Raw genomic sequence first — 67,384 nt, 5'->3', positions numbered from 1 at the left:
CTTTGAATCGGGATGGGCATCTTTTGGGAATTGCTTTACTTGTGCATGCACACAGATACAGAATGGGGGACACCTGGCTTGAGGAGACTACATGTGAAAATGATCTAGGAGTCCTAGTAGACCACAAGTTGAACATGAGTCAACAATGTGATGCAGTAGCTAAAAAGGCCAATGTTATTTTTGGCTGCATCAATAGAAGTATAGTGTCTAGATCAAGGGAAATAATAGTGCCATTCTATTCTGCCTTGGTTAGGCCTCACCTGGAATAATACTGTGTCCAGTTCTGGGCCCCACAATTCAAGAAGGATGTTGAGAAAGTGGAGAGTGTCCAGAGGAGTATGACCAAAATGGTGAAGAGCCTGGAAACCATGCTTTATGAAGAAAGACTTAGGAAGCTGGGGATGTTTAGCCTGGAGAAGAGAAAGTTAAGATGTGATTTGATAGCCCTGTTTAAATATTTGAAGAGATGTCATGTTGAGGAGGAAGTAAGCTTGTTTTCTGCTGCTCTAGAGAACAGGACCTGGAACAATGGATGCAAGTGATGGGAAAAGACATTCCCCCTCAATATTAGAAGGACCTTCCTGACAGTAAGGGCTGTTCAACAGTGGAGCACACTCTCACGGAGAGTGCAGGAGTCTCCTTCTTTGCAGGTCTTTAAGCAGAGGCTGGATTGGCCAGCAAATTGGGGATACTTTGATTGTGAGTTCCTGCATAGCAGGGGTTGGATTAGATGACCCTCAGGGTTCCTTGCAACTGTACAATGCTATGATTCCATGCATTCCAGATGCTTCCTCTGGCCCAAGATGACAGTGCACCCTCCCTCCCTCCATAACCATTGTGGGGAGAGAATGCCCCCTTTCCTACTTCCATCTGCAGCACTTGGATCATTTGCTTGATTGCTTCTTTTCAGTGGCAGCAGAAGAAAATGCTTGCTGGGTGCCCATTGAGTGAAGTGGTTTCAGAGCTTGCAAATCCAGGCAGAAACTTTGACCCTGTGTTGCTTTGCATGTGGCATGTGGGGTGGGAACAACACAGCAGCTTCTGAGCAGGAAGGGATTTGGAGAAGGACACTCTGCACATGTCCAGAGACCTTCTCATCTTTCCGTAAATCCACATCTCACAGTTGAATGGTGGCATTGCAAGCTACCTTGTGATACACACATAAACCATCTCCTCAGCAGGTTTCCAGGGAAAGTCTCCTTTGAGCCTGTGAATTTTTAATGCAACATCTCAAGCAATTGAGGCAGTTTTATTTGAAGCTGATGTCATATTGTGCTTTCCTGTATTACGAGTTTTAAAGATAATGATTGTTTTTGTAGAGGAATGGAGGATTGACACTGTTCTGTTTTGATCACTCCAGATTCTTTGAAATCGTTCCTGAATTGCTTTTGCTGCTGAAAAGCTCTACTTTAGCCTCAGTAAGCATCAGGTAAAGCAAAGATCCAGATGGCTTTTTTATGGGGCATTTCCCCCCCTACAGCAGCATTCTCTAGCCTTGTATCTGGGGGCCATGCTGGTAAGGGGTGTTGGGAGCTGTAGTCCAACACTAGACAAGCTGAGTGACAAGCAGGGAGAGGATGCAGCAGTTTGTTTTTGCCTGAGCCTCCTGGGAAGGCCAGGATTCTGCCCCTTCATCTCTTTTCTTCCCTGGTGAGGTAATGGAGTGTAAACTGCTTTTGCACTTTGTACTCAGTTTGCAGCAACTGAAGTAACCTGAGGACAAAAGGGGAAAGGTAGGAGAAGGAGGGAGAAACCAGGACATTTTAAAAGCAGCTGAAAAAGTGAAATGGCAGAGGATTAATCCAGAATGTCGGTGCCAAATCTGGACAGCTGGAGGGTATAATGGGCATGTATTACTAGGTAGGATGTTTCCCTTGCAGGATCTTGGCATACAGGTAACCTGGCCTCTGTTCAGTACTTGGTTTGAAGAATTCAAGATTGTTTAGAGACTGCCAAAAAATGAGAATCAAAACCAGAAAGAGCTAACTTGTGCTTCTGATTTTGAAAATTAGTTTTTAAAAAAATCTTAAACTGCTGGGAGGGGAACGGGGCTGAAAGAGTGAAAAAGAGGAACTGCTTTTTGAGCTTTCAAAATGAAAAGTTGTATAGAAATGCTGGAGACATATCAATATTTGAGTTAGCTCAACTCTCATATTGTGGTATAGGGGTGTATGAACACCAGTTCTTTATGGAAGGTTGTAACTTTCCTCCTTGGACTACAATTCCCAGAACCTTCCAGCCAGCATGCTGGGATTCTGGAATCTGCATTCCAAAATTCAAAGCTCTGGTTGCTACTCATGACGGTGAGAGCTGTTCAACGGTTTGGTCTACTATCTTGGAAGGTGGTCAGCTCTCCTTTGCCAGAGGTTTTCCACCAGAGCTTGGCTGCCCCCCTCTCAGGAGTGCTGTAGCCATCTATACCTGCATGACCGATGGATGGATGAGGAAGCCCTTCTAACTGTGGATCCCTTCTATCTTGAAGTTTCTTTGATTGTACAAGAACTGGAGATATCAGAGGCCCAGGCCCGCGTTAGCTGCTTCTCATACGCCACCCATTTCTTTCCCTTGTGTAAGAGCTGCAGAGATGAGGCAGAGATGCCCAGAAATGGCTCTCGGAAATGTGTATTAATGGCATCCAGATGGAAGCCCTGGCACCATGTTCGCATGCTGGGAGAGAGGGAAGTGGGGGTGGATGAAGGGAAAGAGAGAGATGGCCAGCACAGCCTACATGCTATTTCTTACGTTGCATCACTGAACTGATTATAGTTATACCTTGTTTTTCAGCCACCTGGGCTGGCTTGCAGCTAAATTCTGCCACAATGGGCAATGTGTTGCCCCAAGTTCTGGTTCTCTGCATCCCTCTTCTTTTGCATTATCAAGTTATGATAAGGTTATTATAAGAGATATTTTAGGCTTGTAGCAGAGAGGATGTCCCCCCTCCCTCCGTGCAGGAAACTAGCCATGCCATGTAAGGAGATACAGGATGATTTTTGGAGATCCTGGAAGTTCAGCATGGGTCAACCTAGCCAAGGATAGATAAATGAAAATCAGGATCTGCATAATTCTTTCATTGATAGGAGCGATGGTGGGACCTTCTGTTTACAAGTGAACAACAATCCAAGAATACTTCCTTCTGGAAGTGCAACCCAGAGGGAATGTCCAGAGACATTAGCACTGATTGTCCTGCCATTCACAAGTGCCCTCTCATTCTTCTCTCCTGGAAGCTTCAGCTTAATCTGCCCCTGAATATGTTTTGCCCTGTAAATATGTTTGTCAACTCCCAGTTCAGTCTTGCTTGAGATTCAGATACTCTAGAGATTATCAGATGGGGGATGAAACATCCTTGTCCCATCCTTTTCCTGGTCTTATAGTATGATATTGAGAAGATTTTCATATGATGCCGTGCTTATCCTGTCATTATCCTGTCCAGAAAGCGCAATTGACTGCAATTGCACAAAAGACTTGACTTGCAGCTTATTGTTCTGTTGCTAATGGCAGGCCTCAGGGTGGGAGGGTCTGCAAAGGAGGATGTCTGCTTGATTCCTGCTCATTGCCTGCTGGGAAGCCCCTGACCCTGAGTGGTTTCTCATTTGCATTTGTTGAGTCTTCCTCTTGCTATTTTTCAGGACTGGTAACCAAACCTTGCAGTGTCTCTCGTGTTCCTTGATTCTTGTTTGCACATTGCGTTTGGTGGTCCCTATGTAGACTTGTCCGTAGCTGCATGGTATGCGGTAAACTCCTGTGGCTGTGAGAGGGTCTCTCTGGTCCTTTTAGCTGTTTTAACAAGGTTCCCCATCACTGGCCCCAGTCAGCATTCTGGCCATGGTATCCTGGACCCAATAAGGTTTCTGAATAGTTTCCAAAGGCGGCCCCATATAGTCCACATTACAGAGGTCCAAATGGGATGTAATCCGAGCATGTGTCACCATAGCCAGATCTGATGTCTCAAGGAAAAGACCCAGCTGGTGCACTAGTTTTAGCTGTGTAAATGGACTCCTGGCTACTCCTGAAACCTGGCATTCAGGCTCAGGGCTGAGTCCAGCAGAACAGCCAGACTGGAATACTGGGTCCAGTTCTGGGCCCCACAATTCAAAAAGTTTGTTGACAAATTGGAGTGTATCCAAAGGAAGGCCACCAAAATGGTGAAGGGCCCAGAAACCAAGCCTTATGAGGAAAGACTTAGGGAGCTGGGTATGGTTAGCCTGGAGAAGAGAAGGTAAAGAAGTGATATGATAGCCCTTTTAAGTATTTGAAGGGGTGTCACATTGAGGATGGAGCAAGCTTGTTTTCTGCTGTTCCAGAGACTAAAACACAGAACAATGGATGCAAGCTCCAGGAAAAGAGATTCCACCTCAACATTCCCAGGCATTGCATAATTGTCACTTGCTATTTGATGTTCTTTTGTTGCCTGTTTTATTGAATCATTTCCTATATTGCTATGTATTTTATATGTATTATCCTACTAGAGAGGCCCCTTCCCCACCACCACTCCCTTTGTGTCGCGTATTTTTAGATTGTAAGCCTGAGGGCAGGGAACCGTCCAATTAAAAAGACTGTATGTACAGCGCTGTGTAAATTTACAGCGCTTTATAAATAAAGGTTAATAATAATAATAATAATAATAACAACAACAACAACAACATTAGGAGGAACTTCCAGACTGTAGGGGCTGTTTGACAGTGGAAGATACTCTTTCAGTGCAGAGTCTCTTTCTTTGGAGATCTTTAAACAGAGGCTGGATGGCCATCTGTCAGGTATGCTTTGTTTGAGAGTTCCTGCATGGCAGGGGGTTGGACTGGATGGCCCTTGTGGTCTCTATGATTCTATTATTCTATGGGAGCCTGAGATTTCTATGGGAGTATAGCCCCATCCAGGAATGGAAGAGTCCCTGTTCCCTGATCTGCCTTTCGTGCAGAAGCTGCAGCCCATACGGGCCTTGCTTTGTCCATGGCCCAAAGCATGTCCTAAGTCCCCCTTGTGCTCCTGGCCAGAGATACTGCCTTGTTTCTCGTTAGAAAGTCCAGGTAAGTCACTTGATGCTTCTTTAGGGGCCTCAGTGTAATCTACTGCTGCCACCTAGTGGCCAAGGAGGGGGCATGGCAGGAGGTGCTCTGTGGGGAGAGAGTATTACTTCTTGGCTGTCAATCCCATTGGAGGAGTATTTGGGTTTGGGGTTGCAAGGACACCTGGGAGTTTATCACGCAGGAAGAATTTCTCTTAATTTTGAATGAAAAGAAAGTGGGGCCAGAACGCATTCAAGTAAAGTCACTAGTTTAGTGAAATTACGTGAATGCTCATTGCATTCGAACTGGCTCGCCATTGCCTGATTTTGCGTGTGGTAGTCTATCACACAATAACGTGAAACCACATGATTGTGCTCAGACTGACTTCCCATCATCCGAATTTGTGTGTAGTGGGTTATCACACAATGACGTCAAACCCCATGATTGCATTCAGATTGCCATTGGATTATACTTCCAATTTCCCTTGTCTGATAAACTCCATTGCCCTGGCAATGGATGGGCTGCTCCCTGGTCATGGAATAATTGCCAACTGCCTTGGAAGTTTCCTCAGGAAAACAGATCACATAACAGATATTCTCCCTCTTCCACCCTACAAGCACAACGCAGACGCAAAAGAGATTGCATTTTGGACTGCATGTGTGCAAACTAACCCCCAGATGTTAGGAACTGCTTCTTCATTTAGACCACTGTGCTTGTGCCTTGTGTTCTATTGGTTCCTGGAGCAGCAGAAAACAAGCTCCCTCCATCTCCTACATGACATCCCTTCAGATATTTGAAGGGATCTCACCTCCCAATCTTCGCTAAACTGAACATCCCCAGCTCCTTATGCCTTTTCCCCATAAGGCTCGGTTCACAGGTCTTTGACCTCTCTGATCACTCTCTTGGATTTTAAAATCCCATTTCTGCACAGGATTTTACCAATTCGTTGGCTGTGTGATAAACTCCTCAGAGTGTGATGAAGTCTCCTTCCTTGGAGGTCTTTAAGCAGAGGCTGGAAGGCCATCTGTCAATGAGGATGCTTTGATTGTGAGTTCCTGCATGGCAGAAGGGGGTTGGACTGGATCAGGGCCCTTGCGGTCTCTTCTAACTGTATGATTCTATGATCCACAGGGGCGAGGGAGGGAAGACAATGGGAATTGTGAGTTTAAATGACAATGAACCACAAAATGGGCAGCCTAGCGAAATTCTGTTAGTGTGCATGTATATGCAAAACTCACAACTATAGTAATTAGAGGTAACACAATGATCTTGTCACTGCTCAAAAAAAATTAATGCATATTGGTGGATGGAATAGCAACTCTTTATTCAGATTTTTTAAACATGGAAACATTTTAGTTCTTGTGAAGTCGAAGGCTTTTACGGAAGGTATCCGTAGGTTTTTTGTGTGTTTTTCAGGCTCTGAGTCTATTCCTGACATTTCACCAGCATCTGTGGCTGACAGCTTCAGAGAATGATGGCATAAAAGAGAGTGGGGTATAATTTAATTCTTGTTTAATTCTTGTTATTTCATGCTCGCACCTCCCATTGAAATTCATTTGTGGACAAAGTACCATTTTCAAAGCCCCCCAAATGTCCCAGGAGACTACGATGTTCTTTCCCAGATTTCTTCTTTTTAAATTTTCTTTATTCTTATACAAAACATTGTCATCTCAATGTCAAGAAATATTGTTGTAAAATGTTATTCCATATTCCCTTAAGTCCCTATCTCCCCCATTTTGTCATTGAAAAATCATGGTGTCTATAAACCACGTGTCATCATATCTTTCCCTCTAAGATTAAATAAACCTACAAAAACTTCCACCTCCTCTTATCGTCTGCTTCAATTATTAAATCCTCCGGTATGTTATAAGTACATCTTATTTAAATACTTATAGACCTATATTCCATATATTACATTTAAGAATTATAAGTGTATTTCAAAACTATCCTCAGATATATGTACCATGGAAATACCATATTTAAACTAATCTGTTCTTAAATTGTGTTGACTATTCATAACTAACATAATTATTATTCCATAAGACGTCATAATATAAATTAACTTTTGTTACATCCATCAAAATTCAATTCTCCTTCTCAAGATAATTTAATATCAGTCTCCAGTCCTCTTCCCAGGGGCTGGATGATTTGTTTCTGATGAGGCAAGTAAGTTTGTCCATCTCCATAATGTCTAAGATGTTGAGTTTCCATATGTCCATTGTCAGGGTATGTTCAGTCTTCCAAACCTTTGCATATGACATTCGTGCAGCCGAAATTAAGTATAAAACATTTTTCAGGTTGGCTCTTAGATCTTTCCCATCCACCATATTACGAAGGATTAATTCCCAGATTTCTTAATGTTGCCTTTTTTGGTGTCAGGTCTATGTTGACTTACTTTGTTGTAGAACTTAGAGAGATTTTTAAAAGGCCTCCTTTGGACTATGACTCACACAATCCCCAGACCATAGCCAGACTTCTTGAGAAATTCAATGTTTGCTGCCCATTGTGGCTTCAAGAGACAGAGACGTGTTGGATCCCAAGAGAAGTTACTTTACTGCTGGTAATGGGGTTTAAATTTGACTGTCCTGGTTCCCTTACAGCCTAGAGAGGAATGGCCTTCGACTAGACTGAGATCCCTTCAAGCCAACTGAATTACAGCAGAGACAACATCTAGACAAAATGTGAGCCTGTGACTCCAACACAATCACTTTTTTCTATCATCTGTATTATTTTTTAACATCTTTTGCCTGATGAAGAAGCCAGTGGAGCTTCAAAAGCTTGCATTATGTATTGTGTGCATTTTAACTGGCTAATAAAAGCATCACTCTTTTGTGGATTTTGGATTTAGCTTCATTCAAGTCGACTACAGTTAAACCAGAGCAGGCTGTGGCAACTCCAGAGAACCTGAAGACAGCAGAGGGTTGCATCCAAAGGTTCTGTTTGATTGTTGGTTCTACAAAGGCATGGAGAACCCTTTCATTGTGATGTCTTTGAGAATATTTCTCTGAACCAATATGGAAGAGGCAGAATTGTCCAGGAGAACTCAATCTTCGCTTGGAGAGATTCCAGAGCCCAGTTCAGAGTTAGAAAGATGGAGGCAGCCTTCTGGGACTACTTTTCCCTGCCTTTAGACCGTTGCTTGGTTTTGTATGGCATTCTGTTCATCATCATCACTGGAGTGGCAATCTGGATGGTAAAAGGTCTGGAAACCATCAAGTTTTATGAGGAACATCTGAGGGAGCTTTGCTTGGTTAGCTTGGAGAAGAGAAGAACTAGAGAACTAAAATGACAGAGCCATTTTAGACATCTCAAGGGGCGTCATGTAGAAGGTGGAGCCAACTTGTTCTCTGCTGCTCCAGAGACTAGAACACAAACCAACGGGTGCAAATTAGAAGAAAGGAGATTGCTCATAAGAAGAGGGAGGTAGATGGGCTCCCCTTCTCTGGAGGTCTTTAAACAGAGCTTGGAGTCTTCTTCCTTGGAGGTCTTTAAACAGAGGCTGGATGGCCAATTCTCAGGGGTGCTTTGTTTGTGAGTTCCTGCATGGCAGAATGAGGTTGGACTGGAGGCCCTTGGGGTCTCTTCCAACTCTAGGATTTCATGAGTCTAAGATTTAATTTATTTCATATTAGCTGACCATGGTCAGTTATGCGCCAGTAAAGCAGACCAACTCAACACATTGGTAAATCCCACTGATTCAGTGATTCTCCTCTAGTCAGGACTATTTTCAAAAATACATTTTCTTGACATTGACGTCCATGCGACACTCATTCCTGAGCAGCTAAAGCAGTGAGATATTCTGACTGTCAGATGATAGATGATGGACGTTTATCTCCCTGAGCTTGACTGTAACAGTCCAAGGACAGAGGATCCAACCCCATTGACCTTCTGTTAGATTCCACATCAAAGAGACATTATTTAGAAGAATATGCAGGTCTACCAATCCCAACAATTTTTCCAAAGCCAAACTGAGATGCTGTAGTGACACTTCCAACCCAAAGGGCTGCCCTTCCTGAGATCCTGTCTTCCTTTCTCTTCCAGGTGCCTATGTCTGGGAGAGAGAGACGTGGCTTTGGCCTTCACGAGATGGGATCAAATGCCGTGCCTCCATTCGCAAGTTGCTTTGCAAGAACACATCATGTGCCGTGTGCGAGCGTGCAGCCAGGGAAGCTGAGAAAATGACATATATTCAAACATTGCTCCGTGCCACTTCGCACACTGAGGGCTCCAGTCTGGCATGTACTACTGGTCTGAGAGTCTCCATGTCTGTCCCACGAAGCGCCAGTGAGCCTGCTCCTGACTGTGGCCCCCTCCTTCTGGACTCAGAGGCAACCGCTTCATCCCCGCAGTGGGGGCCACATCCCAGGGGTAAGGACCAGGAAGAAAAGAGACTCTGTTTTGCTTGGAAGACCACAGCTGCCTTTAGGGAAGGGGATAGATGCTCTTGTTGTGCCCCCAGCCTTCTATCAACCAGCTATGGAAAGGCAAGCAGAGGTAGTTTGGACAGTGACAGTGAAAGGGACAAGGAAGAACCCATTAACTCCTCTTCCAGCGCATCCAGCCTGTCGGTCACCAGGTGGATGCAAGACAGCCTCTATTCCAGCCTGACAACATCACTTGAATCACATGAGAGGTACCACCTTCACCAGCGTGGCCAACAGGAAAGCTCTTCTCTGAGTGACAGTGATTTGTCTTCTTCTGAGAGCCAGGAAGAGGGGTCTTCAAGTCCAGATTTCCTTCCCACACGAAGGCAGCATTTCTTCTGTTCATCCCAAAATGCCTCATCTGTGAGTTCCTATGAAAGTGTCAGATCACAAGGGGCTGTTTTTGCTGGCATGGCCACTCCCTTTGTAACGGATGCTGCACGGACAATCTTGGAAAAGCACCTGCTTGTAAAGAGAGTCCAGTATAAAATGGGACTGCCTTCTGTCCTCCTCAGATCACTCAGGGCCTTTTTGCCACCGGCTCCAAATCCCACTTTTCGGCAGCCCCCAGAAGAGGACCTGATGGTAGTGACAAGGCCTCAATTGTTCCCCTTCAGGAGCATGGCCACCAAAAGGACATTGGAGCAGCACATGAAGAAGATGGTTCACCTCAGGCGCTGGAGGCTGCCCGGGAAGGTCCAAAGGGTTCTCGGCCACACGGAAAGGAGTTCTCAGCCCCCTGAAGACAGAATGCCAACCTTTGCATTGAGGGAAGGGGACCCCACTGGAGTCAGAGGTCAGTGGGCAGGAAAGACTCACAAGCACATGTTCTGCCATGCTTCCACAACCATCAGGGATGGCCCCCTTACATCCCCTCTCCCTCATCAAACCAAACTCCGGATTCACGTTGGGAAGAAGTCACTCCAAATCGGACAAGAGGCATTTCCTACACTAGTGGTAACTTCCCACAGAGTTACTGGCCCAGAAGAACAGAGGAAGCTGCCCCTGCCCAAGCTGATCCCACGGCACAAGAACCACCCGCAATGGCGTAATGGACCAAGTCTTGGCCTCCGGAGAAAGGCTGACTACGTGGAGATGAACCTTAGATGCAAGTCTCTCCAGATCTTGTGGACCCTCCCCTCCTGGTACACTCAGTCCCTGTCCAAGGTGATACCCAGTCCATTTGAGCCACCAGCAGTTGCTCCATCTACGATGCACCACACCGTTGAGTTCAGAGAGGCAGAAACATCATTTCTGCCCCACTGTACACGCCAGCTCTTGGAGTCCCACCTCATCCGGAAGAAAGTCCAGCACCAGTGGGGACAGCCTGGGCTTGTCCGGCGATCTGTGGAGAGCTTCCTCCCAGATGCACCATTGGCCGCTGCCCGCTGTGCCCCTTTGCCCTGCTTCCATCTTGATGTGGAGGTGTTCCCAAGTGGCTCCCTGTCTTTGCTCAGCAATGAGGCCACAAGGCAGCTGGAAGACCACATCAAGAGTAAGATTGTGGAGAGGAGGTGGGGACTACCCAAGCGGGTCATGGAGTCTCTCCACCACTTCATGCCAGGCTCCCCCACGCTAGCAAAGGAGTCCAGAGAGGGCAGGACCACCTCAATGCCACCCCAAGGCAAGATAATCGGGAAGAAAAAATCATCTTCTGTTGAGGGGAAAAATCTGCAACGACATGTGGCCAGAAAGGCCCTTGAGATCCACCTGGAACTGGCAAGCGCTGTATTCTGTGTGTCCGCAGCAACTGTTCACCAGGTCAAGGAACCTCACAGCCTTCCTAAAGTGGTTCCACGTGGGCTGAAAGCCCAGCAGTTGCGGCCCAAAGAGCTCTCTTTTATGGAGAAGGGAGTCCTAGGATACATTGAACTCAACCTCATCCACAAAGACTTGACTCTCAGGTGGGGTATGCCCACACTCTACCAAAAGTCCCTCTCCTCTCTGTTTGAGGATGACAAGTTTCTGGTAACCCCTCCTTCCTTAACCCACAATGGCACCGAGTTCAAGTTCTTCTCCTCAGAGATTCCATTCATTGCCCAGAAAACCCAGGCAGAGCTTGAGTGGCATGTAAGAAAGAAGAAGATGCAGCACTTATGGGGGCTGCCTAGTCTTGTCCAGAGTTCCCTGCAGTGTCTTTTCCCAGAGGCTCCCCACATGCAGAGATCAGAATGCATGGATGTGGTTGTCCTCCCTGCTCAGCCCTCGTTCCTCAGTGATGCCACCATACAACGGCTGGAGAGAAATGTCCAGAAGAGGACCATCTTCCAGCAATGGCATCTGCCCAGGAGAATCCTTGAGTCCCTCAGGCTGCTTTGTCCAGAGATGTTGGGTGTTGTGGATGCAGAGCATGGGATAAGGAGGCAAAGCATGACTGCAGCATCCTCTCCATGTTACCCACGGGTGCTTCTAACACTGCAGTCTGAAGTCCTAGAGAAGATGAAACTCCACCTTGATAAGAAATCTGTGGAGGTGCAGTTGGGAGCTTTCCCCATCTTGGCCAGACTCTCCTGGCAATATGCATTGCCCCCATCGAGACAGCCTCTACCCCAAATGATCCTCCCTGGCCAGAGATACCCAAAACCACGCTGCCACTTCCTGCCCTTTCTGCGCCTGGAGGATTTGGACCACATTGAGCTGACCATGCAGCGTAACCATTTGATGTCTCTCTGGAGGCTGAGCACCCGTTACATGGAAGCTCTGAGTAGTATGGTGCCCCACACCACCTGTTTCTTGCAACCTCCCAGGGCCAGGAGGGCAGAGGCTGTGTTGTTTTCAGACATGGAGACATCATTCCTCCAGGAGCAGGGAAGGGAGGCCTTGGAGCTCCATGCTCGGAGGAAGCGGTTGGAGCATGAGTGGGGCTTCCCAATCCTTGTCCAAAGGTCGCTCAGAGGCTTCATGGATGGGGCACCCACCCTCTTTGCCCTCCAAAGGACTGTGATTTGTCTACACATCATAACACAGGAGTTGTTCCTTCCCCCAGACACCTGCAAGCACCTGGAGCTCCATCTTCAGAGGATGAAGCAGAAGCACCAGTGGGATTTGCCCAGGAGGGTAATGCAGTCTCTGAGGATGATGAGCCCTGAGTCCATGGCTGACTGGCAGCCCCTTTCCACCTCTCTCATGCCTTCTGCAGGAAGGTGCCAGCAGGAATCACTGTGGGAGCAGAGTCAAGGGTTTCTGGAGGCAATGGGTCATGGGATGCCCAAGATTGCATCCCAAACATACAAAGAGAGAAAGGCAAGCTTTGGCTTCTCAGAAACACAGACACTGTTCGTCTCTGATGTGGACAGAGAGACCTTAGAGCTCCACCTCAAGAAGAAGCGTCTCCAGCATGAATGGGCCCTGCCCAGTCTAGTCAAAAGATCGCTTGCAGGATTCATGCATGGGGCTCCTTCTATGCAGCCCCTTCAGAAGACCAGGGTGCACATCCAGGTCAGGGTAGTGGAGCTCTCCTTTCTCCCTGCTGGTGCCTGCAATCTTCTAGAGCAACATATGGAAAGGATGAAGCACCACCAGAAGTGGGGTCTGCCCAAGAAGATCCTCCAGTCCCTGAAGCATCTAGGGTTTCAATTCAAAGCAGAGATTACAGGGAAGAAAGCTCCAAGGCCTCATTTTCCAACCACCGAAAGAGGCTTCAGGGAAATATCAGAAGAGTTGGATGCAAGGAGAACCAGAGCATTTCCTCCTCTTTCTCCTCCTGAAGCCCACCCATTTTTCATGTTGGGGTCCAAGGCTTGTAGGATGATGAATCTCTTTTTCCTTAAGAAGAGTGTGGAGGTGCTGCTGGGTGTTTTCCCAGACCTTGCAAAGGAATCCTGGCAACTTGTCTCTACCAGGCCAACCCTCAGCAAGCCGGTCTCCCTCCACCTCCAAGCTTCTCCACAACCTCGCCACAGCTTCTTGCCCTTTCTACGAAAGGAAGAGGTGGGTCATGTGGAGTTGGCAATTCTGCGCAACCATTTGGAATCCATATGGGGGCTGGGCAGAAGCTATGCTGGTGCCATGAGTGTGCTGCAGGACAGGCTGTTCTCCAGACCTCCAAGATGTGCAGAAGATGGCACTGAGTTCTCAGAGGAGCAGACCCCATTCCTCCAAGACCATGTCAGAGAGGCTTTAGAACTGCATGTGAGGAAGAAGAGGCTGGAGCATGAATGGGGCTTCCCAGGGCTCATTCTGAAATCTTTGGATGGCTTCATGCAAAGGCCTCCCCCACAGGCCAACCCCCCAAAGGCTGAAATCCAGGTCCATGTTCTGCGGCAGGACCTCACCTTCCTTCCACAAAGGGCTTGCAACCACCTGGAGTTCCACATTCAGAGGATGAAGCTACAGCGGCAGTGGAGGCTGCCCAGAAGGGTCCTTGATTCCCTCAGGGTCCTTTGCCCTGAGTCTGAGACACGTCCCTCTGATGCCAAAGAGACTGTGTCTTATGGGAAGGCCTTCCCCCATTGTTCTTTCCATAGGGAGGATTCTGGGCTCTCCTCCCTCGGCAGAAATAAGAGGAACCTTCTCTCCATGTTGGAGCCCAAAACCAGGAACAAGATACAGGTCCACTTGGCCAAGAAGTACATGGAGGTGCAGCTGGAAGCCATATCAGATGTTGCCAGCCGCTCTTGGGTGCAGATGGCCCTTCCTTCAAGAGAGCCCCTCCCCAAGCTGATCCCTCCAGGTGTCATGCAGCACCAGCTCCGCACTTCCTCTTTCCCATTTTTCCATGCAGGGGAAGCGGATCAGATTGAAATGTCTATTAAGTGTCACCATTTGGCATTCCTGTGGGGCCTGGGGACCAGCTATGTGGAGGCTCTGGGTGGGATGATAGAGCTCAAACTAGCCCCTGAACATCCAGAACCAAGGTGGACCCACATTGAGTTCTCAGAGGTAGAAACACTCTTCCTCCAGGAGAAGGAAAGAGAAGCATTAGAAGCTCATGTGAACAAAAAGAGACTCCAGCACACATGGAGCTTGCCAGTCCTTGTCCAGAAGTCACTGATGGCCTTTGTGCAAGAAGCTCCTCAAGCGCTCTCTCAGCAGAAGACCAAGACCAACATCCACATCATTCAAGAGGAACCATCTTTCCTTCCCCAAAAGATCTCCAGCCGCTTAGAATTCCACATTTATAAGAGAACCATCCAGAGACAGTGGGGGCTGCCCAAGAGGGTGTTGCAGTCCCTTCGCCTGCTGTCTCCAAGTGATGGGGACAAACTCCATGTGCCAAGAGCACCCCAACCTTCAGTTGATCAGATCTGGAGGAGCTTCCTCCAAGGGCCCAACCTTGGAACAACCCCAGGGGATTGGCCAATGGGAGCTACAAACACTGAGAGGGATATCTGGAAAAGAAGAGGAGCAGAAAGTGCACTGGAGCCCAGGATCTTGAAAATGATGCAGCATCACTTAGCTAAGAAACATGCAGAGGTCCAGTTTCAGGCTCTCCCAACTGTCATTGGGATCTCTGAGCAACAGGAGAGTCCCTTAGAAGGAGAATCCTTTCCAAAGCTGATCATTCCTGGACATGGAACCAAGCAGCCTCGCAGCACCACTCTGACTGTTGCATCACCAGCAGAGATGCGGCAGATTGAGTTGGCTGTTCAGCGGCATCGTTTGGCTTCCTTGTGGGGCCTGGGCACCAGATATGTGGAAGGGCTTGCTGGAATGGAGCCTGGGTTGCCCACCCTGTTCTCCAAGTACAGACAGACAGAGGTTGAGTTCTTGGAGATGCAGACACCCTTCCTCAAGGAAGTGGAGCGAGAAGCACTAGAACTGCATGTGAAGAAGAATAGGATCCAACACACATGGGGTTTTCCAGTCCTTGTCCGGAAGTCACTGATGGCCTTTGTGCAAGAGTCTCCCCAAGCACTCTCTCAGCAGAAGACCAAGATAGATGTCCACATCATTCAAGAGGAACCATCTTTCCTTCCCCAAATGATCTCCAGCCACTTAGAGTTCCACATTCATAAGAGGACCATCCAGAGACAGTGGGGACTACCCAAGAGGGTGATGCAGTCCCTTCGCCTGCTGTCCCCACGTGTAGGCGGTGATCCCCATGTGCCAAGAGCACCACAGCCCTCTGTTGATCAGATCTGGAGCAACGTCCTCAAAAGGCCCAGCTTTGGGACAACGCCAGTCAGACAGGCGGATGTTGAGTTCTTGGAGATGCAAATACCTTTCCTCCAAAAATTGGAGCGAGGAACACTAGAAATGCATGTGAAGAAGAGGAGAATCCAACACATGTGGGGTTTACCTATCTTTGTTCAGAATTCACTGGCAGCCTTCATGCAAGAGTCTCCCCAAGTACTCTCTCAGCAGAAGACCAAGATTGATGTCCACATCATTCAAGGGAAGCCATCTTTCCTTGCCCCAAATATCTACAGCTGCTTAGAATTTCACATTCATAAGAGGACAATCCAGAGACAGTGGGGGATACCCAAGAGGGTGATGCAGTCCCTTCGCCTGCTGTCCCCACATGTTGGGGGTGATCTCTATGTGCCAAGAGCACCTCGGCCCTCATTTGGCCAAATCTGGAGCAGCGTCCTCAAAAGGCCCAGCTTTGGGACAACCCCAGGCAGGCAGGCTGATATTGAGTTCTTGGAGAGGCGGACACCTTTCCTCCAGGAAATGGAGCGAGGAACACTAGAAATGCATGTGAAGAAGAAGACAATCCAACACATGTGGGGTTTACCAGTCTTTGTCCAGAGGTCTCTTGAGGGCTTCATGCACAAAGCTCCTTCCTGGCCCAGCCATAAAAAGGAAGAGGTTAAGGTCCATACTGTGCTGCAAGAATTATTTTTTATTCCCCTGGTCACAAGGAACCATTTGGAGCAGCACATAGAGAGGCGGAAGCTGCAGCACCTTTGGAGTTTACCTAGGCAGGTGCTTGGTTCCTTGAAGAACTTCCTCCCACCAGCCGACCCCGTGAGTGTTCCCCATTCTTCCAGTAAGGAATTTGCAAAAGATGTCTTTGATGGGGAAAAGGAACAAACAGGTCAGGGATGGAAAGGGATGTCCCATGCCTTCTCCTCAGAGGAGAGTTACTTCAACAGGAAACACCTTGAAATGCATCTAGAAATGGACCCTGGTTCTTTGAGGAAGTCTTGGGAAAAAGCCAGCCATTTGGAAAGGGGATCCCTCCCTGTATGGAGCCCTGAGAAGTGGCCCCCCAAAAGAGCTGAGACTTTGCTTTCTCTGCCACCTGGCCCTGTGAATGAGTTGGAATTGAATGTGAAGCATAAGCATTTGAGCTCTCCATGGGGTTTGCCCAAAAGGTATGTGGAACAGCTCTCTGGAATGGCCTCTGTAACCTCTACCTCAAACCTGACCAGCCAACAGGGACATCCTTTCCAAGATGTAGAGATCCTGTTTCTCAAGGCTGAAGAAAAGGACGAGCTGGAATGTCACCTTAAGAAAAAGAGGCTTCAACACCAATGGGGTCTTCCTCCTGCCATAAAAAGGTCTATTCAGGCCTTTGCACCTTCTCTGCAGATGCTGATACCAACCAGTCAACCACAAGGGAGAGACCAAAAAATTAGAATCCAGACCAAGGAACTATCTTTCGTCTCTGCTTCTGTCCAGAAGGACCTGGAGGCAAGTGTGAAGAAGATGGTCATTCGCCAGCAGTGGGACCTCCCAAAGAAAATCCATGGCCCTCTGCATGCATTCTCCCCTGCTGCCCATGCCACCAGAGGACAGCTGCTCCACCATAAAGGAGCCAGGTCTGCAAAAACGCTAATTGCTCAGGATTCCCTGGCAGCAGTCTGCCCACCCCTTCTTTGTGTGGCAGCAGGAAACCAAGAGGTCACAGAGGAGGTGACTGAGGAGAGTCCATGGCATGCCCACATAGCCATTATTGGTGAGACTAGTCCACAGGCCACAGAAGAAGAAAACATGACTGGACTACAGCCTTCAGAGAGGACAACTAGAGAGATTCCACAAGCCACTGCTGATGGAAGCCCAGGAGATGCTCTGTATGAAGATGTGGCTTTCAGGAGCTCAGATGCATCCCTGGGAATGGGCCTTTCTCCTGGAATCCCACTGGCTACAGATAGAATAAGAGTAAGTGTTGGGCCACTGATCCCCCCAGGGGCAAAGGCTTCTTTTGTTGCTACTGGAGAGAGCACACTTGCCATGGAGAATATCAGAGAAAGACTCCCATCATCCACAGAGGAAGTGAACAGAGGTGGACAGAGGCCATCATCCTTCATGGAGGATGGGAATAAGTATGGAGAAAGCCTAGAGAATGCCACAGATATTGCTGGGGAGGGATCACAAGCCATGGGAGGAGTCAGCCTTGGCTCCGAGACCTCCCCACAAGCCATAGAGGAAATGAGTTCTTCTGGACCACAGACTCCACAGGCCACAGAAGACGAGAGCACCCCTGGTCTATTTAGCTCAAAAGAAGAGAACATTGTTGAGCCACAAAGCCCACAGGGCATGGAGGAAGGGAGGACTCCTGAATCTCATAGCCAATGGGCCACAGAGGCAGAGTCCACCCTTGTTCCCTCAAGTCCACAGGCTTCAGAGGAAGAGAGCACTCTTGGGCCACAGACCCTACAGGACATGGAAGAACAGACAATGCCTGAATCTCAGAGTCAATGTTCCATAGAAGAAGTGGTCAACTTTGTTACTTCAAGTCCACAGGCATCAGAGGAAGAGATCACTTCTGGGCCACAGAGTGCACAGGGATTGGAGGAAGAGAGGACCCCTGATCCATCTGGCTCACAAGCTGCAGAAGAAGTATCCACTCCTGAGCCATGGAGCTCACAAGGAACAGAGGAAGAGAGGGCCCATGAATTTCAGAGTCAATGGGCTATAGAAGATGTGGGTACCCTTGTTCCTTCAAGTCCACAGGAATCAGATGAAAAGGTCACTCCTGGGCCACAGAGCCCACAGAGCACAGGCGATCAGAGTGCCCTTGATCCAACAGGCTCACAGGCTGCAGAAAAAGAGACCACGCCTGGGCCACAGAGCCCACAGGACACAGAAGAAGAGAGGACACCTGAATCTCATAGCCAATGGGCCACAGAGGCAGAGTCCACCCTTGTTCCCTCAAGTCCACAGGCTTCAGAGGAAGAGAGCACTCTTGGGTCACAGACCCTACAGGGCATGGAAGAAGAGACAATGCCTGAATCTCAGAGTCAATGCTCCGTAGAAGAACTGGTCAACCTTGTTACTTCAAGTCCACAGGCATCAGAGGAAGAGGTTGCTTCTGGGCCACAGAGCCCACAGGGCACAGAGGAAGAGAAGACCCCTGAATTTCAGAGTCCACCAGTTGTGGAGGGAGAGGGTTTCACTGGTGAAAGCACTCAAGATGAAGATGAGCTGCACAGTCCTGTTGAGGCTCCAAGAGCCACGGCCAGAGCTAGTCTTCAGGTGGAAGAAGGAATGAGTTTTCCCAGTGAGAGTCCACATTTTAGAGAGGAAAAATATCTCCATCCAGCTAACTTAGGTGAGAGTTCAGAGGCTGCTGAAAAAGACAGCATCTCATCATCTGAAGAGGAAGGGAGCCCTGTCAGGGAAAAGGAAGAAGCAGTCAACAAGGAGTCCCCAGGAACAGCAAGTCCACCAGGACAAAAGGGGATGCTAGCTGCCCAGAAACATTTCAGGGGGGAAAGAGAAATGGCCAGTGCATCTGAGAATCGCTGGGAAGCAAAGCAAAGGAGTATCCATGGCCAGAGCATATGGCCAGGCACAAAGGAGCACATGGGTGTCTATCCCAGAAGGCACAGCAGGTGGGGCCTTCCTAAAACAATCCACAAGTTGCTGAAGACATTTTTACCTCATTCACAGCTCAGGTCTCTCAGCTGTCCCAAACCAATTCAGGGAGTCAGAGTGCAAGCTATGGCAGAAGCAAACCTGGATCCTCGATCAGGCCTGTGGGAGAAACCTCTGGCCTACCGTTCCGAGCTGTTGCTTCAAGTGCAGCGTGGTGGAAGAATCGGTTCCTGGATGTCTGCAGAAAGGTCTCTTTTCCCACCTTCTCCACAACTTCATCCCTCCATGGTGATTCCAGAGGAAAGCAGCCATCTGCAGGTGACAACAGATGGGAATGAGACAAGAAGCACCTGTCTCAAGGGAAGAGCGTCAAAGGACAAGCCAGCACAAAGGTCCATTCTTCACATCCGTTTGCCGAAGGCAGACCCAAAAAAGGACTCAGTGATGGCTCTTGAGCCAGGAGTGCATGAAAGTATGCGACATTCCCCACTTATTACTCAGCGCAATGAGGATGAATTTGATTCTGGCCCCAGCCATGACCGACTGTCCTCTTCCACCTCACAGCTCAGCTCTGCAGACAGCATCAGCAAGCTGACTTCGAAAACCCGCATTGAAAGGTTGCTTTGGGACAAAGGGAAGATTTCCCGGCAGCTGGAATGCAGCCTCCAGGGGGTGGTCCAGAGCAGTCACTATTCCCTATCATTCCTGGAAGGCCTCATCCCTCTTGCTGGGAAATCCAAGAGGCCAGAATGCACAGAATGGGTGGCATCTGCATCCCGAGGCCTCTCACATGTTCCGTGTTCTCTTGGCATGTGCCAAACAGCAGTTGACCAGAGAGCCCCCATCCGTCATCCTCATTCATCCTCTGCAGAGAGAATAACGGATACCAACATCCCAGGGCAGAAAAGTGTAGATGCAGAAAATCTCCTCAGACCTTCCGAAGCATCAACACATCGCCTGCTCTGTGCTCACATCTCCCAAAAAGCCCTGGGGTCCTTTCTGCTTCCTCCTTGTGTCATCTTCTCACACTCTGCCTATGGAGACCTGGTTCTTCAGCTGATCAGGCAAACAGGCAGGAAGCGCCGGGAGAGAATGAGAGGAGAGTTCCACAAGAGGAAGGCCAAAGAGGACCATGAGGGGGAATTGCAGCCCTTGCAGGGATACACAGACCATGGTTTCCCTGATGGGAGGCCAGAAATGGTGGCAGAAGAGTCTCCTGGGGAGCTGAGGGACTGGACTGATGGAATCCCACCTGAGGAGGCATTGAAGGGCCTGGAGCTTCCTCCAGGAAGTCAAGAGAAGAGGGTTGCCTGGGAGGAGGAAGACGGGGGAGACAACCTCCCTCCAGAACAACCCCCACCAGCAGAGGACCAGTCTCAATTCAGCACAGAGTGGGAGTGGGAGAGAGTTGGGGACTGGAACAGTGACAGTATTCAGACCTGCGATAGCAAAGGCTTGGCCAAAGAAGAGGACAGTGCTGGTCATCGGGATGGATGGGGAAGACCAAGGGGGCCATCTTGTTCCAGGGATGAAGCCCCCTTGAGATCCCATGGTCAAAGAGTCTCATTCAGCACTGACAAGGAGGCCACTGAGCGCATGTCTATAATTGGCTCCATCCTGGAGAGGAAGCTGCTGCTGAGGGATGGGATGAAGGTCTGGCTGCGAAGCCAGGGGAGAAGGAGTAATGCTTGGAAGGAGGGGGATGGGGAAGGAGACCCCACTCTTGACAATCCTACAGAAGAAGAGGAGCAGGTGAGAGAGCCAAAGGAGTTCCACCACCTGGAAGACAAGATCCGATCGAGGCGCCGGGTGCTATGCAGCTCCTCCGAGAGTGAGGAGGAGAAGCCTTTATAGCTGATTTGTTCCCAGTGTTTTAGGAGCTGCGGGGGAGGGGGGCTTTGTAAATATTAGTGTGTATATTAAATAATAATAATAATAATAAACCTCTATTTTGGTAACATGTCATTTTATGTCTGGGATCCTTGGGGTTTTTTCTATGCACTTGGTACCTCCAATGGGTTTCTTAAATTCAGTGGGAACTGTTTAATCACGGGCCCTGGCCCCACCACACTTCTCAAACTGTGTCCCCCTCCCCTCTCCAAGGTAATCCTATAATCCTAGAGTTGGAAGAGACCCTAAGAGTCATGCAGTCCAACCTCCTGCCATGCAGGAACTCACAATCAAAGCATCCCCAACAGATGGCCAGCCAGCCTCTGTTTAAAGACCTCCAAAGAAGGAGACTCCACCAAAATCTCTGAGGAATGAGTGTGTACCACTGTCGAACAGCAATTACCGTCAGGAAGTTCCTCCTAATATTGAGGTGGAATTTCTTTTCCTGTATCTTGCATCCATTGTTCCATGTTCTAGTCTCTGGAACAGCAGAAAACAAGCTTGCTCCATCCTCAATGTGACACCCCTTCAAATACTTAAACAGGGCTATCATATCACCTCTTAACTGTCTCTTCTCCAAGCTAAACAGTCCCAGGTCCTTAGGTCTTTCCTCATAAGGCATGGTTTCCAGGGCCTTCACCATTTTGGTGGCCCTCCTTTGGACATGCTCCAGTTTCTCCACATCCTTTTTGAATTGTGGAGCCCAGAACTGAACACAATATTCCAGGTGGAGCCTGAATAGAGCAGAATAGAGTGGCACTATAACTTTCCTTGATCTAGACACTATACTTCTACTGATGCAACCTAAAATAGCATCGGTCTTTTTAGCTGCTGCATCACATTGTTGACTCATGTTCATCTTGTGGTCTACAAGGACTCCTAGATCCCTTTCACATGTAAACCTGGTGTCCCCCATCCTATATCTATGCATTTCATTTTTTCTACCTAAGTGTAGTACCTTACATTTCTCCGTGTTGAAGTTCATTTTGTTAGTTTTGGTCCAGCTTTCTAATCTATTAAGGTGATTTTGAATTTTGATCCTGTCCTCTGAAGTATTAGCTATTCCTCCTAATTTTGTGTCATCTGCAAATTTGATAAGCATACCCTCCATTCATTCATACATGTCATTGATAAAGATGTTGAATAATACTGGGCCCAGGACAGAATCCTGTAGCACCCGACTGGTCACTTCTCTCCAGGATGAAGAAGAGGAGCCATTGTTGAGCATCGTTTTGAGTTCGGCTGATCAGCCAATTATAAACGCACCTGTGTGAAATCGAGGCTTTCCTGGCTGCCTCCATAGTTTTTTGTGGGTTTTTCAGGCTATGTGGCCATGTTCTAGAAGAGTTTCTTCCTGATGTTTTGCCAGCATCTGTGGCTGGCATCTTCAGAGAATGCTTTGCCTGGAAAAAGTTGGGTGTATATATACTGTGTGACCTGGGAATGCAGGGGTGCTTTTCATGTGTCTTGTTCTATGCTGATGGTAGGCCTAAGGCTGGGAGGCTAATGCAAAAGAGGAATAGTGTCTGCTAATTGGTGATCATTATCTGCTGGGAAAGCCCCTGACTCTGAGTGGTTTCCCATTTGCATTTGCTGGTCCTTATTTTGCTTTCTTTAGGACTGGTAGCCAAATTTTGTTACTTTAAGGGTTTCTTCTTTCTGGTTGAAATTGTCCAGGTGTTTGTGGATCTCAATGCTCTCCCTATGCATCCTGACATGGTAGTGGTTGGCATGGTCCAGAATTTTAGTGTTTTCAAACAGTATTTTATGCCCAGGTGGTTGTGGCAATTCTGCTACTGCAGACTGGGCCAGCCAGAAAAATCAGCAGGACAGTTTTATCTCTGATGGGACAGGTTTCACTGCATCCTTCTGTCCTTGCAATACCTGTGTTCCCTTTCCCCTGGATCTGTGTCATCTCCCTCCCAATGAAGTTGCTGGACTGCAGCACTTAGCATCCCTTATCCTTGCCTAAATGAAGTGCAGCTGGGACTTGCAGTCCATCCAACCTCTGAGGGCCACTGGATTCCCACCCAGTCCCAGCTTTTCTTTCATATTTTTTGCAGTAACTTTGTGCCAGTGGCTTATTAAAATGCATATAGTTAAAAACCAAACTCAGAATGATCCAAGCTTTCCTATTTTCAATTTCTATGTATGGTTGTGAAAGCTGAACAGTGAAGAAGCAGACAGGAAGAAAATTAACTGGCATGAAATGTGCTGGAGGAGGCTTCTCTGTCCTATGGCCACTGGACAATGAAAGGAAGCATTTCTGCATCTTTCAGACCTGTTTTGGCAAAAAATGTGCCCCTTGCCATGGCACCTGCCCAATTGTGAGTTTACAGGGCATTTTCAAGACTCAATTCCGCATGGGACTTAAGTCTTCATAATGGGAAGTAGAACAGAGTAGTTTCATAACTTCCATATTTGCCTAGGGGATGCTGGATGTTACAACATGCAGGTCTCAACTGCCACATTGGTGCCAGTGGAGAGACTGATGGATATTAGAAAAATAGAGTTGGAAGACACCTGGGTGTAGCTACAGATTGCAAAGTTACAAAAATGTAGGCTGTGATGTGGAATCTCGTGTGTGCAAAAAACAATGCAACTATTTTAAAATGCAAATGCCCAAATGTGCATAATGTTTAAAAAATACAAAATATCATACTTTTGTAAATGAGGAAAATCACTATAATTAGGTAAATTGTGCAAATCATGGGGGAAATGTGTCAACCTTTGGATAGATTCCCGATTTCGGTGCAAGTGAAAATACCACCAAGCCTTTCAACTTGGTTGAAAAAAAAGATGGAAAGAAAAGATGATAGGCTTGCGAGAAACTCAGTGACAGTGGAGCCATGAGATTTCTTCTTCTTCATGCATACAGGCCACACAATTGGCACAGGAGGCAAGTGTGGCTCTGATGCAGCAACTATGTAATTGGCAGTCTACTCTCAGCCCGGCCTTGTTAAGAGTAGTGCACTGGATTCACTAGTTTGGGTGAAAAGTCCATTGCAGGATCTTAAAGGACAATTTACCAGCCGGGTAGGCAACCTTTTGTGCCGGGGGCCGGGTTGTGACACTCAGGACAACTGGGGGGGCTAAGGCCAAACTAAATAATTAAATGCTTTTTAAAATAAATAAATAAACAAATAAAATATTAAAAAAACCATTCCTACCTACACTGCACACATCATATTTTGAAGTAAAAACCAAAACAGTCATTATGCCACTCTCTCTTTTTTCTTTCCTCTTTTCTGCAGCCTTGCAGTTCTGCCAAAGCAACCCCCCTCCCGCCCCTTCTGCACACAAGACTTTATTAGGAAGGAAAGGGTTTGAAAAATTAACTACTACTTCTTTCCGTCTTTCCTTTTTTTTTTTTTTTGCCTTGGGCATGTCACACTCTCTCTCCTCAGAGGTGGCAATGGCATCCCCACCCCCTCTGCCCAGAAAAACCCCACAGAAGCCATAACAACTTGGAAGCACACACTGCAACAAACCCAAACTTGGCCTGGGGGGGCAAGTCACACTCTCTCAGCCTCAAGGGAAGCAATGGCCAACCACCACCACCTCTGAAAAAAACTTTGCAAAGGATCATTTCATAATAAGTCAGGAAAACGACTTGAAGGCACACAACAACAACCACATCTCCCCGCCCTTGTATTTTAAGGCATGAAGCACCGATGGCAGAAATGGACTTCCCTTTCTGGCCAAACACCCCCCCCCTCCATACACACACACACAATCCAAACACACACTAAGCACATTTGGGCATTTCACATGGCTTTATTAACATGGCAATCTCTTGCATATTTAATCAGAGGCTTATTGCAGAACCAAACTCTGGGTTTCACACTGAATTGGTTTAACATGGCTATGCATATTGAACATGTTCAGGTGGTTTCACAAGAAGTGGATTTGCCATTTCAGGTTTCTTGCACCAACTATACTTCTCAGAAGTGTGTACTGGTCAAGGGACTGTGGTTTTTCTTCACTGCGCATGAGGTTTGTAACATCACAGCAATTTACATTGGCCCTGCCTCAGAGGCTTTCTGATATCATTCACCATTAAAGAACCAAAAAACACAGAAAAGGCACTTCGGAAAGTCACACTCTCTCAGCTTCTGAAACAGTGCCTGCATGCCTCTGAAGCTGACTCATATCACCATCATCCTCCTCATCATCATCACACATATCATTGTCAAAACAAGGGGACTTGTTAGCATTAAAAGCACCAAAAATAAAAATTAAAAAAACAACCTTGTAACCAGAGGCCTCTGGCCACTCACCACCTCCTCCTCTCTTCCTCCTCCCCCTCCCTCCTCCATGCCCCACGCTGGCCTGGGGGCGGGGCAGAAGGAGTGAGGGAGGGCTGGAGGGCGGCGTTCGCCGGCGGCCCCAGAGCCTCTCCCCACCTGTGGGAAGGCCGAGCCTCCCCACAGGGCAGGGAGGAGGAGGAGGCCGACAGCGATCATGCCAATTGGCGCGATCGCCGGCAGCCCCCGGGGGGGCAGCAATCGGTGGCAGGGCCGGGTCCCATGGTCTCCGTGGGCTGGATCCGGCCCGCGGGCCATACGTTGCTGACCCCTGATTAACTAGGATAGCTCTCCCAAAAAAGGAAAACCAGGTTGAGGACAAACACAAAGACAGCAGTAAAGACTGACAGAACAGTCTATATTCAATTCATGCTGTTTCTCAAAGTAAAGAAAGGAGAAAATGGCATAGGTGCTAAAACTTGACCAATCTGAGAGGGATATAGGGGTGTAGCTAAACCTAAGGGACTACAGATTGAAACACAACCATAGATCTAGGGTCTAGGTCTGCCTCTGTGTCTCTGTGGCTTTGCCTCTTTGTCTATAACCTTTGCCTAAATTGGGTGCTGTTACCTGAAGGTGGGGCAAAACATGACCTCAATGTTTTTCCTAGAGCGGTAAGTGAAAAGCTTGTGCCTCTGGGTACTGATAATGACCCTCAGATGGTTTGGAGAGTTGAGGCAACAACATTAGACAAAGCCAACTAAGTACAGTCGCCCCTCCTAACTCATGGATCTGAGACCCATGACCTTGAAAATCTGTGGAGTGGCGACCTCCGCTATTTTCAGTGGCGTGTGCGCCCGCAATGCGGACATGGGGATGCACTCCATTCAAGCATATGGGGCTTGAATATGCGCGAACCTCTGCTATTATGGGAGGGGGGTCTGGAACAGATCCCTCACAAAAACAGAGGGCCAACAGTATAGGCATTTGCCCTCTTTCAAATCCAGATAAGATTCCCCAATATTTCTGAAACTGCACAATACTTCACAATGAGGGATGTACCAGTCTGAGTTCGGCAGGATCTCCATTCACTAGAAATAAACAAGATTGTCAAGCACTGACTGCTTTCCTGAACACACTAATGAAACAATTTCTTTGTCAGTAGAAGGAATTGGGGTAGGTTGGAGAGAGATACCAGTTTGTACTTTGAATATAGCAGCTTGACTTGGGCAAGGATCCAGGCTCACTTGCCCTACCCTTTAGCATGCTTTCTTCCAATGCATCCATGCAGACTTTGGCAAGAAGCAGCTCCCTGCCTCAGCATTAAGTCAACCAATTCATATTTATTGAGCATAATAGCCTCTGTATGGGTATGACACCATTCCTGGGCTCTTGGGAATGGCTGCTTCCCAATGCTCCCCAGATGGCCATTAATGCATTTTTGGTTGCTAGGGAAAGGATTATTTCAGCTAACTAGTTATTTGTAATCATTTAGCTCCAGGCTAAGTGAGAGGGTGGTTACCCTAGGAGTGATGATGACCTTTTAAAGACTGAGTGACCAAACTGCAACCCAAACCCCACTTATTTATCATGAAGTGCCACGTTCCTCTGGCTTTCTAGTGACAAACTGGTGAACTCTGTGCTGGGATGACAGAGTGTGTGCCCACAGAGAGGGCTCCGAGTGCCACCTCTGGCATGCGTGCCATAGGTTTGCTACCACTGCCCTAGGAAGAAGAGATCTTAGACTCATTGTGGAAATGAGGGTGTGTCTTTTATGGTTGCTGCTTAGTTGTGGGGGGGATGCACAGTTCAGCCTTGTCCAGCTTCCCTGATGTTCTTGGGGTCCCCAGAGGGATGCCTGGCAGAGGGTGGCACGCTTGTGCGTGTGCAAAGGCACTGATGACTTGCGCCTGATCATTGGCCTCTGTCAGGGGAAGGACGTGAAGCTACAGAAAAGAGAAGAGACCAGAAAGATCCAGTTAGAGTTCAGGACAGGCTGTTCAGGTAGAGCTTGAAAACCAAATTCCATCCTCTGGCGCTAGAACGAAAACACGGCACCATTTAAACTGAGGGGTATTTTCTGAGCAACTCTTTATTTCTCATTTCTGAAAAGTAACTACTGTATATACTCATGTATAAGTCTAGTATTTAGGTCAAAAAATTGACCCCAAAAAAACTGAGTTGACCTATCCATGTGGTAATGTAGGTACTGTACTTTAACTCTCATTTAAAAAAAAGGGAAAGGCAAGAGTGTCCTGGAAGGACTGACCTCCCTCTGTTCTCTCACCCATAGAGACTTTAAAGCGAGCACAAAGTTATGTCTGCTGGAATTTAGTAAGTTCTTTGGCATTGTTTTCCTTTGCTTCACCATTTAGATCCTTTGTTATATGCCACTAAATTTTACCCTCAACATATGCACGGGTCATATAAAAATCCATAATTTTGGACCCAAAATCTGCCCTTGACTTATACACGAAGTTGACTTATAGTGGAGTATATATGGTAAAATAAGTGGCTACGGTAACTAAAACAAGCAACCAAATTACTTAATTCCTCCCCCCCCAATCCAAATGTTTTTTCTTCAGCAACACAAGGCACAACACATGTCAGCACTTGAGTCTTGCAATATTCTTCCACTGCCATTCAGAGAGACCAGACTCTCATAACTCAAAAAGTAACTAAAAGGCTGCATCACCAAAAGAGTGCTGGTATCTCCCACTAGGTTTCCATGCACTGGAAGAGAGGTTTGTGTACATGTGTGGCACAAGATGTCCCTTATGGACTCAAGGAGGTACTTACACATGGTGTCTGTTTTGCCAGCACTTCTCTGGAGTACTCCCTGGGGTGTCATGCTCCCCCTGGAATGATCATCTGCTGTGTCCTGGATGGACCAAAGCAAAGGGAGGGAGTTAGTTGAGCTGAGAAAGATGAAGGATTCCTTATCCACAGTCGATCCATCCTCTCCTCCCCTTATCACACACATACAATCCCATCTGATTTTGGAAGTTAAGCAGCAGAATCATGCCTGGTTACTACTTGGGTGGCAGACCCCCAAGCCCCAGTCCCAAAGGTCTCCACCTCATTTCCATACCCAATGGCTATGTCTTTATCGTTAAAACTGGACTTGCTATTTCATTTCCACATACAGAGGATTTTGAATTTGAATTGACATTCTCACATATCAGTGGCATATATGGAGTTTATCAAACGGGAGGAATTTCTCTTAAATTTGAATGAAAAGAAAGTGGGGCCAGAATGCATTCACTTAAAGTCGCTAGTTTAGCGCAATTACGTGAATGTGCATTGCGTTCAAACTGGCTTCCCATTGCCCGCAAATAGCATGCCATTGCCCGAATTTGCGTGTGGCAGTCTATCACGCAATAATGTGAAACCACATGATTGCGTTCGGACTGACTTCCCATTGCTCGAAATGGCGTGTAGTGGGTTATCACGCAATAACATTAAACCCCATGATTGCATTCAGATTGCCATTGGATTATACTTCCAATTTCCCTTGTCTGATAAACTCCTATGTGTCTGTCCCTGGTTTCCAGCCCACCAAATGCATCTGAGGAAATAGACTGAAGTCTACAAAAGCTCATACTGCCAACTTCTTTCTTTCAGTTAGTCTTAAAGGTGCTACAAGATCTCTCTACATACTGACTCTACAGACTAACATGGCTATTTCTTTGAATTCTACCAAAGGTCTCCAGGTAGGGCTGGGTAAGGAATTCCTGCTTCAAACCCTGGTGACACCCTGCTGGGGGTCGGAGTTGGCAATACTTGGAGAGGTGAACCAACAGGTTGACTATTGTATTTTCACCACCATCCTGTTTTGAACTCACCTGATCATGTCTAATTCGTAAGATAAGCTCAGTTGGGCTGAGTTAATACTTGGATGAGAGACCAGCAGGAGGGAATCCCAGGAGACTCCATACCAGGGGTGTAGCTACTAGGGTGGGGGTGAAAAATGAAGGTGTAGGGTCTCCCTAATAAGAATTCTGTCCTCCTAAATGAAATTTCCCTTCACTTCCAAATTTCCACTCCACTCCTGGCAGCCAGTGAGGCTGTGACAAGGATGTATGCCAGAAGTCCTGCTCCTGATGATATCAGCACCTGAATGAAACCAATGTCATGGATTGCTAGGCAAAAGGCGGGAAAACAAACGAACGAACGAACGAATGAATATGTAAAGGGATCTTGTAGCACCTGTGAGACTAACTGAATGAAATAGGTTGGTAGCATGAGCTTTCTTAGACTTAAGCCTACTTCCTCAGATGCAGGTTTGGAGTGGAGAAAACTACTTGCCATCCCATTTTCATACATACATGATTTTGAATTTGAATTGACATTCTTACACACAGGCTTATACAGGTCTGTCTCTGTGTTTTCCATTCCAAACATGTGTGAGGAATGGATGGTTGTATGAGTGAAAAGTGGCACTAGAAGACTGAACAAAATGGAGATTCACAATGCATGATATGGGAGTTACCTGGCAAGCAAAGCGAGGATTTTTGAGCCTGCTGGTGAGGTGATGGCACATCTATGAGAACCAAGATGTAGCTGCCAAGTGTTATCTATAAGGAAAGGACATTCCATCCAAGAGTTGGTACGAACTGCAAGAAGTTACAGAATGTTTGGACATGGACTGATAAGAGGAGAAACGTAGAGAACTCATCAATCAAGGAAATTTCTGCCCGAGGGCCAAAGGGCGGTGGACATTGGAAGCAGAGAAGCAGAAAACCTTAAAAGAGAGAGCTTTCCAAACCAGAGGTGTGTTCCTGTATCTGTGGCAACAGGGCTCCCACTTCATGAAGACACCTTCAGTGAAGTGCCATCTGTGTGTGAGTATTGTGTGAATGGTGTGTGTGAGAGCTCTCTTGGTACTTGTATTTGTTTATGTCTATGTATTTAAATAAACGTTACATGCATAGTGTCTAAAACCAAATTTGGTGTCTCTTTGTCTGTATCAGCCCTGCTCTGAATAAGTCCACTGGGAGGGAGATTTCCACTACACGCTCTCAGGTTAAACAGGTTGCCCTTAAGATCAGGGCATAACACATGCATCTGAAGAAGTAGGCTCAAGTCTACAAAAGCTCGTGCTACCAACTTCTTTCTTTCATTTAGCCTCAAAAGTGGTACAATATCGCTTTGTATACTGATTTTCCAGACTAACACAGCTATAGCTTTGAATAAAAATATATGTGCCAGTATGTTCTCCATCTGGAGTGCCACAGCAGAGGTGGCCCTGCTCCCATGTCCTCCCACAGCGCTTTGGCTCCACTGGAAGGAGACAGAAGAGCAGACCTCAGTCTTTGGGCAGACACACATACACAGAGAGAGAGAAACCCTTTTCTATATCTTCTTATGCAGCACAAGATGTGCTTCAAGGGCATTCAAGGAGAGAGTTTCTGGTGCTCCATACAAAAACTCTGACCCAGAATCTGGTCATCTACACATTATTCATCACTGGTTCTCCCATGAATATATGTATGCTGTGAGTAAGGGATGGTGTCCTCATTCTGGCCAGGCTCCACTTTGGAGAAGGGTGACTCTCTGCACTGGCAATGTTAGGATAAATAATTATCATTCAAGGAGGAACCTGGAGAGATGGTGGAAAGTTGCACAGAGTGATTCCCAGTTTATCAGGCTTTTGGGTCTGGATGACTTGCAGCCAAATTCAAGAGAACCCAAAGACCTTATTGCTTAGCATCATCAATTCTTATGCAAAGGGAATGTGTAGCATCATAGAAACACAGAATCACAGAGTTGGAAAGACCCCAGGGTGCTATCCAGTCCAAACCCCTTCTGCCATGCAGGAAGACACAATCAAAGCACCCTCTACTGCTTCTGTTTAAAAGTCTCCAAAAAAGGAGACTACATCACCCTCCGAGGCAGCAGCGGCTTCCATCATTGAACAGCTCTTACTGTCAGGAAGTTTTTTCTACTGTTTAGGTGGAATCTCTGGAGTTTATCACACCGGAGGAATTTCTCTTAATTTCAAATGAAAAGAAAGTGGGGCCAAAATGCATTCACCTGGATTCGCTAGTTTAGAGAATTTACGTGAATGCTCATTTCATTCGAACTGGCTCCCCATTGCCTGAAAATAGTATGCCATTGCCTGAATTTGCATGTGATAGTTTATCATGCAATAACGTGAAACCCCATGATTGTGTTTGGACTGACTTCCCATTGCCCAAATTTGTGTGTGGTAGTCTATCACGCAATAATGTTAAACCCCATGATTGTGTTCAGATTGCCATTGGATTATACTGCCAATTTCCCTTGTCTGATAAATTCCTCTTTTCCTGTAGTTTGAATCCATTGCTCCAGGTCGCATTCTCTGGAACAGCAGGAAACAAGCTTGTTCCATGAACAATATGACACCCCTTCAAATATTTGAACAGGGCTATCATGTCACCTCTTAACCCTCACTTCTCCAGGCTAAACATACCCATCTCCCTAAGAATTTGAGACTAACACAAGATCCTTTTGCACACTAATTATAAGATCCCTTTGCATACTGAGACTAACACAAGATCTCTTTATGTATTGATTCTCCTTGCTATGTTTTTCACGATCACCCTGCAAGGTTGGGGAAGGCTACCAAAACTCATTTTTCCTCAGTGTGTTTTTGAACTAAGTAGGGATTTGTCATGGAGATCTTTTGAAGCTTTAGGCCCAAGGTCCTTGGCACATATATAGCCTGCTAAACTGCAATCCCAAGCACTAGGTCTTCCCCTCTCCCTGAAGCTCTCTAACCCGGCCTGCCCCTGTGTTTTTGTGCCCCACTTTAGCAAAACGAGCATCGTGCAACTCACACTCCGCCGATGAAATCTCTCAGGAGGTTTGATCCTTGGAAACTCAGGAGCTGGGGTATCCTAAATCAAAGAAAGAAAGAAAGAAAGAAAGAAAGAAAGAAAGAAAGGACTTTATTTCTTGTAAGCACTTGATACATCCCTGGTTAAATGCCTCAAAATGGGCTGGACTACATGCCTCCTGGACCCTTTGAACTTTATGCTCCTTCTCATCCGGAGCATCCTATTCCCTTGTCCCCCATCCTATATCTGTGCATGTCATTTTTACTGCTGAAGTGTAATATCTTTCATTTCTCCCTGTTGGAATTCATTTTGTTAGGTTCTTCCTATGTTTCTAAGTTCACAGTCAAAACAATACTTGTTTTTTCATATTGTAAGCTGCTCTGATTCCCAATTTTGGGACAAGGGCGAGATAATAATAATACCCTAAACCTTATTTTAGTCCTGACTGGAGGAGACCCATTAAGTCCATTAAGCCCAGTGTAAGAAGGAGAGCCCTCCTTGCAGTCCATCTGCCATGGTCCAGGCCTCAGAGGGAGAGAAGAGCCGCTGGACTTTCCCCCTTCCCCACTGCCATTCCCTTCTCCTCTTGTGTCATGTCTTTTTAGACAGGGAAATGTCTAATTAACTAATTAATCTCTATAAAGTGCCATGTAAATTTATTGCACTATATAAATAAACATTATTAATAATAATAATAATAACAACAAATAATAATTTCCATGTTGACTCATCATTCAACAACTGATTGGATGGGTCTACTCTAGTTAGGACTCATCAAAGGGATGCAGCCAATATCTCACGCAAAGGCTGGAACGAAGCCAGGGCATTATCTCCTGATGCAAGGAGAGATTTCCAAAGCATTCAGTGATCCTAGCAGAGATTTCTAAACTGTATTTGTCTTTCTGGGTGTCCCAGTCTGTTCATTCCTCTGTTTCTGGCTTTAAGGCAAGGGGACGTGTGTGTGCTATTCTGTACAACTCTGAATGCCTGCCAAGTCCTATGGAGGCAGGCTGCCTTTCCTGCCTGCAAAAGATAATTGCTGTTCATGACTAATTTACCCCCTAACAGCATTCCATGAATCTCAATTAGAGGAAAGCATGTAGCAGCTAAAAGCAAAGGCACTCAGCAAGGAAGTGTAACCTTACAATGTATACAACATAAGAGCATGTCTCTCAATAGGACTCTACCTGGCCTTAAGAGCCTCAATGGAGGCCTTTCTCTTCTCAATCTCATCATCACAGGCACTTTCGGGGAGGACATGGGAGAGAACCTTCTCAGTGGTGCTTCCAACTTGTGGAATTCCCTGCCATTGAAGACAAGACTTTCTGCTCTTTTTCTGTTGGTTTGCTCTCCCCATGCCTTTAAGCCAGCAGTTCTCAACCTGTGGATCGCAACCCCTTTGGGGCCCTTTCACAGGGGTTACCTAAGACCATCAGAAACACATATTTTTGATGGTCCTAGGAACCGAGACCATTGGTTGGGGGTCACCAATGACCATCAAAAATATGTGTACTGTATTAAAGGGTCACAACATTAGGAAGGTTAAGGACCACTGCTTTAAGCGTTGACTGTCTCTTGCAAAAGGTCTTTTAGTTGGGGTATGTTTTATTTGCACTTTTTACCATCTTCATTTTATATATATATACACACACACACACACACACATACTGTCTTTTAAAAACGGTTTAATGTTTTTAATGGGATTGCTTGTTTGCTTTTTTAACCTTTTGTATTATCCATAATTCTACCTATATTTTGTTTTAATGCAAATTTGTGAGCTGCCTTGGGTCCCATAATGAGAGACAAGCACAATATAGAATCATAGGGTTGGAAGAGACCACTAGGGCCATCCAGTCCAACCCCCCTGCCATGCAAGAATTAACCAACTCAATAAAAATTAACTCAATAAAAACAAACTACTATCCATGGCCTCGCGTGGCCTCTATTGGGGTGGATTGATGGTGCTTTTGGTAAACATTATAATTCTCTCATTCCATCCACTCTCATAAAACCCCTGGGTTTGGCTTCAGGGTGAGTATGGCACTTTTCAGCAGTATAGGCAAGCCTTGAGGGACTGGACATTATCAGACAAGGGAAATTGGAAGTATAATCCAATGGCAAACCAAATGCAATCATGAGGTTTCACGTTATTGCGTGATAGACTACCACACGCAAATTTGGGCAATGGCATGCTATTTTCGGGCAATGGGAAGCCAGTTCGAATGCAATCCCCATTCATGTAAATTCGCTGAACAAGTGAATTCACTTAAATGCGTTCTGGCCCCACTTTCTTTTCATTCAAAATTAAGAGAAATGCCTCACATGTGAAGAAGTCCACTGTGACTTGCCCAGTGGCTTTCCATAGCTGAGCAAGGATTTGAATCCTGATCCAGCCCAACAATCCAACCATTAGACACACTACCCTGTTATTATGATTGTGCTCAATTTTGATTTATGACAACCCTCCTGTAGAGTTATGGGGTAGGGTTTATCCTGAGGAGGTTTGCCTTTGCCCTCCTCTGAGGCTGAGAGAGTTGACTTATCCTGGGTCATCCAGTGCATTTCCATGGCCAAGTGGGGATTCAAACCCTGGGCTCCTGTAGTCCTAAGCCAATGCTCAAACCACTATGCCATGCTGGAACAACACAAAGTACAGGTGAAGATAATTTTATTCTGACTGTTTTTAGTGCTTCTGCCAATGTGCTCTCTTCCCCATTTGATTTCTATTAGTTTTCATTTTGGATTGTTTTTACACATGCTATTAGACACCCAGAGGAGCTTTGATGGAGAAGCCATGTAAATATTTTTGTTCTGATGTGATGGTTGGCTTGTATTTTAATATTATACTTTTACTGGTCAGAATTCTGCAAGTGTCTGACTCAGGTGTACCTTCCCCAGCAAAAGCAGATGGACATTTTCACTCCACACACAAGGTCCACATTCAGTTCACATTTGTGGAGATGGACCTGTGTATGCTGGTACAGATGCACATGTACACCTGGGTTCTGCAGTGTTGCTGTTCAACACAAGGAGAGGCATAGCACACTCAGTGCACATGCAAAGATTTGCATGCGTTGCTCACATGATTTACACTATGCGCTCTGATGTTGGGTCTGAGCCATTGTGTTTTTAGTGGTTTCTTTTTTAAAAAAAATACTGTGAACAAACTTGACTTCCAGTTCTGTGAGGTAGAATATAATTCAAAATAAATATGCTCAATATAAATATATACTGTATATACTTATGTATAAGTTGAACTCATGTATAAATCCAGTATAGGTTTTGGGGCCAAAATTATGGATTTTGATATAAACTGTGCATAGATTGAGAGTAAAACTCAGGAAAATGTTACAAAGGATGTAAAGGATGAAGCAAAGGAAAATAATGCCAAAGAGTACTGCTGTTTTTCCATCAAGGCATTGAAAAGGGCCAGAAATGGTGCCACAATGGAGAAAGTCATGCTTCTTTTAGGTTTCTCCCAAGATGGACTATGCTCCTTCCTTTCAGCCCACTGTACGCAGAGAAGAGGATGGTTCCTATTTTGATAAAAATCATTCACCCATGAATAAATCGAGTCAAGTTTTTTTGGATTAATGTTGTGACTAAAATTTCTAGATTTATACATGAGTATATGCAGTACAATGCTTCAAATCTTTCAGGAATGCAGTAATTCCATATTCCTGCATAGCAGAGGATTAGACTTGATGGCCCTTGTGGTCTTGTCTAACTCTATGACACTATGAATACAGTTGGTGCTTTTTGCATATGTGGGCTTTGTTATGCATGCAGTTATACTTTTCTGGGCCCTGCACAACATCTGTGTTCAATTCACAGCTGCATAAGCAGACTTCTACAAGGGCAGCCTTTACGCATGCATTTGTGTCTTCTTCTCCAGCAGTGCCTTTGTTGTACCAGCTGATTCCTTGGGTTTGCACAAGCAGCTCCTGTGCATTCTTCCTCATTGTACAAGGAGACAATAAGCAGCACAACTCAGGATTCAGCAGAAGGGTATGGGGTTGCACAACCATTAGTTCAGTTTGTTGTTAACTACCTGCAAGTTGGCCCTGACTCATGGTGACCCCGTGGATGAGACATCTCCACTGCTCTGCTTAATTCTTGTAGATTTATTTCCATGGCTTCCCTTATTGAGTCTAGCCATCTGCTGCATGGTCTCCCTCTCTTTCTGCTTCCCTCCACTTTTCTTAGCATTATTGCTTTTTCCAATTATTTGTACCTTCTCATGATGTGACCAAAATACAATAGTTTTGTCATCTTGGCTTCCAGGGAGATTTCTGTTTAAGTACCTATTTGTTTGGGTTTTTTGGCTGTCCACGTGGCATTCTCAATACATCTACTTCTCTAGTACCACATTTCAAAGGAGTTGATTTTCTTCTTATCCGCTTTTTCCACTGTCCAATTCTCTCTACATCTTTACACGGCAATGGGGAATACAATGGCTCGGACAATTCTGATTTTAGTGCTCAAATGAATATCTTTATTCTTTAAAATCTTATCCAGTTCTTTCATAGCTATCTTTCTTGTTCCTAGTCTTCTTCTTATTTCTTGACTGCAGTCTCTTTTCTGATCAGTGGTTGATCCAAGGTATGGGAACTCTTTTAACTATTTCGATTTCTTCATTGTCTTAGGCCCAAAATAGACGGGTCAAATAACTTATCTTTGAGCCACGTTCTGGGTGTCGGGTTTAAATGACACACGCCCCAGAAGCCAAGCTGGGGCCACATCTTATTAAAAGGACTGGGCCAAAAAGGAGCAGTAAAGCTGCTTCTTTTTGGCAGCCCAGATTGGAGGCAGGGCATGCAGCCGCCATGGTTCTGGCGTGAAATGCGCAGACACAGCCCAGTAATGTTTTTTTCAGCCTGTCTGTTTTGGGCCTTGGTTGCATTTATTTGTTTCTGTGGTATTATTTTTGTTTCTTCAGTGTTCAGCAACAAGCCTGCCTTTGCACTTTTGTCTTGGACCTTGCTTGGCATTTGTTCCAAGTCTGTGATGTTTTCTGCTAGTAATATGGTGCCATCTGCTTATCTAAGATTATCTTAACTGCATCCATACAAATCTAAGTGTTACAAGAGTGCTGCAGAGTCTCGGTGGATGGCAAGGTCCCCTCCACTCCTGCTCCCCTCATGTCTCCAGGTGACTTCTCCCAGTCTTGTCTATGGGTTCTACCACCACCACTGGACCCCTCTCCCCGACCCCACTCACCTGCATGTTCTTCTCTGTCCCCATGCTGGATTTTCCTGACTCCATCTCTGTCCTGACCCCCCGTGGTGTTTGGGGTGGGCTGGGCTGGTGAAAGAAAGAGTAGGAAGGGCTTGGGCACTGCAGAGAGGATGTGGAGTCTACCAAGAAGGGCTGCAGAGAAGACCAGGGGTGGCCCACCTGTTCAGCACCAAGCTCCCCTGGCCTCAGCTGTTGCTCTCTCCAGGCTCTCTTCTCCTGGATGGCCTTGGCCAGCTTCTTCTTCTGCAGTGAGGAATGACAAAAACAATAACAGCAAGAACCAGCATTGGTGGTCAGGAGCCATAATTAGAAGCCCTTGGGCAACATCAGACTTGACATGTGCTTGAAAGCCACATACATAAAAAGAGAGAGTGGCCTAAGGGAAAGGGTTGGAGCTTAGCTTAGTGGCTTTTCTTAATTCAAAACATGCTTACAGTACAGGTTGACTCTCTCTTTTCTGGAATTCCAAAACCCAAAATTCTCCAAAAGCCAACACTTTATTCATGGGTGGCTGAAATAGTGGCAACTTTGGTTTCTGATGGTTCAATGTACACAAGCTTTGTTTCATGTACAACATGATTACAAATATTGCATAAAATTACCTTCTGGCTGTATGTGTTTAAGATGCTTATGAAACATAAATGAATTTTGTGTTTAGACTTTCATCTCATCTCCAAGAGATCTCATTCTGTATGTATGTGGAAATACAGGTATTCCAAAATCCAAAAAAAGGCCAAACTCCAAAGCACTTCTGGTCCTAAACATTTTGAATAAGAGAGACTCAACCTATAACTTTCTTGTTGTGTTTTATTATTTTTCAATATTTAAATTTAATTTTAACAAATACACCCCCCCCAATCATTATTAACAGCCAACACCTTCCACTTGCATTTACTATTATTATTTGGAAAGATTTACTTCATCATTAACAAATACAGCCTTCCGCCAACATTATTGCCAAATAAAATTCACCCAATCATCCTTGATTATTATTCAGTTTAATCCTTAAAGTTGCCAAGATTGGCTCTAATTATAATGATAATTGATTGTATCCTATTGTCAGTCCTAACTAGAAAAGACCTATTGAGCCAATGACATTTATCTATGTATCGCATAAGTTGAGTTCCATAAGTGTAATTATTTCTCATAAGCCTAAATTGCATTGTTAGTTCCAACCAGTGTGGAGCCATTGTATCAAATGGATTTATCTAAGTGTTGTTGATTAGGATATTGACTATCCTAACAGGTATATCACATGCCGAGGGACTGTGGTGCATTTAGCCATTTGCTGCCAAATTTTAGTGGCAAACCAAAATGTCATTAAAAATATAATTTGGGAAGCACTAGGGTCAACCTAGGTTAGGACTGGGATGGGAAACCACCAAGTGCTACAGGCTCTACTTTTAATGAAGGGACTGGCAAAAACACCTCTGAGGTTTCCTTGCCCAAGAAAGCCCTACCAGTTCATGGAGTCATCAGAAGTTAGGTGACTTGAAGGCACACACACACACACACACACACACACAATAGGTCATAGTTTGAGGGCTACATTGTTCTTCCCTGATGTAAGCCAAGGGATATCCTCCTATTTTTGTTGTGTGTCTTTCCAACTTATGGTGACCCTAAGGCAACCTATCATGGGGTTTACATGGCTGAGCCAGGATTCGAACCGTGGTCTGCAGACTCCTACTCTGACACTGGTTGTGTGACAAGCAACATCTGTTGAAAGTCCCTCTTCTCTGTGTGTTTGTGCCTTCCAGTCACTACTCGACCTAGACAACTTCACAACTTTCTTAGGCAAGGAATTATTAAGAGGTGGGTTTGCCAGTTCCTTCCTCTGTAATCTAGCCTACAGCAGTTGGTATTTGTTGGTGTCTGTGTGTGTATGTACCTTCAGGTTGGCTTTTGACATGTGCAACCTCATGAATTTCACAACGTTTTCTTAGATAAGGAAGTGGGTTTATCAGTTCTTTCTGCAATCTACTTTCCAGCACCTGGTCTTCCTTGGTGGTCTCTCATCCAAGTACTAACCAGGGCTGAACCTGGTTAGTTTCCATGATCAGATGGGACCTGTTGCCTTCAGGGTATTCTACTCAAGGATTAAAGATATAGAAACTCTCTCCAGTTTTCAATCTGGTAACCCTAGTTGAGGACAAATGGGGAAAGTGGGAGATGAAGAGATAAACCAGGAGATGTCCAAAAGCAGATGAAAGAGTGGTGCTGGCAGAGGATTAACTAGGACTGGCCTTGCCAGATTGGGACACCTCTCCCTCCAGTGTGACACACATGAAACTACCAGCCAGAGTGGCTACTCACCAAATAGATGTTGTATCTCAGCAGCCTCTTCCTGGCGTCAGAGACGCTGGAACCCAACTCCCTCAGCTTGGCCTTCATGTCAATCATCAGGTGGGCCGGAGGGTCTTGGTGACCTTGCAGTTGGGTTACCTCTGGCAAGAGAGGTCCCAAGGCTGCGTACAAGGCCGAGATGAAGTTCCTGAGTAAAGGGACCAGAGTTAGGCTTGGCTTAGAAAGATGTCCTCCAGCACTCAAAGACACAAAGAGGATAGCACCTGGCTGGTGGCATTAAGTCCACCTTACGCCAACATAGGTCTTTTTTTTGGCACAGAGGGGGAAGTTGATACTCCCTTCTTCCCTCTGCACTGATGCAACCCCCCCCCCCCCCGCACCTGCCATAGAGTCACTGGCTGTTCCACAGCCGTTCCATGCCTGGTTATTTTGGTGGGGAATCAGAGAAGCTCCTGTCTCTGTAATTCCATTGGCAGAAGTTCCATTTATCAATGCTGCTGTTCTTCTTGTGCACCTTCAAGTCATTTCTAATTTATGGCGACCCTAAGGTGAACCTATCATGGGATTTTCTTGCCAAACTTTTTTCAAAGGGTGGTCGCTTTTGCCTCCCTTTGAGGCTGAGAGAGTGTGACCTGTCCAATATCACTGGGGGGGGGGGGGTCCATGGCTGAGCAGGGATTTGAACTCTGGTCTCACAGATTCCTAGCCTGACATTCAAACTACTGCACCACACTGGTTCTCCTTCCCTATGCACTATAGCACTATTTTAAGAAATTGAAAAGAGAGAAAGAAAGCAGATGTGATGTGAACATTTTGTTTTTCAGTGTGTCTCAGAATTAAAAAAGAAACCCACTTGTGCGTGGAACAAATATATACAGGTTGAGTCTCCTTTAGCTGGAACTCTGAAATACTCCCAAATCCAGAACCCTTTTCATGGTGGTTGAGAGAGTGACATATTTGCTTTCTTTGTTTCATTTACAAAATCATCAAAAGTATTATGTATGTAATTACCTTCAGGCTATTTGTATAAGGTCTATATGAAACATAAATGAATTTCATGTTTGGACCAAAGCCTCATCTCCAAGATATCTCATTACGTATATGCAAATATTCCAAAATCTCAATAAATAAATAAATAAATAAATAACCCAAAACCATTTTATCTCAAACATTTTGGATAAGGGAGACTTGAACTGTATCTGGTGTTAGGGTTTGGCAAAAACCAGTTGAGGAGGACAACAGAAGACACTGTTAGATTCATATGTATGGTTCTGTCATGATGATATGATGGTAAGATGACATGGTGATATATTGTTATGATAGATGCTGGTTTATTGAGAGGGGAATGGGAATCCGGTGGGAATTCTGTTGGGAAACAATGAGAGGGGGCCAGAGGGGAGAAAGATTTGGGGTTTTATGACCCTGTTGTTCCTGCAAGCAGATCTGGACTGTAAACCAAGGTTGCTCTCCTTCCTTAAGTGTGATTGAATGGTAATGCAGGAAAGGAAAGGGAAAACATGAACGGTCACTTTGATCTGGATCAAAGGCTTGGGATCACAGCCAAGGAGGGGGGCTGGATGATGGGAACTGTTAAGTATGATCCAAGGCTTTCCAGTTCTGACACAAACCCTGGACAGAGGAACTTCTGTCTCAATTTCCAGAATAAAATATTTTGTTTAAATCATACTAAGATGTCCTCTTGGTTTTTGGAAACTGAGTCCACAGATCCTGACAGACACTTACACTGTCTCCTCATCCAGCTCTTCGTCTCCATAACTGGAGATCTCGCTTACGGAACATCGGGGATCTGTTGAGGAAGGCAGAGAAAGGTCAGGAAGGGGAACAGAGACACCCAGAGTGAGTAGGACCGGTGGGTGTGAGAATGGCTTTTCCCTGGGAGAGGCAGAAAGGGCACTAGATTGAACATCCTTGCAGTTCAGCCTTTGGCCAAGGCAGCTTGAGAGCATTTCTGCAGACTGGTGCTGCTAACATGGACACCTGACACCATGGCACATCAAAACTGGCTGTACCAGAAGCAGGGCCAGAGTATCCGTGGTTCAAATGGAGAAGTGGCTAGGGTCCAAGCACCAAAGCAAATGTGCCTGTTTCCATAGTTTTTTGTGTGTTTTTCAGGCTACGGGCCATGTTCTACAAGAGTTTATTCCTGGCATTTCTTCAGCATCTGTGGCTGGCATCTTCAGATAATGCTGGCATGGAAGAGAGTGGGGTATATACAGTATACTATTGGTTGAGAGGAAGCGATTTGCATGCTAATCTGTTTCTTGTTCTGTTGTGAATGGCAAGGCCTCCGGGTGTTTAATTAGTGATCCTTTGTCTGCTGGGAAACCCTCTGACCCTGGGTGCTTTTCATTTGCATTTGCTGGATCTTGGTTTTGGTGTTTTTCAGGACTGGTAGCCAAACTTTATTCACTTTAAGAGTTTCTTCTTTCCTATTGAAGTTATCCAGGTGTTTGTGGATTTCAATTGATTCCCTGTGCATTCTGACCTGATAGTTGTTGGCATGGTCCAGAATTTTAGTGTTTTCAAACAGCCTTTTATGCCCATTTTATAAGATGTTCTGCTACTGCTGATTTTTCTGGCTGACTCAGTCTGGTTGTGTTTCTTCACCAGTTTCTCTATTCCAGGGGTAGGCAACCTGCGGCCCACAGGCTGGATGCGGCCCAGCGAGGCCTTGGGACCGGCCCCAGCCCAGTCCTGCCGCTGATTGCCGCCGGGGCCTTTGGCGTCTCGCACAAGGGGCATGGTGGGGCAATTGTTTATAGAAGCCTCAGAAACATGCATTTATCTTAACATTTTTTTAAAAATCAGCAAATTTTTTCACGTGTTCTCCATTTTTTATTTAAAAAGTGCCCTCCATTTGAAAATTTTGTCCTACATTTGTCCTGGTTTATTTATTTATTTTAAATTATTTAATTATTTATTTTTTGGCTTCGGCCCCCCAGTTGTCTGAGGGACAGCAACCCGGCCCCCGGCTAAAAAGGGTTGCCTACCCCTGCTCTATTCTGTATGTGACTCTTTTGATGTATGGTAAAAATACCTTCCCTTACTGCCAGCTCTTCTGATGTCTGAGCTTGAGTAGGGATGCCATAACCCGGCTGCAGGCGGGGCAATCACACTTTTGGTGGTGCTGGCACGGTTCCGGTCCGGTTTTGTGCCAAAAGCGGAACTGCCCCGCCTGTGGCCACCTTTGCCCCCGCACACACCTTCTTTATGGCCGCGGATGCTCATGCAGCCGGCCAGCCACCCACTTTCGCGTCGGCCTCCTCCTCCTCTGCCTCCTCCTCCACCCCCTGCGCGCTCCCTCTGGCCACCAGCCACCCGTCTCCTTCTCCAACCTCCTCCTCCCCCGCGCATCCCCCTGGCCTGCAGGGCTGTGCACGGCTGGCTGGTTGGCCACCCACCTCCTCCTCTGCCTCCTCCGCGACCGCGCCGAGCAGTTGCCCAGGCGCAGCCGGCGGAAGCGCGTGATTGGTCCGCTTGCGTGCCTGGGCCCTGGCCGCACGCCAGCCTCAAAAGGGAGCTGGTCCCCTTAAGGAGGCAGAGCCTCAGAAGGGGAGGAGGAGGCAGAGGCGGAGGAGCCATGCACAGGGCTAATGAGGACGACTTCCTTCTCCTGAGGCTGGGGCTGAACAGGCTGCCCCTTCTCCAGGCCAGAGCCTGTGAGCACTGGCAGGGGGCGGGGCTGTTCCAGCCCCAGTCTGCCCCCATTGGCCAGCCAGACTCAGGAGGCGGAGCTCCTCCTCTGTTGGGCCGGGCTGCAGCCAGAAAGGGCCATTTCCTTTGCCCTTTTTTTGGCGCGGAAGAGGATGAAGAGGAGGAGGAGGAGGAGGATGAAGAGGAGGAGGAGGGGGAGGGGGAGGGGGAGGTGAGTGGCCAGTTCCAGTATGAATGTTTTTTTTATTTTTTAAAGTCTATTTTTTAAAGTGCATTTGTAAAGTGTATATTTCAAAGAGCATATTTTAAAGTGCATTTTTCCCAAGTGCCTTTTCTGTGTGTTTTTGGTGCTTTTAATGCTAACAAGTCTCCCTTGTTTTGTCAATGATAGTGTGGTGATGATGATGATGATGATGATGATGATGCAATAAGCCTCTGAAATATGCAAGAGGCCATGTTAAGTAAAGCCATGTCAAATCCCAAAAGTGCTGTTGTGTGTGTTTTGGAATGGAGGGGGGGTGATTTGGCCAGAAAGGGGAGTACATTTCTGTCATCTGCCTAGGAATAATGCCAAAATGTCCTCCATTTTGATGATGCCTAAGAAACATGCATTTATATTAACATTTTTTTAAAAATCATCAAATTTTTTCACATGTCCTCCATTTTTTAAAAAGCGTCCTACATTTGTCCTTGTTTGGAGGTCCTGACTTATGGCAACCCTAAGCTCGAGTAACCATTAGCCTGTAGAGCCCAGTCTAGGTGCTTCAATTCATCTTCCATCTGGACTACAGGCTAATGGTTACTCCAGCTGAGATATCAGAAGGGCTGGCAGACCCAGAATGAAAACAAGCTACCACCCAAAGGGAAGATTTTTTTCCCCATAGATCAGTGGAGTCACAGACAGAATAGAGAAACTGGGAAACAACCTCAAGATGATCTATAAACTGACCAAGAAAATCCAGCAACTGCTTCGCTTAGTGAAGGATGGAAGGGAACCTCTCGCGGCCACAGGAGTTTACCACATACCATGCAGTTGCAGACAAGTCTGCATAGGGACCACCAAATGCAGTGTTCAAAGATGAATCAAGGAAGACGAGAGACACTGCATAAAGAAATAAATACCCCACTCTCTTCCATGCCAGCATTCTGTGAAGATGCCAGCCACAGATGCTGGCAAAACATCAGGAACAAATTCTTCTAGAACATGGCAACATAGATAGAAAAACCCACAAATAAACTATGGATGCTGGCCAAGAAACATGCCTGTTTCTTCTTCCATGCTCACTTCCCCAATTTCCCAATGTTTCTGGTACTATCCATAGTCCGACATCCTGTTGGTGATATACACAAATGGAACTTGCGCTATGCATGCATGCAATGGGATTTCTTGAGGATTATGTGCAGATGGCAGCATGAGATGAGTTTTGCATGTGTTTGGCAGAACAGAAGTTTTTGGAATTGCTCCAAGGCCCCAAGGACCTTGATCTCTCCATGCCCACAATTCTTGCAAACTCACTCCTGTCTTCCTTCATTCTGGGAGCATCTGTGCCTTTAGAACCCAGACATTCTGCATCCTTCAGTCCTAGTTTGTCTCCTGTCCCAATCCCCAAGCCCACCTTAAGAGATAGCAACTATATTGGTCATGCTCCTTCATTGATGTCAATGAACAGACCATTGGCTGCTGTATCTTAAGCAGGGATGGAGAGGCATGTAATTTCCCAGTAAGATTAAAAGTTGGACCTTGGTATGCAGGGAGGGGATCTGTTTGGGACCCCCCATGATTACAAAAAATTGCAGGGGCCCAAGTCCCATTTTCCGTAATGGTGCTGTGACACACGTGCTCCTGCTATCACGCCTATATGCACACAACGCCATTAGGGACAACGTGGGCTTGACATACGCAGATGCTGAAATCCGCAGATGGCAAGTCCGCTGATATGGAGGCTCCACTGTATATTCTTACTGAATATGGAACAATTACTGAACTATAACTCTAGGCTATGAATCCATAACTGAAATATTGAATATTGCCCAGCTTTATTAAACTCTACCTAAAATATAATAATAATGATTTATTTCAATTCCACTTTCTTCTCACAAAATCAAAGCAGATTACAACAAAAGCAATAGATACAAAGTATACTCCCCACCAAATCAAACTTAACTGACACAATAATAATAATAATAATGCAGAATAACTATAGAAAATACAGCGAACATAGTCAAAAATACAAAATGACCCTTGCGTTGAATGGTGACACTGTGAAATTGGGTATACAACCAAATGCACAACCCAATGTGCAACCTCATATGTATACACATGTGCAACAGTGCTTGGTATATCACTCCATTTCCACAAATGTGGGAGCCAAATGAGGATGTTCAACATTATAAAAAAAATGTCCAACCACTTCTGTGAAGGTTGTAGATAATTCTGACTCACACAACGCAATTATAGTGCTATCATTTCACTTTGAACAGCATGGCTCTATCCTCTGGCATCCTGGGTTTTGCAGTCAAGGGAGGGACTAGAGTATTTTGGTTAAGAATGCTAAATGACTCACCCCTGTATATAATTTGTACATTGAAAATTGATATACATAGGTAGAATATACAATAAGCAGATTTCAGAAATTATAATAATGAAGAATGGAAAATGGAAAATAACAACAAAAACAAAAAGGAAGTAAATTAATTACATAGAAATTTTATTTAAAATGATTACAAGGTTTTAAAAAAATTAAAATGACTCACATCGGGCTGCAAATCCCAGGATCCCACAAGATATTGCCATGGCGGTTAAAGGAGAATCATAGCACTATAATCGTGTAGTGTGATCTATGCAACTCACTTTGCTGAATATTACTTTTGCTTCCCCAAGCTCATATGAATCCTAGAATTAGAAGAGACCTACAAAGGCTATCCAATCTAATCCCACTGCCATGCAGGAATAGGTAACTAAAGCACCCCTAAAGAGACCATTCCATCCTCTGTATAGAAACCTTCAAGGAAGGAGACTCCAAACCCTCCTACAATTCAGCCCCGCTTGCACCGTCTCCAGTCCCATGCTCCCATTGACTGCCACATTGCCCCTTCTTCCTTCCCCTTGTCCTGCCCCATAGGCCTCAGCCTCTCTTACCTGGGAGAGCGGAGGAGACAGGGCCTCTGTTGTCCATGGCCTGAAGGCTGCAAAATTCAGAAAGAAAGAAGAAGGGAGGCTTTGAGTGAGAACTGCCATTCTTAATGGGTCACCGTGACGCTTTCAGTCTTGCTGCAGTGAGCTCAATGCACAGCCCAGGATGTGTGCATTCTCTTTGTACACAGAAAATGTAGAACTCTATGCAACATTTAGCTTTATTTCTTTGCTTGACTTTCTAGTCCTTGCAAGATCATGTCATACTGTGGAAATAAAGCAGTTTGATAGCACTAACTGCCAAGGCTCAATGCTATGGAATTTTGGGACTTGCATTTTAGGGAGCACCAGAGCTCTCTGAGAGGGAAGGCTGAATATCTCTCAAAACTACAAATGCCAGAATTCCATAACACCGAGCCATGGCAATGAAAGCAATATCAAAGAGCATTATTTCTGCAGTGCAGATGCTACCACAACCAGGTTTCTAGTCTCCAAAGCTTTAACATCATACCTTAGACCACAAGGAGGAGGCGCTGCCATGATTACAAAAGGGATGCATGTACTGTATGTGTTGAATAAGCAGTTGGGTTGTGGGAAGCAGAGCCCCATGGAATGATAGGCCTCAAGACGATTTCTTAATGGCTTTTTACTCTTGATAAGAAAACCTTTTTTTGGACACGTGGAGATATCTCATTGGAAAATCACTAACTGCACCCACACTCCCTGCCTGCACATGAGCAAACTGGCCCATACATTTCCCTGAGATCATTTTATTTACTTGTTCATTTTTATCCCACCTTTTCCCAACAATGCCACTCAAAGGCTGCTAACAATGTATTTAAAAACAATTGTTGGAATCCTAGATTGACTTGTTGTTGTTTTTGTGAGCCTTCAAGTCCTTTCAGATTTATGGCAACCCTAAGGCAAACCTATTATGGAGTTTACTTGGCACATTTTTTCAGAGGGCATTTGCCATTGCCATCCTCTGAGGCTGAGAGAGTGACACTTGGCCAAGATCACACAGCAGGTTTCCATGGCTGAACCGAGATTTGAACCTTGGCCTCCAGAGTCCTAGTCCTAACCACTATGCAATGCTGGCTCTCATACCTTGGTTACTTAGGTCTAATCTTCACTGCCGAAATAATCTAGTTTGACACCACTTTAACTGTAATGGCTCAATGAAATGGGATATTGCACTTTATCAATGGTTGTGGCACCAGAGAAGGCTAAATATCTCACAAAACTACACATCCCAGAATACCTAAGCACTGGTCTCAGCCATGGCAGTTAAAGTGGTGCCAAACTGCATTAAAACTCTGCAGTGCAGATGCACCCTTGGTCTATCATTCTGGGAGAAGTATGATGTGCGTCCAGCAGATGGCAATGTAGGAGCACTTTTCTATGTGAGACACTGTTTACATCTCAGACTGGTCCATCCATTCCTTCATCTGAGATGCTTCAAAGGGACCCCACACAGCACACAGTTCTATTTATTTATCATTTAGTAGAACATTTCCACCCTATATCAAAAGAATTCAGGGCAGCATACGAATAAAGTCAATACCCACAGGTTTAAACAGTTTAGAAGAACAAAAATTAATCAGATGAACTAAAAGACACACTAAATATAAGCAACAAGATAAAACAGGTCAAAACTATCAGTATCCGAATTGCATGGAGAGACTGCAACAAACACTTAAGTTTCTTGCTTCCCAGGCTGCTGCCACACTGTATAATTAATGCTGTTTGATAATATGCTTTAACTGTCATGGCTCCATCTGATGGAATCCTGGGATTTGTAGTTTGCTGTGGCACCAGAGAAGGCTAAACAAGCTCAGAAAACCACTAATTCAAATTCCATAGCATTGAGCCATGGAAGCTAAAGCGGTGTCAAACTGCATTAATTCTGCAGTGTGGATGCAGTCCCTTTCAACTGTATGTGTTCCAGAGGAAGAAGAACTGTCTGGATCCACTCTTCCACAATGCCTAACCCTCACCAAAGTGGAGAATCTGTTCACAAAGCCACTGCATTGTGAAATGACTTCACAACAAAGTTTAAGGTTCTGCCCTTGAGAGTGACTTGAATGAAGAAATAGAGGGCATGTTTATCAAATTTGCAAATGACACCAAATTAGGAGGAGCAGCTACTACCCCAGAGGGAAGGATCAACACTCAAAATTACCTGAATAGATTAGAAAACTGGGCCAAAACAAAATGAACTTCAAAAGGGGGAAATGTAAAGTGCTGCATTTAGTGCAAAAAAATTGATATGCACAGATATAGGATTTGGGACACCAGCTGGCTTAAGTAGATTTCTACTGCGGCAGCTAAAAAGGCCAAGGCAATTCTGGGCTACTTCAATAGAAGTATGGTGTCTAGATCAAGGGAAATAATAGTGCCACTGTATTCTGCTTTGGTCAGGCCTCACCTGGAATAATACTGTGTCCAGCTCTGAGCATCACAATTCAAAAAGGATGTTGAAAATTTAGAAGTGTGTCCAAAGGAGGCCCACCAAAATGTTGAAGGGTCTGGAAACCATGAGGTTATGAGGAAAGACTCAGGGAGCTAGGAATGTTTAGCCTTGAAAAGAGATAGTTAAGAGGTCATATAACAGCCCTGTTTAAGTATTTGAAGGGGTGCCCCACTGAGAATGGAGCAAGCTTGTTTTCTGATGCTCCAGAGAACAGGACCCAGAACAATGGATGCAAGGTGCAGGAAAACAGATTCCACCTCAACATTAGGAGGAACGTCCTGAGCTGTTTTGACAGTGGAAGACACTCCCTTGGAGAGTGGGCGAGTCTCCTTCTTTGGAGGTCTTTAAACAGAGGCTGGATGGCCATCTGTTGTTGATGCTTTGATTGAGAGTTCCTGCATGGCAGAATGGGGTTGGCACCACAAGGACTGGATGACCCTTGGGGTATCTTCTGACTCTATGATTCTGTGATTCTAAGCTCTGCTGGTGGTGGTCTTGTTTTTCCAGAGAGCAGAGCATCTCACCTCCAGGGGAAAATGTTGGGGTTTAGGTGGAACAGCCCTCCTTTCCTCTACAGAAGCTGAGCCTTCTTGCTGCCTCCTGTGCTCCTCCTTGAAGCAAACCCACCAGTTGTGATTCCCTGGTTGCCAAGTGGCTGGCTGATGACATCATAACCTGAGTTGGTGACATCACAGAGATGGGAAATGTTGCATAGGGAAACAATCCCCCCCTTGCGTGATGGCTGGCCCGGGGCTGGGCCCTCTGCCTTGCAAACCAAGGGCCGGCAACTGTTGCAGATGACTTGTCTACACAATTTAAATACTCATTCTGTTTAGATGAAATGCAATGAAAGGGGTTTCCATGGCCAAGCTAGGATTTGAACCCTAGTCTCCAGAATCCCAGTCCAACTCTCAAAACCACTACACTAAACTGGCTTTTGGTTAAAAATTGCACACACTTAAATACAAATCAGGACGTACGTGTGTGTGTGTGTGTGTGTGTGTGTGTGTCCTTAAGTTGCCTCTTGACTTACGATGACCATGTAAATTTTGTAGGGTTTTCTTAGGCAAAAAAGACTCAAAGATGATTTTGCCACCTCCTTGCTCTGAAAAAGTGCCTACAGCACCTAGGCTTCATTGGTGATCTCCCATCCAAGTCCTAACCAGGGCTGACCCTGCTTAGCCTCCAAAATCACATGGGAAGCTTATGCCATTAGGATATTTAGGCCTGCCCTAAATAGGGTTTTCTTAGACAAGGAATCCTCAGAAGTGGTTTTGCCAGCTCCTTGCTCTGAAAAAGTGTCCTTCAGCATCTGGGATTCATTGGTGGTCTCCTATCCAAGTCCTAACCAGGGCTGACCCTGGTTAGCTTCCACAACCTGGTGCTTTTAGGGTATTATATTCCAACTATTAAAGGAACAGGAGCCCTCTCCAGTTTTTAATCTGGCAACCCTCTTTGAGGACAAAGGTGGAAAGTGGAAGGCGGCCAGAGAAACCAGGACATATTGAAAGCAGTGGAAAGACTGGGATGGCAGAGGATTAATCGGCATTGCCTCTTGGGATAATACTAACTAGGGCTAACCCTGTTTGGCTTCTGAGATCACAAGGGATCTTATGCCTTCAGGGTATTTAGGGCAGCTTAACAGGGAAGTAGCTATAGATTTGACGATCTCTGGATTTGTTGAATGAAGAGTGGATCTGTATTATTCACGGGAGGAAACAATATGTACTGGAGAAATTTCCCAATTTTGGGAAAAATTGAAATGTAAAAACAAATGGGGAAAATGACTTAAATTGTCTCTTTTTTGTTTAAACCAAAAAGTGGAATTTCTAGTTAATAATTTCTGTTGACGTGTTTTTGTGTATGTATATGCAATGTTAATGCTTAAATGTATGTTTTTATGATTGTCTTTTATTGTTGAAGTGGAACCTGTACATGGATTGTGGCACCGATATTATTAAAGTTGGATGTTACATTATGTAAAAACAATATTATATTATTATTATATTATATATATTAACAAGTTGGTGTGCTACCTAAAGACCAGATGAAAGCTTTCAGTTAACGTTCTGATTTATTTCTCTGTAAAATTAACATACTATCCACTTTAATAAATTACATGATGGACATGTTTCTTTCTTTATGAAGGGCCCAGGCCCTGAAATAGAGATTTGTTGTTGATTTATATTGAGCAGAAAGCACATATAATGATTAATGGAGAAAAAAACGTACCAATAAAAATACAAAGGGGCACCAGGCAGGGGGTCCCATTATCCCCATTCTTATTTATCATGGTATTCGAAATATTAAAATAAATAAATAAAGGCAAACAATTAAAAATAAGGGCACAGAATTTAAGATTCAAGCATTCACAGATGATTTAGTAATATATTTGCAAAACTGGGGAGACACTGGGGACTTAGCTGTTTTCTTCTCAGAGTCCTCCAGTCTCCCCCAAAGCAGTTTTCTTCACTCTTGAGGGGCTGGATGCTTGCAAAGTCTTTTTCTCTAAAGGCTCCTACTCTGCATTCTTCTCCCAGGCTCCTGGGGCCTGACTTGTAGCCCAGCGCCTTCCCCTAATATCCCACCACACTGGGGGATTTCCGCTATGGGGCTTAAAGAAGCCTGTGTCTACACCCGAGAAGGCTTTGGGCCACTCCTGAAGGACCTCCTCTTCTACTGGGTCTTGGAAGCACCCTGGACTCCAGCTTCCTCTCCGAGGTTCGACCCACGCCTCTGCAAGTAGGCTGGCCAGCCTTCTCACTCTGCCTTGGGTTTGCCATCACTCTCCCTCGTCACAACTGACCACATCCTCCATCTTCCTTGTTTTGCCCCTTCTCTTTGAGTCCACATGTCCCTCACTCTTTAATGCCTCCCTCTCTGCCCCCAACTCCCTTTCCCCTGGCAATCTCTTCCAGCTGCTTCCCTGCTGTCCTCCAGTTCTGTTAAAATCCTCCCCTCCACCTGATCTGTCACAATGTGGCACCTTACTTTTATCCCTGTTGAATTTATACTGTTTGCTAGAGAATGGCAGCGTCCCTCCACACTGAGCTGTCGCGGCAAGGAGACGCAGAGACGAGAGTGGGGTTCACAAGCCTCCTCACCAGCTTCTCCAGCCAGGTTTCTGGCTGGGCCTTTTATTGTCATTTTGCTTACATTAGTCCGTTGTTTGTCTTACAATCATTTGCTAGGTTACGTGCCCTTTTCTGCAGTGGAAGCAGGATGTGAAGACCAGCTAAGTCAGCATGGACTTATCTATCTGATTATGGATAAAGCATTGTCATCTCAAGAGAGAGTCACATTTCTATGGTTTGCCAGCAGAACTGTCACATCTCAATCTTGATGAGCATTGCTATCCTGGGAGGGGGTTGCGACCCCACGGTTTTGCCAATGGGGTTGCCACACTGAGCTGCCCTGCAAACAAAGGTTCTGTCTGGGGACCTAAAATTCAGCCACTGCTAGACCAGGCCTGCACAGCATACAGCCCATGGGCCACATGTGGCCTATGCAAGGATTTTTGGTAGCCCACAAAAAATATAGAGCCATTTCGGAGAATGCGTTTCTGAGGGCAAGCACCACACACACCATCACTCCAGGACAAAAATGTCACCGCTGGCACTCCTGCAGAGAGTTGGCATCATGGTGGATAAAAAAAGAGGAGGATGCCAACAACAACGAGGTTCTTTTCCAGTGCTGCTTCTATAACACCAGCATGGCTGAAAATGCCAAAGTCAGGCACTGCCCACTTTAGGTACAATCATAGAATCATAGAGTTGGAAGAGACCACCAGGGCCATCCAGTCCAACCCAATGCCATGCAGGAACGCTCAGTCAAAGCATCCATGACAAATGTCCATCCAGCCTCTGCTTTAAGACGTCCAAGGAAGGAGGCTCCACTACACTCCGAGGAAGTGTGTTCCACTGTTGAACAGCCCTTACTGTCAGGAAGTTCCTCCTGATGTTGAAGTGAAATCTGTTTTCCTGCAGCTTGCATCCATTGCTCCATTGTGTCCTGTTCTCCGGAGCAGCAGAAAACAAGTCAGCTCCCTCCTCAATTTGACATCCCTTCAAGTATTTAAACAGGGTCACCTCTTAACATTCTCTTCTCCAGGCTAAACATCCCCAGCTCTCTAACTTGTTCCTCATAGGGCATGGTTTCCAGACCCTTCACCATTTTAGTCGCCCTCCTTTGGACACGCTCCAGTTTCTCAACATCCTTTTTAAATTGCGGTGCCCAGAACTGGACACAATATTCCAGGTGGGGCCTGACCAGAGCAGAATAGAGTGGCACTATTACTTCCCTTGATCTGGACACTATACTTCTATTGATGCAGCCTAAAATTGCATTGGCCTTGTTAGCTGCCACATCACACTGTTGACTCATGTTCAACTTATGGTCTACTTGGACTCCCAGATCCCTTTCACATGTATAAATCTCATTCAGCCAGGTGTTGTCCATCCTATATCTGTCCATTTCATTTTTCCGCCCTAAGTGGAGTACCTTACATTTCTCCGTGTTAAAATTCATTTTGTTAGCCTTGGCCCAGCTTTCCAATCTATTCAGGTCATTTTGAATCTTGATCCTGTCCTCTGAGCTATTAGCTATTCCTCCTAATTTGGTGTCATCTGCAAATTTGATACGTATGCCCCCAATTCTGTCATCCAAGTCATCTGTGCTGCCCAAATGGATTGGGAAAGGGTGTGTGTGTGTGTGTGTGTTGTGTGCCTTCAAGTTGTTTCCGACTTCTGGCCACCTTCTTGGCAAGGTTTCCTCAGTGTGTGACTCACCCAAGGTCATCCAGTGGGTTTACATGGCCGAGCCAAAATTCAAACCCTGGTAGATAAAAGGTACCGGCAAGGAGGAAGAGGAGGCAGCGTGAGGGAGCTTTGCCCCAATGGCTGAGCTCCAGGTGGAGGGGAAACAATGGTCCGGTGGTGGGGAGACCCTCCTTGGGCAGCAGGGGTCCAGGCTTGGGCAGCGGGGATCTGAGGAAGAGAAGAGGAAGAAGAAGAGGAGGAGGAAGGAGGAAAAGCAGCTGCCTCTGCCAACAGCAGCACCAGGGGGAGGTCACCCGGCCCTTGGTGGCTCTGGCCTGCGACCTCTGGACCCTCCAGTTCACTCCACATACTTCAAGATAGGGTGCCAAGGGGCTGTTGTGGTTTTGTGCCTTTCTGACTCATAGCGACCCTAAAGGTGGTTTTACTGGCAAGTTTTCTTCAGAAGAGTTGGCCATTGCCATCCTCTGAGGAGGATAGAGTGTGACTGGCCCAAGGATTCAAACTCTGGTCTCCAGAGTTGTAGTCCAGCGCTCAAACCATTATGCCACATTGGCTGTCCTCAAAGTACGCTATTGTTGTTGTTGTATGCCAGTGACTCCCAAACTCTGGGTGTTTGGACTTCATGCCCCAGAAGCCTCAGCCAACTTGTCAGTCTCAATCTGAGATCCTGGGCACCTAAGGACAGATTGCTAATTAAATTTACTAGTCACATCAATCCTCAGAAAACAGATCCAGGGATCAAGGTGCCCTTAATCATGAGGGAAAATCACATGCTGCATGTTTGCATTGACAAAGCACAAATTCACTGCAAAGAGAGAAACTTTAATCCCAACAACACATATAACAAAGAACAAACAATATATGCCAAACTGCTGCGATTCAAATCTCAAATGTTACCTTCCTAAACACAAACCATTGTCAAACCTCAAATTCACCATCAACCAAGCTGAGCTCCATCATAAGCAAGTTTCAAACCAATCTATTCATCTGCTTCTGAGGAATCGGCTGTGAAACTGCCCAGCCAGGCTTCTGCTTTAGTCAGTATTTTACCATCACTGAAGTACTTTTCACAGCTGAAATATACACAAAAGGTTTCTCTTCAGTCCAATTGATACCAAAATGGAAAGGGTTTCCAAGTTCCATGCATTTATAGAGCTTTCCTCCCTTGTCAACTTTCATGAAAGGTAGAGCAGTATTCCTACTGAAGGTTACTCTACAGATCATGCATTTATAAAGCTTCTCTCCTGTTTGATGTCTTTGGTGTTATGCAGATGTCCACTTTGGCTGAAGCTATTTCCACATACAATGCACTTCTCTCCTGTATGCGCTCTTACTTGTAAAGTAAGAACATCACTCCTAGCAAAGTTCTTGCCACATTCCTTGCATGTATCCACTTTCTCCCCAGTGTTGGTCCTTTGATGTGAACACAAATGTCAGTTCAGTTCAGTATTCATGGATGCCTCAGGTGGTTCCTGAAATCTCTCTTTCTCCTTGAGAAGGAGAAACGTTGCCTGATTATCAAAAAAAGAAGATCCCATTAGAAGCTAAGGAAACAAATCCCCTGGATAATAATTCACAATAGTTTACAGTTTACAATTCACTTAGGGGCCAGACTGTCCTCCAACAGAGGTGAAACTTTCACAAGAGAAGCCCTCCTGCACCCTTCTTCTCATTCCCTAAGCAGGAAACTTCCTGCCATTAATAATAATAATATTAACAACAACAACAACAAAGAGAAGACTGGTCCCACTGCTTTCTCAGATTCTTTTTTGTCAATTCGCAGCTTGTCTCTTCTGCAGTGCAGTGTATTTAAACTCACACTAAAATCAGGTAAAGCATCCTATCTCTGGCGAAGTCTTCACATATGAATCTCACTGAGGTATATTCCCACGGGAGAAACTATAGGGATGCATGGAACCTGGAGGGAATTTGCATGACTATGGACATCTTTGTTGACACCCATGAATTTACCTTGGGCCAAGAGTCACCAGGTATATCTGGCCCACCAGAATGACTCACCTCTGACTTATAGATCAGACTGTCCTCCAGCCAAGCTGGAACCTCCATGAAGGACACACATACACACCCAGCCAAGCCTTACTCCCAGGACCAGAAGCCTCCCCCAAATATCTAGGCGGGTACCTGCAGGCCTCTCCCCATTCAGAGAACTCTGGTCGAAGGGATCCTCTCTTTTTTCCAGATGGGAGATGAGATCTGGTTTGGGACATTCTTGCAAGGAAACAGAGAAAGGCTGGTCAGTGGTCTGTAAGAAATAGTCAGCCATTCCACATCTATCTTTCAGACTCTTTCAGTCACATAAGACTGAATTTGGACAATCAGAGAAAAATTCCCAACAAAATCCAGGGAAGGGTATTCATTCATATTTCCTGGAAAATCAATGGCTTGTAAGATTTTGGGGGGAAGGAATCTAAATGCAAAGTCTGAGGGGGAGAGAGGCTCAAACACAGGTGAAGCCTTTCTCATTCAACCTGAAAAAGCCCAGGTGAAGTAAATGCACCTTGGCTGAGGACTATTGCTACAGCTGGATTCCTGAAGGGCTTTGCCCTCGCTGATCCACGATCACCCTCACCGCCTCTCACTTTATGTGCTTTTCATTCCCCAAATTATTTTTTCTGGACACATGCTTTCATAAGGAGAGGAACAGGCAAACTTACTTACTTGGTTCCCTTGCAATCTTCTTGCAAAACCCAAACAATGGGCAACAGGAGGCTCCACAGGAGCTCCTTCTCCTCCATCTTGTATACAGGAGGATCTGGATAGTGCCTCTGGCGCCTCTGTTGCACTGCCTGCATGGGAGAGAGAAAGGAGAGGGGCAAATGAGGCCGCCTCTGAATCCTCTGACTGCCTGGACAAGAGAGGAAAGAGAACCTGAGTCTGAGAGATGGCATCCTGGTTCTATATGCCTGGATTTCTAGTTTTCAGTCACTTTCAAACCCAGAGTGCACTGCATTTAATTTGAGTCCCAGTTTTGGGGAGGAAAAGGTTTGAGATAACCATTCAAAGACATAACCGTGTTACTCTGGAAAATCAGTATGCAATGAGGTCTTGCAGCACCTTTGAGAGTAACTGAAAGACAGAAGTTGGTAGCATCAGTTTTTGTAGACTTGGCCCTACTTCCTCAGATGCATTTGGAAAGACAGTAACGCCTCTGTTTTTGCAAGGGATCTATTCCGGACTTCCAGTGAAACACGCGTATATTCAAGCCTCATTAGCTTGAATGGTTGTGTGCCATGGGCACGTGTGCCATTGAATTTAAGGGAGGTTGCCTCGCTGTGAATAATCAAGACCGCAGATCTCAAGTCTGTGAGAACAGAGGGGCGACCGTAGACTCGAGTCTAGGAAAGCTCATGCTACCACTTGCTTTTTTTCAGTTAGTCTCAAAGGTGCTACAAGATCCCAATGCACAATGCGATGACAAGTAAATGTTAGATCAGGGCTTGAACCATCACTTCTCATCCGGGGAAACCCACTGAGTCACCTTGGATGAGTATCATTCTCTCAGCCTCAGAGGAAAGCCATGGCAACTCCCTCAGCAGAAGTCTTGCCAAGAAAACCTAGGATAGGGTTTGTCCCAGGCCAGACGCACAAAAGAGGTGGCCATGGCTTGGGTTGCATAGTGTTTAGAATATGCATGACCCAAATCAGCACGGATGCTGTGCTGGGTTTCTCCTGGGCTGCCTAAGGTGGCCCAAACCCAGCACCAAAAGGAGTGGCTCCTTTCTGCTCCTTGCCGCAGTCCATCTGGAACCGTGGCAGGAGTCATCATCCCACAGTGCTCCAGGCAGGAGCATCCTCTAGCCATTCCTTCCTGCCCCTCTGTTCCACCCCAGAAGTGATGTGAACACACATATTATATTGTATGAGAAAGATTATGAATAATGGCTGCATTTTATCTCTTGTACTGAAAGGTGTGAAAAATGTTGGGGCATCTTCAAACATTAACACCAGCTGTTCAAGTTTATATCTGAGAATTTGGATCTATAGGACTGACAACTAAGGGACAGATCTAGCCTAAATCATTCTGTTTATTCATAAAATGGTATGTTTATATCCCAGCCTAGGTTATAGGCTATCGGGGGCATACAACACAATCCGTTAAACAGTTTAACCTATATAAACCTGACCAGTTAAAACACGAGAGTCAACTCCAGTAAAGACAATTTAAAACCATCATCTCAATGGAGATTTCATAGCGGCCCCAGAAGATCAGGAGAAAACCATGTTTCTCCTTGATGTGAGAATGAAAAATGGGACTTGAGTTTGTTGTTGTGTGCTTTTAAGTCATTTCTGACTTATGGGAATCCTAAGGCAACCCTACCATGGGGTTTTCTTGGCAAGATTTCAGAGGCTTGCCATTGCCTTTCCCTGAGGCTGAGAGCATGGGACTTACTCAAGGCTACCCAGTGAGTTTCATGGTTGAGCTGGGAATCCAGCCCTGGTCTCCAGAGTAGTAGTTCAACACTCAAACCAATATGCCACGCTGGCTCAGGACTTGGATTAAAGGGAAATATTGATGTCAGTTTACTTTAAACTTGGCTCTAAGAAATCTGTAGCATCTTCAAAAGTGTCAACCTTTTACGAGGCCCCTTTGCAAGAGCTCTCTGGGACAAAAAGAAAGAACCCAAGCAATTCTGGAACTGGTAAGTAATATTATTTAGCTTGAAGAAAAACTGAACTCCTTTCCTCCAAAGGTACCAAGAGATGGCAAAAAGAGCCTGGAATTGTTGCATCCTCTCCAAGAAAAAGGGAAGGTCTCCCTTGTGGAGCAGAACACAGAAACTAAGTGTGACGGCAGTCAACCGCATTTACCCAAGTCACCCAACCATTCAGCCACTGGTTTAGTGGGGCTCCTCTGGCTGAGATTGTCTGGGGTGCTATTTTAGATTCACAGCGTCTTAACCCTTTCAAAGGGAAACACAAATATGCAAGTATGAAATTAAAACTTAAAACTTCAACTTTCATCAGCAGAGCAGCAAAACGTGGGTCAGACTACAATTTTAAATAGGCCTTCCTAAAGAATAAAGACTAAAGCAAAAAAAAAACCAAACAAACAAACAAACAAGCAAGTGGCTTGTGATTTAAAAATAAACAGTAATGGCTTTAACAAATATTTACACAACAAACTAAATCCTAAACTAACTGGTGTTAATAATAGCAGGAAGAGAAATGTTAGCCTCCTTCAGAAGAGGACTGTTATAGACCACTGACTACAGGTACTGACTGCTCACTAGCAGTTGAAAATGTTCACAGAGCCAAACAGCCTCTTAACATTGACAGAATAAGAGAGGAAAGGCATAATCTTTCCAACAACCCCCCTCTCATTCTCCTGGACCAACCTCAAGGATCTTCATTCCTTTACGTAGCCTCTGGAAACGATCTTTGGGCAGAATGTAGCGAGGATATCTGCAATCATAGCTTCTGTGTTGCAGTATTCCAGTTGGAATAGTCCACATTTGCACATCTCTTGCACTTTGTGGAAGGTGATCTCTTAAGTGGCTTTTCACTCTGAGAATTCGTGATGCGGCTCTGATTATCTTGCATCAAAATGGTTGGTTTGGGTTTTGGAATCCAAAGTCCAGTAGGAAGTTGTGCCTGCATCTGATTTCATCACATGCTGCTTTGGCTGAAACACACTCAGCTCCAGTAAAAGAATCAGCAACCGTTGATTGCTTCTTCCTTGTCCAACTTACAGCTCCTCCACCACAGAAGATCAGGTTTCTGGTGGTTGGCTTTCTGTCTGCAAGATCTGCAGCCCAGTCTGCATCCGCATAAGCGATCAGATGTGGTTGGAGCCAGGCTGGCAGCATCAGTTTGTAATCTGCTATTCCTTTTAAGTATCTGACTTCGGGAGAATGAAAGCACTCCATGTGCTCTTATTGCTGGAGGGAGTCTTCTTCTGCAAATAAATCTGCATAGACATCTTGGTTTGGATTAGATTTAGGCTGTGGCATTTTATAAATATAAACAGCACTTTATAGTTGAAGCAATTCTGTATTGTTTGAGTGGGATTTTTTTCTTGAAGTCAGTATCTTCAAGAGAAGCAGTTGGAAATAATTTGGGACTTCTTCTGAGCCCTCACTGAGTCTAAACTGGGACCCCTTCTGGGACTAGAGTGGGACCTCTTCTGGGCCCATAACCCAAAACTGTGGGTGCAATTTTAGTTTGAAAGGGTGTTAACCCTTTTAAAGGTAAACTAAAATATGCAGGCATGAAAGTAAAATTTGTTGGAGTTTTAACTTTCATCAGCGGAGCAGCAAAAATGTGGCTCAGTCTATTTATTCTAAACCTGCCTTCCTGAAAATAAAGACAATCTCAAAGAACATCAAACATGTCATTTGTGCTTTAAAAATAAACAATAATGACTTTAATAAATATTTATGCAACAAAATAAATTCTAAACTCACTGGTGTTTATAATAGGAGAAAGAAAGATGTTAATCTCCCTCAGAGGAGGACTGTTACAGACTACTCACTGCATTTACTGAGTGCTCACTAGTTAAACTGCCTCTTAAAACAGAATGAGAAAAGGAAGAAGTCCTTATGTGACTAAAGAGGAAGAGGAGGATGCAAAGCATCATTTCCCCAACAGGTTAACTAATAACCTCCTGGGTCCTCCCCTGCCTGTCCCCTTTTAGCTCCTGTCAGGCCAGGCCCCAGCTGGTCTCCCACCAGCCCCCCACCATCACCAAGACCCCATCTACTAGTTTTGCAGGCGAGACAGAGACGCCCCACCAAAACTCCTGTCAGAGCACTGAACACTCTGGTTCAGAAAATGCCATAGATGTGGCCACAGGGGGCACTGGGACAAAGGTGACAAGGTTACCAGCGTTTAAGTGGTAGTGTTTGGAGAGTCCTTAGTCATAGGAAGCTGTTGACAGAGGGGCAGCAGGTGAAACCAGCCGGCTCCCATTCTGCAAAGTCTCAGCTGTCAGGCGAGAGGAAACTGGGTGACGTCCCAGGAGGAGGAAGGGCTCAAAGCCCCAAGAGGGGATGTGTATGTAAGAGAGAGAGCCAAATGCTCTGTGTGGTGGTGGGGTTTGTGTATAGGAGTCTGGCGGAACACTGTGATAGTAATCTGTATTGTAAATATCAGACTCTCCAGATTAAAGTCCTCTTTGCGAGTTCTCCTCTGTTCAGCAGTTCTTTCTCCAGCTGGCAGCTTCTGTGTGAAAGGAGTCTTCCTTTGCAGCTTGGAGCAGAGCTACACAGCAGAGCCTTCCAGTGGCCTTCCTGGTCCATGAGCAGGTCTTCTGCATGGGTGCATGTTAGAATATGATTCTACATAACCCAACATGGGTTATGGGCCCAGTCCGTGCATGGATGACACTTAGAAAGTCGTCTAAGTTCTAGAATTGTAAAGTGTGCTGAAAATACCACAGAGGACTTTGGTGATTCTGGCAGTGCGTGAGTTAAGACGTCTCACTGGGTGAACCAGGGGTGCTTCTCTGTTTGCTGAGAGAGTGGGCTGATTTCCCGGACTGTTTGCCCATAGTCTAACTGTGTCTGAGGCTGAAAGCACAGAGCAGCATGGAGACAGCAATTATATATCCTGATTTTGCTGTCCTTCAGGACTGGTAGCCAAATTTGTTCACTTTAGGGGTTTCCTCTTTCCTGTTGAAATTGTCCATGTGTTTGTGGATTTCAATGGCTTCCCTGTGCATCCTGACATGGTAGTGGGTTGGCATGGTCCAGAATGTAAGTGTTCTCAAACAGTATTTTATGCCCAGGATGGTTTGTGGCATGTTCTGCTGCTGCTGATTTTTCTTTCTGCAGTGTCTGGTGTTCCTTGATTCTTGTTTGCACACTGCATTTGGTGGTCCCTATGTAGACTTGTCCGGAGCTGCATGGTATGCGCTAAACTCCTGCGGCTGTGAGAGAGTCTCTCTGGTCCTTGGCTGAGCAAAGCATTTGCTGGATTTTCTTCATCACTTTGTAAACCATTTGGAGGTTATATTTCTTTACCAGTTTTCCTATTCTGTCTGTGAGTCCTTTAATGTATGGTAAAAACACCTTCCCTTTGGCTGGCTCCTTGTCTTCACTCCTTCTGGGATTTTTTGGGGTCTGGCAGCCCTTCTGATGTCTCAGCTGGAGTAACCATCAGCCTGTAGAGCCCAGTCCAAGTGCTTCAGTCCATCTTCCAAGAAGTGGGGTTCACAGATCCGTTTTGCCCAGTCTACCAGTGTTTTTATTGTGCTCTTTTTTGTCCTGGGTGATGGCTGGAGTTCTTGTGCAGATATCTGTCCCTGTGTGTAGGTTTTCTGCACACTGTGTGGCACCTATTGTTGGTATCCCCTCGTCTTTCCATTTTTGTGTATATGTCAGTCTGGCCACTGTCACCGAATATAAAATAAATTTGAGATGCTGTTTTTTTTCTTCTACCATATTTCACAAGAAACACTACAGTGTAGTTTTAATTGGGAGTTGAAGTATCAATTCTTCCTTCTCAAATTTTGTTGTGGCCTGACATGTCCACAGTACATGGAAAAGAGTTCCTCCTTTTACTCCACGTTGCCAACATTTTACTTCTTCATGTCCATTAATTTTTCCCAATTAATTCAGGGTCAGGTACCACCTCTGTACCATTATATAATAATTTTCCTTCAGGTCCATACATAAGGTACATTTTAAATCTTGTCCCCATATTCTTTCCCAACTTTCCATCTGCATACGGTGTCCAATATTATTTGCCCATTTGATGGTACATTCTTTTACTGTTTCTGCTTCAAATTCAAGTTTCAATAGGATTTTGTACAATTTCAACATTTTAGATTTTTGAGGTTTCAGCAAAATCTCATCTAATTCTGTTTCATTATTTCCAATCCCTTCGAGCTTTGAGTCCATTTTGTATCTTTCATTAAGCTGTCGAAAGGTGAATCAGTGGCAAATGCGTCCGTCTTCTTCTGGTTCATTACTCGGTTTAAATTTAGACTTTTCTCCAACCTCTTTTAACAAATCTTTGTATTATACATATCCATTTGATTGTGTCATATATCCAATCATCCATGCCTTTTGGGGAGATAAACAATTTGGTCATTTTGTATAAAATGTCTGTATAATTTCATTACATGTTGTTATTAATGATCTTCTGATTATTTGATCCTTGAATTCCTTATTGACACGTTCTTTTATGCTATAAATGTCCATGCCAACCGTATCTTTTGTTAAACCCTTCTATACTTAGTATTTTAGTATCATCAAAAGCTATTCAATTGCTAATCCAATCTAGGATACACGAGTAATAATACATTTATTTATTTATTTAGGTATTATAGGTAAGGGATTTCCAATCCACCTAGTTCTATCTCTTCTTTCATTCCCTTCCATTTTATCTGCCCATATGAATCTCAACATTTGAGTTTCCCATAAATTTGTATAATTATTATTGCATAATTCTGAGTTTGTCTTTGATATTGTTATTCTGACATATTTTATTTTTTGCTCATTTGAAAACCAGATATTCTTTGTAGTTCGTTATTTTCTTCTTTTCACATGTTGACAGTTATAATTTTTTATTTTAATTTATTGATTTTGAGGCCTGCATATCTGCCACATTGCTGAATTTTCCCAATTAATATATTTATATTTTCTTTAGGGTCTTCCAGATTGATTGCTTTTTTTTACATTTTACACACAACTTAGTGTAAATACGCATGTCTACACAAATATACACAAACCAATATACTACGTATACTCATAACAAGTGACAACAAAGACATAGCATTCTTCTAAAACACATGTAACATTCATCCTAAACTTCCTACCATTTGAGCCATTCCTTCTTGTTCTGTTTTATACTTATCTAGTTGTCCTCTTCACCTTTTGACATTGTCTTAAATCCTACATTATATTTACATTCATTCTTATAGCTTGGCTTTATCTGTTTACAATTTTCTAGAGTAAATCTTTAAATCAAGGTTATCACTTTCTTTTTCCTTTTGTATCTTTCTTTCTCAGATTACCTCTATAATACTATCTTACTGTATTAAGTCAGTAAGGTTGTAATATGACATTATTGAAACAAAACAGTATTAACTTTTTCTATATGTTTGAGATATATCAATGAGGTAATTTCGTTAAGAACTTCTTCAACAGTCTAAATTACTTTAGACAGCACCCTGTCCGGTGATAAGTGGTAAAATTAAGCTAGATGCGTTATTTCTATAAGAGTGTTGTCTTTCCGTTTGTACATTCATGTATGGACGCCTCACCGTAGAGGTATATACATGCTAACATATACACATTTAAATTTAGGTTTGCCATATAATTAGATATAATCTTGTATCTGGGCAGACCACTGTTCATTGAATGCTCATGAAGCATCAAATCTTTCATTTCCTGCTTCTTTGTAGAGCAATTTCCGTTTCCTTGCTGATTTAATAGAGAGTGTCTATAACTTAATTTCTTATCTTTATTGCTGTCCATCTTCTCTCCAGATGTTCGAAGAACATCTTCCACTCTGCCTTTGTTTTTGGTTCCCTTTTTTCCCCTAACCACTTGCTTTGATATCCGTTTCGGCCATCTCATACACTTTTAACAGCCATTCATCTATCTTTGGGATTTTCTCTGTCTTCCAAAATTTAGCATAGACAATTCGAGCACATGTCAATAAATAAAACAGCCTTTTCTCATAGTGTTTATCTATAGATTGTTCAATCATTCCCAGCAGAAATTCTTCAGGGCTAAATGGTACCATAATTTTTATGTCTATTGTCAATATTTTGTAAATTTCTACCCAGTATTTCTTTACTACTTTACAAGACCACACATGCGGGAGTACGTACCTAGACCCTTATTGCCTTTCCAACAAATTGGTTTCGGCTTTTTGTACATTAATGACAGCTTTTGAGGCGTCAAATGCCAGCTGTAGGTCATTTTATATGTATTTTCTTTCAGGTCTTGACACATAGTATATTTGAGATTTTTATTCCAGATTCTTTTCCAGTTTTGATATTCTAAGTCATGCCCCACATTTTGTGCCCATTTCATCATAGTTTCTCTGATTATTTCATTTTCCGTATCCCATTTCAGTAACATCCTACAGCATCTCGAGAGCATCTTTTTCCTGCCTTTTTTCACTAATTCTTCCCATTCTGATTGAACAGCTGCAATCCTTTCTGATTTTATATCTGTTTTAGATCTCTCTCTCAGCTGTCTATATTAGTACCAGTGGCACTCTATGCCTAAGTTTCTTACTTTCTTCCTGGGATTTCATTTCGATTTCGCCTTGTACATTTTTCAGAATGTCCGAATATTTTAACCATTATATTTTCAGAATGCCCTCTTTGCTAAAAAAAAATAAAGCTTCGTGTGGGGAGCACCATTGCGGGATTTTTATACATAGTCTTCTTTTATATTTCCCCCATATACTTATCAGAGAGTTTCTAATTACATGGTTCTTAAATCCTTTATATGTCAAGTCCTTATTGTAGAAAAGATAACTATGGCCTGATACAGACAGGCCAAAATAAGCTGCTTCGAATCACTTTGGAGGTATGGTGTTTCAATTATACGTGCATCCTAAGAGTCCAGAAGCTGCACCAAAGCCATGCTCCAGACCTAAGCACCGGAGTGCAGCTTTGGTGCAGCTTCCAGACTCTCAGGATTCATGCATCATTGAAACACCATACCTCCAAAGTGACTCGAAGCAGCTTTATTTTGGCCTGTCTTTAGAGGGCCTATGCCAGCCATATCTAAGATGGTCACCTTCAAGATTTAGTAAGTTTTCATTTTGTAGTTCAACCCATTCTTTCATCCAAGTTAAACAACAAGCAAAATAATACAGATTAATATTTGGTAAACTCATTCCCCCCTCTTGTTTTTTCATCACATAAAATTTTCATCTTAATTCTAGCTCTATTCTTATTCCATATAAATTTTCCTATTTCTTTTTGCCATTGACTTAACGGTTTTTCATTATGTATTATGGGTATCGTTTGGAATAGGAATAAGAGCTTTGGAAGCACATTCATTTGAATTACAGAAATTTTACCCAACAGAGATAATTGCATCTTTCCCCATTTCTCTAGGTCTTTTTAAATATCTCTCCAGACCTTCTCATAATTATTATCAAACAGGTCTGTGTTCTTTCAGGTCAAAGTTATCCCTAAATATTTGACGCTCTGTTTTGCTTTGTATCCACTAGTTTTTTCTAATGACATTCACATAGTGGAATTCCTCTCTGACATGTTTTTAGTTAAAATCGTTGTTTTGCCCTTATTGACCTTTAAACCGGATTCTTCTTCAAATTCTATTTGTGTTTCCAGTAAGGTTTCTATACTAGCACTTGGATTTTCTAAAGTATACACAAGGTCATCGGCAAAACCCCTCATTTTAAACTCAGATTTTTTAAGTTTCACTCCCTGAATGTTTTTATCTTCTCTTATCCTTTTATTCATGGCCTCCAAGACTAAAATAAACAATAGGGGGATAATGGGCAGCCTTGCCGCGTCCCTTTTGTTCTCTTAAATTCTTTTGTTCTTTCTTGGTTGACAATTAATCTCGCATTTTGATCTTTATACACAGTTCTTTTCCATCTCATAAATTCAGTTCCCGCATTGATTCTTTCTAAAGTAGCAAACAGCATATCCCAGCTTAAATTAGCATATGCTTTGATGAATTTTCCCCATTAATATATTTATATTTTCTTTAGGGTCTTCCAGATTGATTGCTAATGATCAGCATAAGCTCGGATTTTATAAGTACTGTATAACCTTTTATTTCAACCCATTAGATCATTTTGTCAATTCTTAACTTTAATATTATTGATACTAATGATATTAATATTTTAATATAATTAATAGATATAATGAAGAAACTAGTGAGCACTTTAATATGAGATTAGACTTCCACTATCACTGATGCACTTTCCACTTTCCATGCATTTGTATGACTTCTCTCCTGTGTGGGTCCTTAGATGTACAGTGGTACCTCGGATTACGAATTACCCAGCTTACGAATTTTTCAGGATACGAATAAATCCCATAGGGATTTATTGTTTCGGGTTACGAAGGTTTTTTCGGGTTACGAAAAAACCCCGGCGCTGTTTTCAATGGAGCCACGGCAGAGCCGCGGCTTTTTTTCCATTAGTGCCTATGGCAATTCGGGTTACGAAGGTTTTTCGGGTTACGAAATTAGCCGCGGAACGAATTAATTTCGTAACCCGAGGTACCACTGTATGTTTAGATTTGAACTTTTATAGAAGCTCTTTCCACATTCGATGCATTGATATGACTTCTCCCGTGTATCGGTCCTTTGATGTGATTTTAGATTTTCACTCTGACTGAAGCTCTTTCCACATTCCATGCAATTGTATGGCTTCTCCCCTGTGTGGGTCCTTAGATGTGCATTTAGATTTTTGCTCTGACTGAAGCTCTTTCCACATTCCATACATTATAGGGCTTCTCCCCTGTGTGGGTCCTTTCATGTACCTTTAGACTTCCTCTTTCAATGAAGCTCTTTCCACATTCCATGCATTTATAGGGCTTCTCCCCCGTATGGGTTCTTTGATGTAAGTTTAGTTTTACACTTTGAGTGAAGCTCTTTCCACATTCCATGCATTTATAGGGCTTTTCCCCTGTATGGACACTTTGATGTAAGTTTAGACTTCCACTCCTACTGAAGCTCTTTCCACATTCCATGCATTTATAGGGCTTTTCCCCTGTATGGAC

At 44.8% G+C, this 67,384-nt stretch overlaps 1 protein-coding gene, 1 long non-coding RNA gene and 1 pseudogene across 6 annotated transcripts; all 3 read right to left on the bottom strand.

Moving 5' to 3' along the window:
* Positions 1-25,351: 25,351 nt before the first annotated feature.
* On the bottom strand, positions 25,352-61,364 carry LOC121924169. 5 transcript variants are annotated; one of them, XM_042455342.1, is made up of 11 exons: positions 59,055-61,364; positions 56,373-56,504; positions 55,840-55,926; positions 53,771-53,904; positions 46,453-46,499; positions 41,382-41,445; positions 39,648-39,825; positions 37,314-37,574; positions 32,094-32,153; positions 28,072-28,153; positions 25,352-27,218 (listed from the first exon to the last, which is right to left on the bottom strand). In XM_042455342.1, the coding sequence occupies exons 3-11, from the start codon at positions 55,855-55,857 to the stop codon at positions 27,187-27,189; spliced, it is 876 nt and encodes a 291-aa protein (XP_042311276.1). In that variant the 5' UTR covers positions 55,858-55,926; positions 56,373-56,504; positions 59,055-61,364; the 3' UTR covers positions 25,352-27,186. The 5 variants fall into 5 exon arrangements, with proteins under 5 accessions (XP_042311276.1, XP_042311275.1, XP_042311273.1 ...); XM_042455341.1 differs by having other exon boundaries at positions 56,377-56,504; XM_042455339.1 differs by lacking the exon at positions 53,771-53,904 and having other exon boundaries at positions 56,373-56,563.
* Positions 54,499-55,827, bottom strand: LOC121924180. Its single transcript, XR_006102539.1, has 2 exons — positions 55,717-55,827; positions 54,499-55,208 (listed from the first exon to the last, which is right to left on the bottom strand). It is a non-coding gene; the product is annotated as an uncharacterized LOC121924180 (long non-coding RNA).
* Positions 61,365-66,892: 5,528 nt separating the features above from the next.
* LOC121924167 overlaps positions 66,893-67,384 on the bottom strand; it is a 121,658-nt pseudogene continuing 121,166 nt past the window's right edge.

The sequence above is a fragment of the Sceloporus undulatus genome, chromosome 2, assembly GCF_019175285.1.
Source record: "Sceloporus undulatus isolate JIND9_A2432 ecotype Alabama chromosome 2, SceUnd_v1.1, whole genome shotgun sequence".
NCBI lineage: Eukaryota > Metazoa > Chordata > Lepidosauria > Squamata > Phrynosomatidae > Sceloporus > Sceloporus undulatus.
This window is presented reverse-complemented; position numbering and strand designations above follow the sequence as displayed.

Bases quoted from the DNA above. Each gene is read 5' to 3' on its own strand.
- LOC121924169 (XM_042455339.1), bottom strand. From the start codon at position 59,171: ATGTGGACTATTCCAACTGGAATACTGCAACACAGAAGCTATGATTGC. The intron at 55,927-56,372 runs GTAAGTTTGCCT...TTTCCTTGCAAG, and splicing joins ATTGCAAGGGAACCAAGTAA to AATGTCCCAAACCAGATCTC. The intron at 32,154-37,313 runs GTGAGTGGGGTC...TCTTTGATTTAG, and splicing joins GGACAGAGAAGAACATGCAG to GATACCCCAGCTCCTGAGTT.